Source organism: Nicotiana tabacum, chromosome 22 (genome assembly GCF_000715075.1).
Source record: "Nicotiana tabacum cultivar K326 chromosome 22, ASM71507v2, whole genome shotgun sequence".
NCBI lineage: Eukaryota > Viridiplantae > Streptophyta > Magnoliopsida > Solanales > Solanaceae > Nicotiana > Nicotiana tabacum.
Window position 1 is genome coordinate 6,367,635 of NC_134101.1, and position 72,089 is coordinate 6,439,723.

At 40.3% G+C, this 72,089-nt stretch overlaps 1 protein-coding gene across 4 annotated transcripts; it reads right to left on the bottom strand.

Moving 5' to 3' along the window:
• Positions 1-2,945: 2,945 nt before the first annotated feature.
• On the bottom strand, positions 2,946-22,008 carry LOC107794702 (senescence-associated protein 13). Of its 4 annotated transcripts, XR_012705490.1 has the most exons (6): positions 21,940-22,008; positions 21,711-21,815; positions 5,423-5,520; positions 4,469-4,676; positions 3,964-4,070; positions 2,946-3,141 (listed from the first exon to the last, which is right to left on the bottom strand). XR_012705490.1 is itself a non-coding variant. In XM_016617221.2 (5 exons), exons 3-5 carry the CDS (start codon positions 5,503-5,505, stop codon positions 4,062-4,064), a joined length of 300 nt encoding a protein of 99 aa, XP_016472707.1. In that variant the 5' UTR covers positions 5,506-5,520; positions 21,711-21,815; positions 21,940-22,008; the 3' UTR covers positions 3,628-4,061. The 4 variants fall into 4 exon arrangements, 3 of the variants coding, with proteins under 3 accessions (XP_016472707.1, XP_016472709.1, XP_016472711.1); XM_016617221.2 differs by lacking the exon at positions 2,946-3,141 and having other exon boundaries at positions 3,628-4,070; XM_016617223.2 differs by lacking the exon at positions 2,946-3,141 and having other exon boundaries at positions 3,628-4,070; positions 21,903-22,002.
• Between the last annotated feature and the right edge of the window lie 50,081 nt (positions 22,009-72,089).

Below are 72,089 nucleotides of genomic sequence, written 5' to 3' on the forward strand. Positions count from 1 at the left end.
AATCATGTATTCATTCAGTTTAGTATGCAAGTGATCATGAAAGTTCATGTTTCCACTAGACTGGTTTAAGGTCCAGAGTTAGCCGAAGTTACAGTCAGGACAATCATTCGAGGACGAATGATCCCAAGGGGGAGATAATGTAACACTATGAAAATTCACACTAGGTATGGACATGTTAAATGAGTATTAATGTGATATTTTAGACATGTGAAGTCCCATCGGGATGACTATGGGTGGAAATAGTTGTTTTGAAATCAAGACGGAGAGTAAGGTGCTTAAGATTCAATAAAATCGACTAAGTTTATGGAAGGTTTGCCTTATATTAGAATTTCGTGAAAATCTGTTGAGCATTTTGAAAAACTTAAAACATGAAAGTTGTATCCCTTTGAAATAGATTTCCAACGATATATTGTGGAGCCCGAAAGAATTTTTGAGCAAAACATTATGTGCATTTTACTGGATAATACGCAATATGCACGCCCAGATGGTCCCGTGCGTGGCCACGTACTTGTGGCAGTGATACTGCCCTACTGCACGTCCAAGTATGCGGTTGGGTCTTCATGTTCTCGGGAGCTCACCCGGGGGGTCATTTTAAAAGCCCTACTTCATCCCTCACACCCCAAAATACAAAAACTTGCTCTAGAAAGGGAAGCTCTCAAGAACCTAACTTATCAATGGTCCCTCCACCATCCAAGGTAAGTTTTAATGGTGATCCTAAGTTTATTTCAATTCTCCAACACCTTAGTAACATGGGTAAACCCTTCAAATCATTAGATATTTGATTGTGACATCAGGTTCGAGAGGCGAAACCCTACAACTCGAATTCAAGAGGATTGAATGTCATAAAGGTAATATCTTCACCCTCTACTTGATTATAGTATTGGATTAATGATTATAGACTCTAGTTCATGAGATATGAGTTGATGGGTTTGATAGAAAAACATGAACGGTTATGGATTTGGGTTGTTGATTGTTGATTATTGGTTAAGGGTATTGTTTATCTTATGGGTGATGAAGAATGATATTGATTATAAGAAATTTGAGATTTTAGAATTTATCTAGGAGCAAGAGAATGGGTTGTTGGGTGTAAAAACACCATTAATAAGGGCTCTGAGGATTTACGCCCATAACGTGTTTGATGAAATATCTAAGTGACCAAAACATGAGTATTATTGCTAATATGGAATCCCTTTGACTTGTATTGATGTAGATTAAAGTTGAAAGGGTTGGTGAATGTTGTATTATGCTCAAGAGAATGAAGTTAAGGTATGTGAAGCTAACTCTTTATATTTGGGAATGTTAATGATTCTCCCTACACTACGTTTCTTTTACAACGTTACTAATTGCCTCAGAAATATAGTTAAGCCTAGTTCCTTGAATAGTTGTAGAACTTCTATTCTCTAGCTTAGTAACTCGTTACGACTTCAATTCCGAACGTTATGAGCTCAATGCGTAATCGATATAGACTTGTGTTTGATGCCCTAGAGTCTCAATCTAGATTACTCAGCATGTCATAAACAGTTGAAGCTTCAGTTCTCATAATCGGTTAATGAATACCTATCTCAGTCTAGTTCTATTCAGTATTCCAGTATCATGTAATTCAGTATGATTCAGTATCATGTATTACAGTATGATTCTCAGTTCCTGATTTTACATCCCTGAATGTTTAACACCTATATTGGGCCTGAGGCCGCAGTTAATGCTTTATGCATGTTTGGGCCTGAGCCCACAGTTAATCCTTTATGCATCTTTGGGCCTGAGGCCGCAGTTTATACTTTATGCATCTTTGGGCATGATGTCGTAGTTATGTATACGTATACTTGGGCCGGAGGCCACAGTTTGTGCACATATATATTGGGTCTGAGGCCGCAGTTTATTTATTCAGTTAAACATGTTGTTCATCATTCAGAAGAGGGAGTATTCATATACTTCTTCCTTTGTTCAGTTATTAGTTATCATTTCAGTTCTCAGTTATCAGTTATCATTTCAGTTTTAATTTTCGTAGTTATTATTTCAGTTATCAGTTATCAGCTCAGTTTCAGTTTCAGCATTTATAATTATTTCTTTCAGTTGTTTTACATATCGGTGCAATTCAAATGTACTGACATCCCTTTTTCTCGGGGCCTGCATCTCATGATGCAGGTAATAATTTACTGGTTGACGATTCAGAGCGATAGGACCCTCGTACTAGCTATTTGGTGAGCCCCCGTTCTTTCGGGGAATTACCATTACTTTACAGTCTTTATGTATTTACAGATAGTCAGTGTTTTCAGTACTTCATTAGAGGCTTCATAGACTAGAGTAACAGTTAGACAGAGTCGCTTGCTTTTCATGTTAAGTAATATTGACCACATATATGTTTCAGACCTATATTAGTTTTTTCGCACTTAGATTTATACCATTCATACTTTCAGTGTATCAACATGTGTTAATTTATCTTCCGCTTTCAATATGTTATGATATTACATGTTGATCCAGTCAGCCAGTTGATTCGCTTGGTCACAGTAGTCAGGCATCGGGTGTCATGTTACGTCTAGGCCGAGGTTCGGGGCGTGATATTTTTTATAGAACAAGCGGTTGATAGACAACATCAATCAAGGTAAAACGGTAGTCACAGCCTGTGCTATAATGCACAAAAGCCCTCCACCCCTTCAAAAAGTAAAGAACTCGTGGTGCCTGTTTGTGACACAATCAGACACATAGAGCTTGCTTTTCGTGATTAGCATGAAATATATGGCGGACTCAATTCATCAGGAACTAGAAGGACGACACCTCTCTCATAAAAAAGGAAAATAAAAGAGGAGAGAATCCTGTCTTTATTTTAACTACCCTAAGCTAGAGGATTTGATGGACCACCCAGAGGTTGGAAGAAGATTCTTGCCTAATAAACACTGTCGCACAAAATGAAGCAGAGGAAATATTTAACAGATTGACATGATCACAACTTTTATTTATAATGCTTTTAACTGGAATTAACACACTTGAGAAATTAAACACAAAACATGAGCAAATACAACATTATTACAAAGGTACTAAGGTAGAAACTCTACCACCATTAGTTTTTCAGACAAGAACTAATTAAAATTCCGGCCGTTGGAATTGAAACCCACTGACCGTGAAAGCTCCGTCAACAACTATAACCTGTACAGTAATGTTGGAAGCAGCAGGAAGACAAAGATAAGCCACCAGAGATGAAACTTCTTCAACTTCTCTTGGTCTCTTAAGAGGAGTTCTTGATATTAATCCGTCTAAAAATGTTTTATCCTTGACCAACTTTTAATAAAGCCATCAAATTCATCATTGATTCAAAATCAGGTTATCATGCATTTTATTATTTAAAATAATACTATTAGGTCATTTGAAAAGTAATTACACGAATACCTTTTTGAATTATTAACCTTCAAAATAAGTCAAATAATCTTCTATAAATAAAAGGCAGCCCGATGCAAAAGCATCATGCGTTCACGTAGGGTTCGGGGAAGTCCGCACCCTAAGGGGGTGTGATGTAGGCAGCCTACCCTGATGCAAGCATCAATGGCTGATTTCACTGCTCGAACTTGCGACCTATGGGTCATACAGACACAACTTTAACGTCGCTCCAAGACTCCCCTTCTATAACGTGTTAAATTGGAGAGATGGTGTAAAAGTTTCATTACACTGGTAACAGATATAAGTTTAAAACTTCTTACGGAGACAATACAAGTTTTTGCACCATCAGTTCATGATGGCCTTATAAAAACACGAAACTGTCTATAGTAATCTTAAAAGCTGGTTCGACCAGTTTTAATTTTAAGGTTATCAAAATATTCTCTTAATTTAACAAAGTAAAAAGGAAGTTAATAACCTATCACGATTGGCTAAAATACATGGAAAATGTATAAAAAAATTATACAGTGATCAATGTATATAAGTTAAATCCATAGTAAAATGCAGGAGCGTTGAAGCAAGATGAGAGAATATTACATGTTCCACGAGTGGCGTATTTATGAACCAGGGCACAATACCATTAACCCGAACACCATCTTTAGCCCATTCACAAGCCAAATGTTGCGTAAGCTGATTCATTGCCACTGCAATCAGTTAATAAGAAGAAATAAAGTTATTCTTTAGTACGGCATTGATTTGTTCAGTGTTTTAAAGGATAGAAATGAGTGGATATCACCTTTTGTTGGTCCGTAAATAGAAGTACCGGACACATGCACAAGACAAGAAATAGAGGAATTGAAAACAATAATTCTAGCTCCAGATGCTTTCAAAAGAGGATGAGCAATTTAACAGAGATGGAATGAAGATTCATAATTTGTAGCAAATATGTGGTCATAATCTTCGGCAGTATATTCTAGGGTGGCCTTGTGAATGTTTGTTCCAACATTATTAATATACAGCAAGAAGATAAACTTGGTTAAAAATTAAATAGTTACAATACTTTAACCAACAATATAATTAATACTTAGGATATAGTTCTCACAAGAATGTTGAGTTTTCCATGGAATGCAGAGGAAACCTTTTCCATGAGTTCAACTCTTTGGTCTCTACAAGTTACATCACATACGGAACCTCTTACTTGAAAGCCTTTGTCTGCCCAGTCTTGCATTGGTTCATTTAGCTCTGACTCTGTCTTCGAACATGTGTAAACGGTTGCACTTAGTTGCGCAAGCTCCTCTACAACTGCATGCCTAAAGAATAACACAATCGCCATATTTTCCGGTGTTTGATTGGTGAGTAATTTCTTTTTTAAAAGTACATCTATGTACAACAATAATAACAAATCCAACAAGTGGGGTTAGGAGAAGGTAGTGAGTACACAGCTTTATCCCTACCTTTAAGCAGGTAGAGATGTTGTTTTCAATAGATTATCGGCTCAAAGGTAACATGTATAATCATAATAGTATAGAGGAAGACATGCAGTAGTGTAAAATTCCTAAAAGAGAAGTAGTAGCAACAATAAGATAATAGTAAAACCGAATTATAAACAACAAGATATGGAAATACAGAATAATACTACCATTATTGGTACGAAAGGAAAGACTCTCAACTTCTTACTAACTTTCTACCTTAATTCTTGACTGCTTACCATTATTGGTAAGCTGAAGATATGTTATGTTCTGTATAATCAACTCTTCCCAATACTTTTTCGGTCTAGCTCTACCTCTCCTCATACTCACAATTGTTAATCTCTTACACCTCCCAATTGGGACATTCAGGCATTTCCTTTGTTAATGATATTGTCTAATTAGTGTTAATTGGAACAACTAATAAGAAGTTAAAAGTATCTCTGCGTAAGTAAGGTAAGTCGTTTGTCATTTTTGAAAAATCTCGCAATTAAACATCAAAAAATGACTTTATAAAAAAAATATTTGCTTGAAAAAGATTCCATCAATACCAAACACTACAATAGAAGAAAATTTATAATATAACTCACCCAATTCCAGAAGTGCCACCAGTGACAAGAGCAGTCAAACCAGTAAGAGACCATCTCTTGGCAAATCCTCCAATCTTCGCCATTGAGTAATTTCTTTGCTGCACGATTATATTGTTCAAGAAAGATTTTGCGGTATATATATAATTGTTTTCAATAAAGAATTAGAGTATTTACTATTTTTATCTCTAACATCTTTAATTCCCTAATAGCTCCCATTTGTTTTATTTTATTTCCTTTTTTGGATTAGTTTCACGTCCTACCTAGTATGGTTGTTAAAGATAAGCAAACAATACTTACAAGCTTTGAAATTTAATAGAAATTTCCAGAAAACTTGTAGAATCCATAGTCAATAGGAGTGTTTTAATCTGGCAGCTAGTTCTTTTTAGTTAGGTCGATAAGACACTTATAGTTTGCACATGAATGTGTGCCGAATTCCTCATCTTCACGAAATTTTATGTATTGATGAATGATGGGGTCCATACTGATTAAAAGAACAGAAAAAAATAAAAAGGATGTCAGATAACCAAACCAAGTTTTGGTCAGACTTGGTTTTGATATCAATTTTTCAAGTTGTACTAACAAGTTGCAACGAGACAAGCCTTCTGATTGGTTGAGCTTCATTCAGTTGAGTGATCAGTGGTCCCTAGAGTATTTTATTTGGGATTATAGAGCGTAAAATTCCTTATTATAGTAGATTATTTTGCTCCTCTCGGTTCGATAGTTTTTTTCCTTATTCAAAAGGGTTTTTCACATTAAATTTTTGTATCTTTGTTGTTCTTTTTATTCTTGTTAATTATTGTATTTCACTACTATGTTATTATCAGGGACGGCTCAACACATCTTATGGCCTAAGGCGAAATCATATTGAGAGACCCATAAAATTTAATTTATTAAATTTTAACACTAGCAACAAAATTTGCTTTCTAAACAACAAATTAATCATTTAAGATAAACAATAGCGAATTTCAAAAAAGAAAAGCAGGGGGGAGGAGAGGGGGAGGGGGAAGAGCACAAAGAATAAAGTAGTGGATTATCAGATGTTGAGGTCTAGAACTCAAAGTAAAATTTTTTGATTTTGCTATCATCACAATCAAGAAAAAGAAATAAACGTACATAACGTAATAACTTAAGTTTTGAGCATTTACTGTATAAAAAATATTTACTCATTCCGATCAATTTAAACGATAATTGTAATTCATATATTAATTAGTAACATTTATTGGTGAATATCTAAAATTAATTATAAATAACCTATTATAATATGTTTAGTTACACTAAAAAAAAATAGATACGAATGCTTTTGTGTTCATGCAGTTTCAAAAAAGATTGTAAAATAAATTCATTATGTTGTCGATATATATCTTAATTCCTATATGAAAAGGATAAAATTAAAAGTGAAAAGTGAAGCAAATATACTAATTAATGAGTGGGAAAATAATCATAATTTATAAACTTGTTGGTATAAAATAACCCCAATCAAATAACAAAAAAATATACTATAACACTTTTCCTTATAATAATTATTTATATAAATTCTATAGTATATAGTAGTCATAATAATAAGAGATTAAGTAAATTTGGGGCCTTCAAATTTTGGGGGCCTAAGGCAATGGCTTCACTGGCCAAGCCTTTAGAGCCGCCCCAGGTTATTATTTCGCTGCTACCGTAAATATTATTTTCTATGGAGGATTTATTCCCCACAACTAATATGTACTTGATCAGACACTATTTAAAAATAACTCTTATACTCAGAAACAGACTGTTCCAAATGTTCATGAAAATTCTTGCTCATGTTGGACCATTTATATCTATGTACATCAGGATTCCAATTCATAGAACTCTCGGTTCAAGAAATAAAAAATAAGAGATCCGAACTATTTCTTCTGAATCTTTTTCAAATTCAAAAAATATTGGTTGGACGAATATTTCATTATGGTATTCAAACATCTGAACCTATTCAAAATCATGTTTAACGCGTGTAGCACAAATGCAATCATTTATTTGCATGAATCTGCTATTATGGACATGGTCATCACGGTGGAGATTCATACAGGTATTTGCCAAAAGGCTTTTCCTTTTACTTACTTTGGATACCCTATTTTCAATAGTCAAAGGTGAGTGATAAGCTGCAACCGTGAAAGGAAAATCACTTTCAATAAGAGGAAGGACAATCTTGATCAAACATGTGTTGCAAAGCATCCCTATTCATTTGTTGTCTGTAGTAAATCCGCCCGATTATGTGATTGCTCAGATACATCGTATGTTTTCAAGGTTTTTCTGGACTACTTCATGTTGTGATATTTTCAAAATTGGACAAATATCCTTCCAAGTGTGTTTACCCGAAAAACATATAGAGTTGAATTTGTACGTAGTTCTAAGGGTATGTTGTATAACTTGACACAAATCGTAAGAATAAATAGAAATATCAAATATTGACGATAAAGAATGAAAAATAAGCAAAGTTGAAAAGATGATGATTTATGAATTAAGCAAGATGGATCAATCTATAAAGCTAAAAAGGACAATTCCTCAGTATGGGAGTGTATGATATCTGAGTTACAATGTATGCAAAACTCGATCCTTTTACAGAAATATAGTCATCCCTTTTATAGTAGGGGATCCTACTTTAGATATAATTAAATATACATAGTGGGGAACCTAAGATAAATCAACTTTTTCCTAATTCCCATCGAGATTCTCTCCCTTAGTGCGGCTGCAATGGCTCTTTTCTATGAGCTCGATCTTGATCGGACTCAGCATTGGTCGGTATTGGTCGGTTTCCAGTTTTAGAGCTCGATGCGGGTTTGAGGTTGATGCCGACTCGGGGTCCGGTAATGACTTGGGCTCGGTATCGGTTGGCCTCTGGCCCTTAATCTTGATTCCATCACATCTCATCATAGTTCGATTAGGACCCGAGTTCGATAATGACTTCAAACTCGATATTTGACCTGTACCTGAAATTTAAAGCTCGTTTGTGCCATATTTGGATCCCAACTCGATATTATGAAGACTTTTTTCGGTCCATTATGATCCCATCTCGATCAGTCATATGAAGGCTGAAATCAGTTTCGACCGTATACAGATAGTCCCCATATTTCTCGGGAAGGATGTGGCGAGAAACGATATGATTTCCCAACGGCTCGATTGGATATGCACTAACATTTGCATCGAGCCCGACCATGATGTACGTGATAGCTGTCCCGTCGGTTTAGTTTACCAAGACATTTAATGTGTGTCAGACGGTGGTCGGCCACCGCTGAAATTGAACTGCCATTGCTCAATCTATAAATAGCCCCTCCTTTTACCATTTATCACTTTTACATCTTCAATCTCCAAATTTTTCAAGTTCTTCTTCTGAGTTCATCTGTAAATCTGTGATTTTTTACCGCAAAATCTTTCTTCAAAAACACCAAATCTTTGTTACCTCCTTCTATTTTTGATCTTTAAATCCAAAATGGCGAAAACATAAAAAACTATTCCTCAAAAAGAAAAAGTTTCTTCTTCACAGTCTGCTGCCGACGAAACACCGGTGGAGCCATGGCCTGAGGAGTGCGTTCCTGGGGCGTGTGTTCTTACCTCTAATTTTAAGTTCGACAAAGGCTCGTCGGTTCCCGGCCAATGTGAGCCAGTATCGAGGTATATGTGTTCGATAACCGAGGGGTACCTCGAACAGATAAGAAAAGATTGTAATTTGGGAGAACAAAGAAGTAGTAATCCCGACTCCTGAAGAAGATATCACCATCCACGTGAAAGGGTTTTTAAGCATGTATACTTACCCTTTCACGTTAGGTCCTCTCGACCCTGTTATTATTGATTTTAGCCGTCAATACCAAATAACCCTAGGCCAGATCCATCCTTTTTCTTGGCGGATCGTTATTTTAATTCGTTTCTTCGTGAACAAAATCGAGGGAATGCCTTTCACCCCGACCATCTCATTCGATTGTACTACCCTCACCTCTTTCGAGGTGGGTTAATAAAACTTTAGTGCCGGGCTACCAAGGTTCTGTTCTCGAGCATAGACGAGGACAAGGATCGAGGCTGGATAGGCAGGTTCGTTCGAGTGAAGACTTCGGACTTGATTCCGTCTGAAAATATGCCATTTTTCGAGGAGTGGAACATGAAGCGTAAGTGTAATCATGCTGTTATCTCCTACTGTTTTGCCCCTTCATTTCTTCCTCACTGATATCCCCCTTTTATGATGCAGCAGTTTCTTGGATGCCCGGTGGAGTTCCTAACCTCAAGAACTGGGTACGGGGTATAGCTTTGACCTCTACATATGTCGAGTGCTCATGGCGTGATTGATCAAAGGGCCGATGGGAGGCCAAAAATCATGGTAAGCCTCTTTCTCGTATCTTTGGTAATTTGAATGAGATGCTCTCCATATACTTAAATCAATTTTCTTGTATGTAGGCCTGGGCAAATATGCGATTTTGAGCCCCCCGTCCGTCGAGGAAGAGGCTTCGGCCTCTGTTCCAAAATCGGTGAAGGATAATAAGCCAAAAAGGGCCTCTTCTTCCGAAGATCCAAAACCGAAGACAAGGATGGCTCGTAAGCCGAGGAAGAATACCATCCCTTTGACCATAGAATCAGTTCTGCATCTAAGGGATGAAGACATAGAAGAAGAAGAAAATGACGGGTCCGTGTTGGTAGCCCGAGTGAAGAAAACCATCGATGCCCCAAAGGCAGCTGAATCGATGGTGATTTATAAAGCTCCACCTCGGACTGAGGAGATATCGGAGGAAGGTTTGGGCAGTGTCCCCGAATCGTTAGAGATCGAGGATTCTTCCCACCGAAGTCAACAAATGGTGGGTATATCAGAAGGGGTCGGTCCTGAAGCTCTCCAAACTGAGGATAACGCCCCAAGCAAGTCGCTTGGGGCAATAGTAATCGGAGACTCGCCCACTCTCCCTGCCTTTTTCGAAGGGGAGATTCGGGAAGCCCATGATTTGGGGGCCCTCGAGATAAACTTGTTTTATGAAGTGGAGGACCCCTTTTGTGATTTGTTTACTTGAGTCAAGGATGTTGCTGGCCCTAGTGATGTGTCGGGATTTTTCTGTGAAGTGCAGCAAGCTCTGAATCGGGTAAGCTTTAACTCACTTCGTTGATATTACGTTTATGTTTGCTATTCTTCTCTAACTTCTTTTCTTCTTTCTTACGTATGCCACAACAGTTCATTGAGAAGTATGTTCTCGATCTCGAGCTGAGCTGCGTCGGTACGAGGCCAACCTCTGACGGGTCACAGAGGAGAGGAACGCCCATAGACACCTCTTCGGGCAAAGGGAAGAAGAAATCAAAGACCTCCGAGCCGAGTTGGACAAGGCTCATCAAGACCAGACCGACCTGACCGAGCAGGTAATAATAATCTTAAAATCTCATGGGCTCGATGATGGAACGGTGGCTAATATTTCGATCTCACAGCTGCAGCAGAAGCTTTAGGTGATTGGGAAGCTTCGTGAGGAGGTCGATATGATAAGGGCAGAGTCCTTGGGATGGAAAGATGGTATGGACCATCTTGCCGCAGAAAAAGAAACTACTCGAGCCCAATTATCATCGGCCAAAAATCAACTTCAAGGCATGAAGGAGAAAATCTTGGTTCAATCAAGAAAAATAGAGGATCTTGAGGCTCGATTGGCCTCCGAACTTGCGAAGGAAAAATCCGACGCCGAAAAAGCAAAGGCTAATGCGGATGCATTCGTGGCCGTCTATCGGGCCGATGCTGAAGCTTCTCAGGTACATGCAAGAGACTCAGCCGAGACTACTAACACTCGAGCACATTGGGTTGCTGAACTTGCTAAATATCGATCTCGGAGGGAGACCCTCGAGGAGATCCATGCTCGAGGTTTCGATCTCACCGAAGAGATAAAAAGGGCTAAAGAGCTCAAAGCCGATGCTAAAGCCTTGGCTTCTGATGATGATGATGATGATGATGATGATGGGAGCAAGAGTGGGTCCGAGAGTGGGGAGGGGCCCGATGGAGAAGAAAATGCCCCCGAAGATAACCATGAAACTTAGCCCTTAGTTTCCATTTTGGTCTTTTGTGTGTAGGGTCCTGTTCGGACGTTGTAAACATTCTTGTATATATATATATATATAAAGATCTTTTCTTTTCTCGACTTGCCTCTATTTTATTCTCTGCCTTGTGAAGATTTTGTTTTATTCATGCCTTATGCAAAGTTTTTCATAATTCATGCCTTGTGAAGGTTTTCATAAGGCTTTAGGCAATTTGATCGAATTTGAACCTTGTAGCCTTTATAACCGAGTGAGTGCTTGCTCAAACTCGAAATAAGGTAGCTCGTAGGCTTAGTAGTCGAGTGCGTGATTGATCGAACTCGAAGTAATATAGCCCGTAGGCTTAGAGATCGAGTAAGTGATTGCTCGAACTCGAAGTAATATAGCCCGTAGGCCTAGAGGTCGAGTGAGTGCTTTGTTCGAACTCGAAGAAATATAGCCTATAGGCTTGATAGTCGAGTAAGGGATTGCTCGAAATTGAAGAGAGGTAGCCCGCAGGCTTAACAATCGAGTGAGTGATTGCTCGAACTCGAAGTAGGTAACCCGTAGGCTTAATAGTCGAGTGAGTGATTGCTCGAATTCGAAGTAAGGTAGCCCGTAGGATTTATAGTCGAGTGAGTGCTTTGCTTCAAAGTAAGGTAGCTCGTAGACTTTATAATCGAGTGAGTGCTTTGCTCGAACTAGAAAAAAGGTAGCCCGTAGGCTTTATAGTCGAGTGAGTGCTTTGCTCGAACTCGAAGTAAGGTAGACCGTAGGCTCTATAGTCTAGTGAGTGCTTTGCTCAAACTCGAAGAAAGGTAGCCCGTAGGCTTTATAGTCGAGTGAGTGCTTTGCTTTAACTCGAAGTAAGGTAGCCCGTAGGCTTTATGGTCGAGTGAGTGCCTGCTCAAACTCGTAGTGATGTAGCCCGTAGGCTAAGTAGTTGAATGAGTGATTCAAACTCGATGTAATGTAGTCCGTAGGCTTAATGGTCGAGTGAGTGCCTGCTCAAACTCGAAGTGATGTAGCCCGTAGGCTAATTTAGTCGAGTGAGTGATTCGAACTCGAAGTAATGTAGCCCGTAGGCTTAGAGATCGAGTAAGTGATTGCTCGAACTAGAAGTATTATAGCCCGTAGTCTTAGAGGTCGAGTGAGTGCTTTGCTCGAACTCGAAGAAATATAGCCCGTAGGCTTGATAGCTGAGTGAGTGATTGCTCGAACTCGAAGAGAGGTAGCTTGTAGGCTTAACAATCAAGTGAGTGATTGATCGAACTCGAAGTAGGATAGCCCGTAGTCTTAATAGTCGAGTGAGTGATTGCTTGAACTCGAAGTAAGGTAGCCCGTAGGCTTTATTTAGTCGAGTGAGTGATTCGAACTCGAAGTAATGTATCCCGCAGGCTTAATGGTCGAGTGAGTGTTTTCTCAAACTCAAAATAGGGTAGCCCTTAAGCTTCATAGATGATCCTTGAGTGGGAATGATTGCCCGAACTCGAGTCGGTGTAGCCCTTGGGCTTTATAGTCGAGTGAGTGTTGTTCGAACTCGTTGATTTTTCGGTTGGTAGTCCCCGATTTATGGGGTAATGGTCGGCCCTTGAGCCTGTTTGCGTAATAGATCATAAAATAGAGGATGGGTTGTGAGGCAATTAGATATGGGCAAAGAAATTTCTTTTCATGTCATTATACAAGTGTTTATATTTTGTACCAGGGATCGAGCAATCTACACGAGCATGTTTCGTTTTGACCATTTGGCTCTTACAAATTTTCCTATCGGAACCCTGTTGTTATGAAGTAACTTTCTTGCATCGAACATGATGTATTTGAGGGTAATGCCCCCCTAGTATTCGAGGTCGATTGTAAAGAGGCCTCGGATACTGTTGAATTGTTCTAAGTTAGCACGACCAATGGTTGCCTCATTAAAAAACTTGCCAAAAACTCCATTTGGGATAAAACCGGTCTAAGGGAAAAAGAGTGCAACGTGTGCTTTCAGACCTAAGGCTTCATGTTCGAATGATCCATCCTTGTTCCTGATCGAACTCCTGCAAGGGTTAGTTTCGAAATATAAACAAACATGGGAGGGTCGTACCTTAGCAGTAGTATCGTTTTATGTGCGATACATTTCAATTGCTTGGTAGTTGTTTGCTATTCATAATACCGAGCTTGTAGGATCCTTTACCGACGTTTTCAAGTACCTGATGCGGTCCTTCCCAGTTTGGACCCGGTTATCCTTCATTTGGATTTCGGGTGCTGAGGGTGACTTTCCTTAGTACTAAGTCCCCGTTTTTAAAATGACGAAGATTGGTTCTTCGATTATAGTATCTTTCGATCCGCTGCTTTTGGGCGGCTAATTGGACGAGAGCAGCTTCTTGTTTTTCATCCAATAATTCGAGGCTAGTATTCATAGCCTCGTGATTTGAATCTTCTATTGTATATCAAAACCTGGCACTGGGTTCCCCGACTTCGATTGGAATCAAGGCTTCGGAGCCATATACTAAGGAGAATGGGGTTGCCCCCGAACTGGATTTTGATGTTGTTCAATATGCCCAAAGAAATTCGGGTAGAATTTCTCTCCATTTTCCCTTAGCGTCGTTCATCCTTTTCTTTAGGATTTGAATGATAGTCTTGTTCGTCGATTCGGCCTGTCTGTTCCCACTAGGGTGATGCGGTGTTGATAATATCCTTTTTATTTTGTAGTCTTCGAGGAATTTTGTCACTTTGCTGTAGATAAATTGTTTCCTATTGTCACACACTATTTCGGCGGGTATCCCAAATCGACATCGATATGATCCCATATGAAGTCTATAACCTCTTTCTCTCTTACTTTTTGGAACGCCTGTGCTTCAACCCATTTAGAAAAATAGTCAGTCATAAATAAAATGAACTTAGCTTTACCTAGGGCCGATGGCAGAGGGACGACGATATCCATTCCCCATTTCATGAATGGCCATGAGGATATGACTGAGTTAAGTTGCTCTCCGGGCTGATGGATCATCGGTGCAAACCTTTGACATTTGTCACATTTTCGAACAAACTCCTTTGCATCTTTGTCCATATCGATCCAATAATATCCTGCTCTGATTATTTTTCGAACTAATGAATCGGCACCGGAATGATTTCCACAAGTACCCTCATGAATCTCACGTAGGATATAGTCGGTGTCTCCCGGTCCTAAGCATGCCGCCAATGGTCAATCGAATGTCCTTCGGTATAATGTTCCATTTGTAGTCAATGTGAATCGAGCAACTTTGGTTCGTAAGGCCCTCAAATATTTAGGGTCCGATGGGAGTTTTCCGTTCTCCAAGTATTCAATATACTTATTCCTCCAATCCCAAGTTGAGCTTGTAGAATTTATCTCGGCATGACCTTCCTCGATCGCGGATCTCGAGAGTTGGACGACAATCCCTGAGCTGATCACATCTTCCTCGACCGATGATCCCAAATTTGCAAGTGCATCGGCCTCACTGTTTTGTTCTCGAGGTACATGCTGTAAAGTCCATTCTTTGAAACGGTGCAAAGTTACCTGTAGTTTGTCCAAATACCTTTGCATTCTATCCTCTCTAACTTCGAATATTTTGTTTATTTGATTTACTACCACTAAAGAGTCACACTTGGCTTCAATGACTTCTGCTCCCAAGCTTTTAGCTAGCTCGAGACCTGCAATCATGGCCCCATACTCGGCCTCGTTGTTAGTCAACCTTGTAGCTTTGATAGATTGCCTAATAGTGCTACATGTAGGCGGCTTTAAAATGATACCTAGCCCGGACCCCTTCACGTTTGAAGCCCCGTCTGTGAAAAGGGTCCATACCCTCGATGATGTACCCGATTTCAACATAAGTTCCTTTTCGACTTCGGGTACGAGGGTTGGCGTGAAATCGGCCACGAAGTTCGCTAAAATTTGAGACTTGATAGTCGTCCAGGGTTGATATTCGATATCGTACCCACTGAGTTGAACGGCCCATTTGGCCAATTCGCCTGATAGTTCGGGCTTGTGCAAAATATTACGAAGTGGGTAAGTGGTTAGTACGCATATGGGGTGATATTGAAATTATGGTCTTAACTTTCAAGAAGTGCTTATCAGTGCAAGTGCCAATTTCTCTAAGTGTGGATATCTAGTTTCTGCTTCCCCTAAGGTTCGACTTACATAATAAACGGGAAATTGCGTACCTTGCTCTTCTCGAACTAGGACATCACTTACTGTGATTTTTGATACTGCCAAGTACAAGCAAAGTTTCTCGTCTGCTTTTGGAGTAGTGGTGGGCTCGATAGATATCGCTTCAATTCCTCTAATTCCTATTGGCATTCCGGGGTCCAGGCAAAATCGTTCTTCTTTTTGAGTAGAGAGAAAAATCAGTGATTTAAAACTGATGACCATGAAATGAATCGATCTAAGGCAGCAATCCGTCCCGTTAGCCTCTACACGGCTTTTACACTGTCTATGACGGCGATGTCTTTAATGGACTTGATTTTATCGGGGTTTATCTCAATCCCCCGATTCGATACCATGAAGCCAAGGAACTTGCCCGAACCGATCCCGAAAGCACATTTCTCGGGGTTGAGTTTCATGTTGTATTTCCTTAAAATCTCGAACGTTTCCTACAAATGAGCCAAATGGTCCTCTGCACGCAGGGACTTAACTAGCATGTCATCAATATAAACTTCCATTGATTTACCTATTTGTTCCTCAAACATTTTATTTACTAGGCGTTGGTAAGTAGCTCCTGCATTTTTTAGCCCGAAGGGCATAACATTATAACAATATGTTCCATACTTGGTGACAAATGAAGTTTTTTCCCTCTCTTCCGGGTTCATTTGGATTTGATTATACCCGGAATAGGCATCGAAAAAAGTAAGGACCTCGTGGCCGGCCGTGGTATCGATCATGTGATCGATGTTGGGCAGCGAAAAAGAATCTTTGGGGAGCGCCTTGTTTAAATCCTTATAATCTACGCACATTCTAAGTTTGTTCCCCTTTTTAGGGACTACAACTACATTGGCTAACCATTCGGGGTATTTCACCTCCCGAATGGACCCTATTTTAAGAAGTTTAGTTACCTCGTCCTTTATAAATGCGCGCTTTACCTCGGACTGAGGTCTTCTCTTTTGCTTCACCGGATTGAACCTAGGGTCCAGGCTTAGCCGATGCGTCGTTATATCTGGTGGGATCCCTGTTATATCTAAATGGGACCAAGCAAAACAATCTATGTTATCGACGAGAAATTGAATAAGCCTTTTCCTGAGTTCGGGGGTTAGTCCCGTTCCCAGGTATACCTTTCATTCGGGCAAATGCTCGATTAGTATGACTTGCTCCAGTTCTTCAATCGTTGATTGGGTAGCGCTGGAATCATCGGGGACCACGAAGGATCGAGGATCCTTTGATCATCATCTTCGTCAATCTTCTGATTTTCTAGTTGGGTTGAAGCTGACGTCTGTGATTGCTATTTGGCATCTCGTTCCCCTTTTGAGTCCAACCCCTTTGTTGACGAAGGTGAGGATATCAGAATTGCTTCTTCGAAGGCAAACATTTCTCTCGTGGCCGGTTGTTCTTTGTACATTGTTTTGACTCCCTCCGATGTTGGGAATTTAAGAACCTGGTGGAGGGTCGAAGGTACAACTCTCATATTGTGGATCCATGGCCTTCCAAAAATGGCGTTGTACCTGATGTCGCCTTCGATTACGTGGAACTTCGTTTCCTGGATGGTCCCAGCCATGTTTATTGGAAGAATTATCTCGCCTTTGGTGGTTTCACATGCCATATTGAATCTATTTAGAACCAGGGTCGCGGGTACGACATGGTCCTGTAGACCGAGCTGTTCTACAATCTTCGATCTAATAATACTGGCTGAGCTACCTAGATCAATAAACACACGCTTAACTTTAGTTTTATTCATAAGTACGGATATTACCAGTACATCGTTGTATGACTCCTTCTGCATCTTCATCATTAAAAGACAAGGTTCCTACGGGTGCGTAATCCTGAGTTCGAGGTCGCTTTTCTCTCATTACCGATGTCTTAGTGCATTTAAGCACCGGACCCAGAGGGGCATCGATGCCACCGATGATCACGTGGATGATGTGCTGTGGTTCTTCCTGTTCGTTTTGTTTACCGAAATCCCTATTTTTGAAATGGTTTTTGGCCCTGTTGCTTAAACATTCTCGAAGGTGCGCTTTATTGAATAACCGAGCTACCTCCTCTCTTAGTTGCCTGCAATCTTCCGTTATGTGACCATGGGTGCCATGATATTCGCACATTTGATTGGGGTTCCTCTGGGCAGGATCGGTCTGCATGGGTCGATGCCATTTAGTATCTTTGATGCGTCCGACAGCCGACACAATGGCCGATGCATCGATGCTGAAGTTATACTCCGATAACCGTGGTGCTTCCTTAGATCCGGTATGCCCGTCGAACCCATTTCTATTCATCAGCCCCCGACATCCTTGACCTCGATCACTTCTTTTATTGCCTTGTGCAGGGTTATGTCTCGATTCATTGATCCTGTGGTTTCCACTATATGGTCGGTATTGGTCCCTGATCGGACCTTATTCTCGATTGATGTCCCTTCTAGCAGTAGGTTCAGAACCCAACGGATCGTCTTCGACTCTAATTTTTGAATGGTACCGATTATGCACGTTGGCCCAAGTATAGCTAGGTACTCGATCAGGTTATGCTTCAACCAGTGTGAAGCCGTCAAACTTTGTTCGTTCAAACCTTGAGTGAAAGACTGAATAGCCCAATCGTCTGTGACTGGTAGCAGATCCATTCGTTCCATTTGAAAACGAGATACGAAGTCCCTTAGCATCTCGTTATCCTTTTGTCTTACCTTGAATAGGTCCGACTTTCTTGTCTCGACCTTTATGGCCCCGGTGTGTGCTTTTACGAAGGAATCTGCAAGCATAGCAAAATAATTGATAGAATTAGATGGTAAATTATGATACCATATCATTGTTCCCTTTGACAGGGTTTCATCGAATTTCTTTAATAATACGGATTCGATTTCATCATCCTCTAGGTCATTCCCTTTAATGGCACATGTGTAAGAGGTGACATGTTTGTTGGGGTCGGTAGTTCCGTTATATTTAGGAATCTCGGGCATGCGAAATTTCTTTGGGATCGGTTTAGGAGCTGCGCTTGGGGGGAAAGGCTTTTGTACAAATTTTTTGGAATCTAAGCCCTTCAATATCGGTGGTGCCCCCGGGATCTGATCAACCCTGGATTTATATATTTCAACCTTTTTGTCGGTTTCCTCGATCCTCCTTTCTCCTGATTCTATTCGATTGGTCAGTTCTTCGAACATCTTAGCAATTTCGGGACTAGTCCCCGACTCTTGCTCATTTGACCTTACTATAGCTGGTTCCGTTCTGTGGGCAATTTCTCGGGGTGGACTGGGCTCCGGCCTGCTCGGTATTTGGGTTTGACTCTGCAACAGAGCTATTGCTGCCTATTGAGCTTGAAACATTTCAAAAATCATACGCAAGCTGACGCCGTTTTCCTCGACGTTATGGGTATCTCGAGTTGCAGATCGAGTGCCACCATGAATGCTATTTTCAGGTTCAAAATGTAGGTTTGCCTCAATGACCACATGCGAATTAATGTCTAATGGAACTTCGACTCGAGCTTCAACAACGTCGACAAGCGGCCTTTCTGTCCTGGGCGTCAAGTTATTGTTCTCACCTTGAAGACCAGCTTCGTTGTCGATAGGTAAGGCCATTTAATTGATAGCTCGTCGTTGCTAATCCGAAATCAAAGACACTTCCGGAAACAAGCGTAAAATGGCATGTTTTGCGGATTCGTATCAAATAACAACTGTTATCCTTAGCCCCATGGTGGGCGCCAAACTATTTAACCGAAAATGGATATAGTTGAATTTGTACGTAGTTCTAAGAGTATGTGGTATAACTTGACACAAGTCATAAGAGTAAATAGAAATATCGAATATTGACTGTAAAGAATGAAAAATAAGCAAAGTTGAAAAGAGGATGATTTATGGATTAAACAAAATCGATCAATCTATGAAGCTAAAAAAGGACAATTCTTTAGTATGGGAGTGTATGATATCTGAGTTACAATGTATGCAAAATTTGATCCTTTTACAGAAATATAGTCATCCCTTTTATAGTGGGGGATCCTACTTTAGATATAATTAAAAATACATAGTGGAGAACCCACGATAAATCAACTTTTTCCTAATTCCCGCCGAGATTCTCTCCCTTAGTGCGGCTGCAACGGCTCTTGTCTATGAGCTCGATCTTGATCAGACTCAGCATTAGTCGGTATTGGTCGGTTTCCAGTTTTAGAGCTCAATGCGGGTTTGAGGTCGATGCCGACTCGGGGTCCGGTAATGATTTGGGCTTGGTATCGGTTGGCCTCTGGCCCTTAAGCTTGATTCCATCATATCTCATCTTAGTTCGATTCGGACCCGAGCTCGATAATGACTTCAAACTCGGTAATTGACTTGTACCTGAAATTTGAAGCTCGTTTGTGCCATCTTCGTATCCCATCTCGATATTATGAAGACTTTCTTCAGTCCATTATGATCCCATCTCGATCAGTCGTACGAAGGCCGAAATCAGTTTCAACCGTATACAAAGTGGCAATGGAGAAATGAGTATGGCAATTGTATAGAAAATTCAAGACACGTGTTCATGTTTCAAACCTCTCTTAAAGCCTATAAATAGGCATCAACCAACAACAACTTTCTTTTGCTTTTTCGTTCTACACTAGCTTTCCTTTGTTGTCTTTCCTTCTCAAAATTTAGTAGTCTATTTTTTTTGTTCCCATCTTTTAAATAGCTGGGTTTATAATTTAATATTTTGCTGATTCTTGTATCCTCTTAAGCAGAGGTAAGCTTGTTTAATCCTGAGAAAATATTTCACACTGCTGAAATAGTTTCTTAGGACAGTGTCCAGTACGACTTAAGTCAATTCGTATATCTGCTTATAAATAATATTATTGTAGTATTACTGTTATTTTTCCGTGTTATTTCTCTACAATTTCATAGACAGAAAAAGTAGATATTTGGCAGCCTAGATAAACTTATGTTTACACAAAAAGGAAGGAGGTGTGGGATATCGGTCTATGTTTGATGTGTCCAAGGCCTTATTTTGTAAATTGTGGTGGAACTTTAGAGTAAAGGACACAAAAAACTCACTCTGGAAAGAATTTATGATGGTTAAATACTGCGAGAAACATGGCCCGACGATGGTGCAATAGAAATATGGGTCGCATGTGTGGCGTAAAATGTTACAATGTAGAGAGCTTATAGACCACCAAATTTGGTGGCAAGTAAAGGAAGGATCTTCTAATTTTTGGCATGATAATTGTGGAACTTTAGAGTAAAGGACACAAAAAACTCACTCTGGAAAGAATTTATGATGGTTAAATACTGCGAGAAACATGGCCCGACGATGGTGCAATAGAAATATGGGTCGCATGTGTGGCGTAAAATGTTACAATGTAGAGAGCTTATAGACCACCAAATTTGGTGGCAAGTAAAGGAAGGATCTTCTAATTTTTGGCATGATAATTGGACAAGTTTGGGGCCTCTATATGATGTCACACCATCAGATTTTTGGGGCAGCGAAGATGTACAATATGTTCATGAATTTGCCGAGGAAAACGAGTGGAACTTGAACAAATTAAAGGACTATTTACCAGAGGATATTGTGCATCATATTGTGGAGGAGGTCAAACCTCCGGTGAGTGGTTCTGAGAAAGATAAATGGTGGTGAGTTTTGTTCAAGTTGTCTACATGCTTTGTCCTAAATTAATTTAAATCACATGTAATAATAATTCAAAATTATATAACTAACAAGCATGTGACATAAAAACAAAATTCAACATACTTCTAACATGTTTATCTTATATATCACATAAAATAATTCATGCCAGAACATTATTATTAATTAATATCTCATAAACTAATAACAATTAAAATAACTGTATAATCTAATAACCTATTATAGATTGCCGTCGTATCTTATACGAAATTTCAAATTCAAGTTACGAACTATCTCAGTAGTTTAACTTATCTGAATACATATTTTATTCATAATAAAATAATATCATCCATATGCATTCAAACAATTTGACTATTACACAAGACACAAGGATAATGATTTAATCTCTTCAAATAAAATCTTAAAATATTTCGTAAATAAATTTTAGACACGAGAAACCATGGATTTGATACCACTGTTGAATTGAGGGAAGTATTCATAACACGCAGCGGAAGACAATAATAATCCTCGGAAGAACTTTTCATATTTATAATTTATTTATATGTCAAAGATCGGATCTAACACGTACCTGGTGAAGAGAGTCTCGTTTTAGAATTTCTTCGATAGTGCGAAGACTCTATGCGTATCCACACCGAGACTGATCCTTTCTATCAACTCTTTGGTCAATGAAACCCTGCGAACAAATTGAATAAAAATATTGTGTTGAAATGTTTGTCATCTCAACTCAAAGGTAGAAAAACAAGAAATAATTTTCTTATACTAGTATTTTCTATCTTGGCTTTGTATTGTACTATTACTTTCTCAAAGTAATTTCCGTCTCAAGAATAACTCTCTTGACTTCTGCGTAACTTTACAATATGTATAAGATCTATATCTCTTATTCTAAATTAGGACTCATATATATATATATAATTTCTATTGGAAAGTACAAATCAGGAAATTTCATAGCCGAATCTTTATGGAATCCAATTCCAATTGGAATTCTCCTTTATGAACTTTCACTAATTTCGTTCAAGCAACGGATTCTAGCCAACTGAAAGGATCTTTTCCTAATCCAATTCAAACTTGGATTCTAGCTTTAGAAATATTTTTCTATTATAAAATACAAATCTCATCCTAATGAGTTAAATTTGCTTAACTCTTTATGGAATCCAAATCCAATTGGAATTCTCCTTTATGAACTTTCACATACCTAATCCAATTCAAATTTGGATTCTAGCTTTAGAAATATTTTCCTATTATAAAATCCAAATTCCATCCCAATGAGTTGAATTTGCCGAACACTTTACGGATTCCGATTCCAATTTGAATTCTCCTTTATGAGCTTTCACATACCTAATCCAATTCAAACTTTGGATTCTAGCTTTAGAAATATTTTCCTTTTATAAAATTCAAATCCCACCACAATGAGTTGAATTTGCCGAACTCTTTAGGAATTCAATTCCTAATTGAATTTCACAATCAAGTCTTTAATAATATATATATATATATATATATATATATATATATATATATATATATATATATATATATATATATATATATATATATATATATATATATATATATATAACGACCCGACCAGTCATTTTGAGCATTCGCAGCCTCGTTCTCCCCCACCCCATTTACTGTTGCTCAATTTGTACTTTACAGTTGCTATGTGACTTGCGGGGGTAATTGGTTCGGGTCCGGTGAGGTTTCAGAATGAATTGAGACACTTAGTCTCAAGGATGAAAACTTAAGTTGAAAAGATTGATCGGATGTTAACTTATGTGTAAACGACCCCAGAATAGAGTTTTGATGATTCCAATAGCTCCGTATGGTGATTTTGGATTTAGGAGCGTGTCCGAAAAATTATTTTGAAGTTCGTAGTTGAATTAGGCTTGAAATAACTAAAATAGAAATTTAAGTTTGAAAGTTTGACCGGGGAGTTAAATTTTTGATATCGTGGTCGGAATTAGATTCAAGAATTTGGAATAGGTCTATTAAGTCATTTATAACGTATGTGCAAAATTTGAGGTCAATCGAACTTGATTTGATAGGTTTCAGCATCGAATGTAGAAGTTAAAGTTAGAAATCTTTAGTTTCATTGAGCTTAAATTGGGGTATGATTCGGGGTTTTAGTGTTGTTTGATGTGATTTTAGGTTTCAACTAAGTTCGTATGATGTTTTAGGACTTATTGGTATGTTTGGTTGAGGTCCTGGGGGCCTCGGGTGTGTTTCCGGGTGGTTTCAGACCAAGTTTGTGTTGAGTAGCTACTACTGATGTCTGGTGCCTGGTTTTGTTCTTCGCGAACGTGAAGGTGTTCACGCGTTCACGAAGAAGGATCTCTTGGTTGTTGATTTTGTGCTACACGTTCGTGACTGGGGCCTCGCATTCGCGTAAGGTAAGAAGGTGAGGCTACGCATTCGCGATTGGGGTATCGCGTTCGCGAAAGGGAAACTGGGCTGGTGAGAATTTTAGCTTTCGCGTTCGCGAAGGGGAAACCGAGTTCGTGAAGGTTCGCATGGTAAAGCATCGCGTTCGCGAGCTCTGACTCGCTTTCGCAAAGGGCAGTTTTTGGGCTGGAGCTAGAATTGCTTCGCGAACACGAGGGGCTTGCCGCGTTCATGAAGAAGGAATGCCTGGACAGAATATTTAAGTTCTGAAAACGGGACTTTCATTTTTAACAATTTGGAGCTCGGGAAGAGGCGATTTTTAAGAGATTTTGCAAGGGAAACAACGGGGTAAGTTGACGTCGAAATTTGATAAAATTGATATGGTTAGACTTAGGGTTGAATGGGCATTCATATTTTGTAATTTTTGATTGAACCGAATAAATTGTGACTAGATTAGAGGCGTTCGGAAGTCGATTCTCTAGGAAAAGGCATAACAAAATAAAGAATTACACTGTTTGGGGTAAGTAACAGTTCTAAATTTGGTCCTAAGAGTATGAAACCCTGGGTTTTATGATTTGTGATTGGTTTTGAGGTGACGCATATGCTAGGTGACGGGCGTGTGGGCGTGCATTGTAGGAATTGTGACTTGATAAATTCCATGAAACTGTGTAGTTGAATAGTTTGTTGTTATCCGTACATTTTTCCACGTATTAGAGAAATCAAACTATATATCATGTTTAAACCATGTGTTGACACTGTAGGGACCCACAAAGGTCGTGTACATGTTTAATTATTTGCTAAATTATTGTTTTGTACTCAGTCATGATTTTATTTGCATATTACATCTCAGTCTCTATTGATCATTATTGATGCATCATATCATTGCTGTTTGGGCTGCTTATCATAATTTTTGAGAGCCCGAAAGACTGGAGAGGTTCATGACTGATTGAGGCCGAGGGCCTGATTGTGAGGATATTTATGGGATCGGGCTGCATGACGCAACATGTTTCATTAATTTATGCCATGATTGGCTTGTTATAGAGCTTGGGCTGAAGGAGCCCCTCCGGATTCTGTACACACCCTAGTGAGCACAGGTACCTACTGAGTGCGAGTGTCGAGTGCCGAGTTCTGAGTGATTGAGAGGAATGAATGACTGTGAGGAAAGAGTGATTGTGATGTTGGAGTGAATGGGAGGATTGAGTGACTGTTGCTCTGAGAGGATGCATTGATTTCATTATTGTTGCACTTCAGCCGTCATATATCACTGTTTTTGAAATTTCTCAGAGCTATTATCTTCTGTTTCAGTTGAACTTGATATAAAATTACTGTTTGGGTCTTAAATGTTGAACTTGAAAGCATGCCTACCTTCTTACGTTGGAAATTATTGTAATTGGACTTAGTCGTGAAACTCGTCACTACTTTCAGTTCTTTATTTAGTATTGTTACTTACTGAGTTGGTTGTACTCATACTACACCCTGCACTTCATGTGTAGATCCAGGTGTTCCTGGACACAGTGGGTGTTGATTTCTTTGCGCATTTGATCTTTTGGAGATTCCGAGGTAGCTTCCGATGTTTCGCAGACCTTGTCTCTCCTTCCCTATCTGCTTGCTTATTGTATTTAGTCTCAGACTATTATAGACCGTGTTTTCCAGACCTGTGATGTATAGATACTCATGTACTCTGTGACACCCCGATAGTTAGGAATTCCGCGTTAAGTTTTGGGCTTCTATCCTTGTTTATGAGAATCCTTGTTATGTAAAATGCTTTAATTCATTTTCTGTTAAAAGTGTTGGGATTATTCCGTAATGTCGGCATGCCTAGTACCACGAAAGGCGTCATCACGATAGCTAAGGATTTTGGGTCGTGACAAGTTGGTATCAGAGCCTAGGTTACATAGGTCTCATGAGTCATGAGCAGGTTTAATAGAGTCTCGCGGATCGGTACGGAAACTTCTGTACTTATCTTCGAGAGGCTGCCGAACCCTTAGGAAAATTTCACTTTCTTGTATTATGTCGTGCGAATTTGTTGATTCCGGAAACTAAATTTCTGTTATTCTTTTCTCTCACAGATGGTGAGGACACGTACTACCGGATCAGATGGTCAGCCACCAGTGCCACAAGTCAGGGCCGCGAGAGGTCGGGGCCGAGATAGAGGTCGAGGTGTATCTCATACAGCAGTTGGATTAGCACTTGTAGCTCCACCAGTTGCTCCAGCTCAAGAGCAGATTCCAGATATAGTTGAGTCAACGAGACCAGCTCAGGCACTAGCTGTGCCTATTGTGATTCCAGGCCTTCGGGATGCTCTAGCACAGATATTGACTGTTTGCACTAGCCTTGCTCAGGTGGTTTTGTCTCAGCCGCACCAGCCACTTCTCAGGCCTGGGAAGGTACTCATACCCCTATGGCCCGTACTCCAGAGCAGGTAGTGTAGGGATTTCAGATACTAGGGGCACTACCAACCTAGTCGGTTGTAGTTGCTCAGGCCCAGGTGGTCCCCGTTATGGCTGATGATGAGCAAAAGAGACTTGAGAGATTTGGGAGGCTTCAACCTCCATCATTTAGTGGTGCTGAGTCAGAGGATGCTCAGGGTTTCCTGGATAAGGTTTAGTGGATGCTTCGCACGACGGGTATTCTGGAGACTAGTGGGGTCTCGTTCACTACTTTTGAGTTCACTGGGGCTGCCTTCAGATGGTGGGAGGCTTATGAGAGGCGTAGGCCGATCGGTGCAGCACCACTTATATGGAAGGAGTTCTCCGTTCACTTCTCGGAGAAGTTCGCGCTGTAGTCTCGCATATAGGAGCTGCGCAGACAGTTTGAGTAGTTACGTCAGGAGGGCATGTCTGTGACACAATATGAGATGAGGTTTTTTGAGTTGGCTCGTCACGCAGTTTGGTTGGTTCCCACAGATAGAGAGTGGATTATGAGGTTCATTGATGGCCTCACATATTAGCTGCGGTTGCTTATGACTCGGGAGAGGATATCTGGTGCTACTTTTAATGAGGTGGTTGACATTGCTCGGCAGATAGAGATGGTTCATAGCCAGGAGCGAGGAGAGAGGGAGGCCAAGAGGCCTCGAGGATCGGGTGGTTTTAGCGGTGTTCCTTCAGGGGGTCACTTCTACCACGACAAGGTTCGTCCTTACAGTCATGCTCAGACGGGTAATCTAGTTCACTGTGGTGCATCATCCAGCCATGGTTCATACAATTCTCATTAGGGCCAGTCATCTCTCAATGCCCTTCCAGTTCAGAGTTTGTCCCGTGCTCCTTCAGTTCAAGGTTCATCTGCACATGGTGATTCTATCGGTTATTTTGGTTCTCGGGGCCCGATTCAGTCCCCACCACCACCAACACCGGGGAGTTTCTTTGAGTGTGGGGAGTTTTGGCATATGTGGAGGCAGTGTCCTTGTAGCCCGGGAGGTCCAATGCAGTAGAGGAGTCAGACTACAAATTCAGCACCAGTTACTTCGCCACCCGCCCAGCCCATTTGGGGTGGGGCTCAGTCAGCTAGGGGTCACCCAAGAGGGGGAGGCCGATCAGGTGGCGGTCAGGCACAATGCTATGCTTTTCCTGCCATGCCAGATGTCGTTGCTTCAGATGAAGTGATCACAAGTATTGTCTTATTGTGCCACAGGGAAGCTTCTATATTATTTGACCCTGGTTCCACTTATTCGTATGTATCATCGTACTTTACTTATTATATGGATATGCCCCATGAGTCCTTAGTTTCACATGTTTGTGTATCTACGCCGATGGGCGATACTATTATTGTAGACCATGTGTATCGGTCGTGTGTGGTAACTATTAGGGGACTAGAGACTAGAGTTGATCTCTTATTGCTTAGCATGGTTGATTTCGATGTAATCTTGGGTATGGATTGGTTGTCTCCATGTTATACTATACTAGACTATTACGCAAAAACCGTGACATTGGTGATGCCGGGTTTGCCAAAGGTCGAATGGAGAGGTTCTCTAGATTATGTTCCCAGCAGGGTAATTTCTTATTTGAAGGCCTAACGTATGGTTGGGAAGGAGTGTTTGTCCTATTTGGCTTTTGTGAGAGATGTTGATGCAGACGCTCCTACTATTAATTTTGTACCGATAGTGCAAAACTTTCCGGATGTATTTCTTGCAGACCTGTCGGGTATGCCACCCGACGGGGATATTGATTTCGGTATTGACTTGGTGCCAGGCACTCAGCTCATTTCTTTTCCTCCGTATCGTATGGCACCAGCTGAGTTGAAAGAATTGAAAGAGCAACTTCAGGAACTTCTTGATAAGGGGTTTATTAGGCCTAGTGTGTCGCCTTGGGGTGCACCGGTTTTGTTAGTGAAAAAGAAAAATGGTACTATGCAGATGTGCATCGACTTCAGGCAGTTGAACAAAGTTACAATCAAGAACAAGTATCCTTTGTCGCGTATTTATGATTTATTTGACCAGCTTCAGGGAGCGAGGGTATTCTCCAAAATTGATTTGAGACCTGGGTATCACTAGTTGAAAATTCGGGATTCGGATATTCTAAAGACGACATTCAAGACCCGTTATGGTCACTATGAATTTCTCATGATGTCTGTTGGGCTGACCATCGCCCCATCAACATTTATGCACTTGATGAATAGCGTATTCCAGTTGTATCTTGATTCATTTGTAGTAGTATTTATTGATGATATCCTAGTGTACTCACGTAGCCAGGAGGAGCATGCACAACACTTGGGTACTGTATTACAGAGGCTGAGAGAGGAGAGACTTTATGCCAAATTCTCTTAGTGTGAGTTCTGGCTTAGTTCAGTGGCATTCTTGGGACATATAGTGTCCAGTGAAGGAATTAAGGTTGATCCGAAGAAAATTGAGGCAGTTCAGAGTTGTCTCAGGCCATATTCAGCTACTGAGATTCAGAGTTTTCTCGGCTTGGCTGGTTATTATCGTCGCTTTGTGGAGGGCTTCTCGTCTATTGAATCGCCCTTGACTAAATTGACCCAGAAAGGTACTCCATTCAAGTGGTCGGATCAGTGTGAAGAGAGCTTTCAAAAGCTCATGTTTTCCTTGACCACAACTCCAATTCTAGTTTTGCCTTCAGCTTCAGGCTCTTATACAGTGTATTGTGATGCTTCTCGGATTGGTATTTGGTGTGTCTTAATGAAGGAGGGTAGAGTTATTGCTTATGCTTTGCTCCAGATGAATCTACATAAAATGAACTACCCTGTTCATGATTTAGAATTGGCAGCCATTATTCATACATTGAAGATTTGGAGGTATTATCTCTACGGTGTGTCTTGTGAGGTGTTTATAGATTATTAGAGTCTCTAACACTTTTTCAAATAGAAGGATCTATATTTAAGGCTGCGGAGATGTTTGGAGATGCTAAAGGACTATGATATCACAATTCTGTATCATTCCGGGAAGGCCAATGTGGTGGCCGATGTCTTGAGTAGAAAGGCGGTGAGTATGGGTAGCCTTGTATTCATTCCTGTTGGTGAGAGGCCCCTGCAGTTGATGTTTAGGTCTTGGCCAACCAGTTCGACATATTAGATGTTTCGGAGCCCAGTCGGGTCCTAGATTGTGTGGTTTCTCGGTCTTCTTTATAAGATCGCATCAGAGAGCGCCAGTATGATGATCCCCATTTGCTTGTCCTTAAGGATATTTTTCAACACGGTGATGCTAGAGATGTTATTATTGGAGATGATGGGGTATTGAGGATGCAGGGTTGGATTTGTGTACCTAATGTAGATGGACTGCGTGAATTGATTCTTGAAGAAACCCACAGTTCACGGTATTCCATTCATCCGGGTGCTGCTAAGATGTACCAAGACATGAGGCAGCACTATTGGTGGAGAAGAATGAAGAAAGATATACTGGAGTTTGTATCTCGGTGTTTAAATTGTCAGCAGGTGAAGTACGAGCATCAGAGACCGGGCGGATTATTTTAGAGACTTGAATTTCCGGAATGAAAATGGGAGCTTTGTTACTCCCCATGTGTTCGTACGTGAAAGTAAGCCATAAATAAATTGATGGAACCTCGGAAATGAAATATTACATCCCGCATTCTCGTGTGTTAAAGTTTCGTCGTAAGTTAATCGACATAAGTTCGGAAATGGGATTTTTTTGAGATTATAAGCATTATTGCTATTTTAAACAAGTGATAAGTAAACTCGTGAAGGTGAGAGGGCAAGCAAATTGAAGAAAATGAATTTCGTTGAAGTTTGACAATTTGGGATAAAATACGGCCCGAGCTAAAATACCCGGTATTTATGGACTAGTACCATACAAGGTACCACATGGTCATGATAGTAAGGTATATGAAGTATATTAAAAGTGAGTAGTATTTTAAGTAAATTGAGATAATTCTTAATTATGTGGGTAATTGGTTAATTATTGGATTTGTAGATAAATATTTAAGTAAAACTTGTTGGATAATTATAAGGGGGCAACTATACACGTGGGGGTATGTAAGTGTGGCAACAAATTGCCAACAATCTTATGCCTGAGGAGGTGGTGGCACTACTATATCCATATCTCATTTTGGGTGTAAAGATCTAATTAAGAAGGCCTTTCTTTGTTCACAAAGTAAAAAGGCATAATTCCAATCTTTGAAATTACAAAGATACTGATGAAAGCTTCAGCAAAAGTCACACTAAGATTATGATCAAATTCATTTTTTTTGGCAAGGAATATACAGAAAGGAAAAACAAGGAATATAGGTAAGGAAATTTTTGAAGTTCATATGAGACCTCAAGCAACTATAGTGACGGCAACCTTAGATTTGCAAAGAAATTCAAACGAAATTGCACTGCGTAATAACAACAGGATTTTGTAACTCTACGGGAGTACGGTGCAATCCTTCTCAAGAATACCATACGGATGTTTCCCTACTCCAGGTATGTTAAGGCTATCCCTTCTTTCTTTTGGCATGATCTATACGACACAAATGAAACGAGCAAATGCACAATTTTCATAAATGACTCTATTCATAGAAATACTAGAGATGCTTATGTTCTTGATTCCCCATGTGTCATATTATTCTATCATCTGTTCATGGATCTCAGAAAAATACGTATTTGATAAAGTTTATCCGAAAGGCACATTGATTTTTATGACATTCCGAGAAATCTTATTAACATATTTCTTTTGCATTTCATGCATTTATACATGTACATTGACCCATGACCAGATGGCGTTATATATGCGTATATATGTATATTATATGTATATGGGATATGGAAAAAGGTTACGGCGTTATATACGCACCACCACCTGATCAGCTGGTATACGTTGATGATTTACCCACAGTGGCCGAGATGATATGATGAGATGCCTTCAGAGGCTTGATGATATTATGAACGCATATACCCATGCATGGTATGACATTTATATACATATGCATGACATTATAATATTAAATGATTCACAGAGATATTCAGATATACATGTCGAGTCTTTTACTCCATGTCTCTCTCATGTCTATTGTCTATTATTTACTGATTTTCATTCCTTACATACTCGGTACATTATTTGTACTGACTTCCCTTTTGCCTGGGGACGCTACGTTTCATGCCCGCAGGTCCCGATAGACAGGTCGAGAGTCCTCCAAGTAGGTTATCAGCTTAGCGAAAGATGTTGTTGCGCTCCATTTGCTCCGGAGTTGCTTGTCTTGTCAGTATGATATAGACGTGTATTGTTTGGTATGGAGGGGCCCTGTCCCGACCTTTATGATAAGTATATACTCTTAGAGGCTTGTAGACAGATGTTATGTATACAGATACTTGTATGGCCTTGTCAGCCTATATGTTAAGTATATAATGGATCACATTGGCCTTATAGGCCCCTATGTCACAAATATGAGTTTCTATATCAGGTTGGGTCATTCTATGTCGGGTATTCCCTCATGTTTACTCTGATTATCTCATGACGCCCCTTGTGGCCCACTTACCTAAGATTATGTAATAAGAAAGATATGTTACGTTAGTATTCAGTTGAGTAAGGTACCGGGTGCCCGTCGCGGCCCATCGGTTTGGGTCGTGACAAGCTTATTACAATGGACTTCGTAGTTGGACTCCCATGGACTTTGAGGAAGTTTGATGCTATTTGGGTGATTTTGGATCGGTTGAACAAGTCTGTGCATTTTATTCCACTTGGTACTACTTATTCTTCGGAGCGGTTGGCTGAGATTTATATTCGCACGATTGTTCGCCTTCACGGTGTGCCAATGTCCATCATTTCAGATCAAGGCATGCAGTTTACATCACAGTTTTGGAGAGCAGTGCAGCAAGAATTGGGCAAGGATGTTCAGTTGAGTACAACTATTCACCCTCAAACGGACGGACAGTCCCGAGCGCACTATTCAGATATTGGAAGATATGCTATGTGCTTGTGTTATAGATTTTGAGGGCTCTTGGGATCAATTTCTGCCACTGGTTGAGTTTGCTTACAATAATAACTACCAATCGAGCATTCATATGGCTCCGTATGAGGCTTTATATGGGATACGATAACGGTCTTCGGTGGGTTGGTTTGAGCCGAGTGAGGCTAGGCTATTGGGTACTGATTTGGTTCAGGATGCTTTGGAGAAGGTTAAATTGATTCAGGATCGACTTCGCACGACGCAGTCTAGACAGAAGAGTTATGCTGACCGGAAGGTTCGCGATGTTGCTTACATGGTAAGATAGAAGGTACTACTCCGAGTTTCGTCTATGAAGGGTGTTATTAGGTTTCGGAAGAAGGGAAAGTTGAGTCCTAAGTATATGAAGGGTGTTATTAGGTATATTTTGAAATACTTAAGAAAATTGGAGTGATGGATTATGAACTTGTATTACCACCTAATCTATCGGGTGTTCATCCAGTGTTTCATGTATCTATGCTCTGGAAGTATGTCGGAGATCCGTCTCATATTTTGGATTTCAGCACAGTACAGTTGGATGGTAATTTGACTTATGATATAGAGTCGATGGCCATTTTAGACCGATAGGTCCGAAAATTGAGATCAAAGAACATAGCTTCAGTGAAAGTGCAGTGGAAGGCCAGTCAGTCGGAGAAGCTACCCGGGAGATAGAGCGGAAGATGCGGAGCAAATATCCACACCTATTTGAGGCTCCAGGTATGATTCTAAACTCGTTCGAGGACGAACATTTATTTAAAAGGGAGAGAATGTAATGACATGGCCAGTTGTTTTGAGTATTATAGCTCCGTTCACCCTTTTACTACTCAATTTGAGCATTACAATTGTTATGTGACTTTCCGGGGTAATTGGTTCGGGTCTGGTGAGGTTTCAAAATAAATTGAGACACTTAGTCTCAAGGATAAAAACTTAAGTTGAAAAGGTTAACCGGATATTGACTTATATGTAAACGACCCCGGAATAAAGTTTTGATGATTCTAATAGCTCAGTTTGGTGATTTTGGACTTAGGAGCGTGTTCGGAAAATTATTTGGAAGTCCATAGTTGAATTAGGCTTGAAATGGCTAAAATAAAAATTTATGTTTGGAAGTTTGACCGGGAAGTTGAGTTTTTGATATCGTGGTCGGAATTCGAATTTGAAATAGGTCCGTTATGTCATTTATGACTTATGTGCAAAATTTCATGTCAATTGGACTTGATTTGATAGGTTTCGGCATCGAATGAAGAAGTTAGAAATTTTTAGTTTCATTAAGCTTGAATTGGGGTATGATTCATGATTTTAGCGTTGTTTGATTGATTTAAGATTTTTACTAAGTTTGTATGTTATTTTATGACTTGTTGGTATGTTTGATTGAGGTCTCGGGTGCCTCGGGTGTGTTTTGGGGTGGTTTCGGACCAAGTTTGGCTGAGTTGCTACTGCTGATGTCTAGTGACTAGTTTTGTGCTTCGCAAACGCGAAAGTGTTCACACAGTCGCGAAGAAGGATATGTTGGTTGCTGATTTTGTGCTAATCGTTCGTGACTGGGGCCTCGCGTTCGCGTAAGGTAGGAAGGTGAGGCTACGCGTTCGTGATTGGGGCATCGCATTCGCGAAAGGGAAACTGGGCTGGTGAGAATTTTTGCCTTTGCATTCGCGAAGGGAAAACTGCGTTCGTGAAGGTTTGCCTGGTAAAGCATTGTGTTCGCGAGATGTGACTCGCGTTTGCGAAGGGCAGTTTTTGGGCTGGAGCTGGTATTGCTTCGCGAACGCGAGGGACTTGCCGCATTCGCGGAGAAGGAATGACTGGACAAAATGTTTACGTTCTGAAAATGGGTTTCCATTTTTAATGATTTGGAGCTCGGGAAGAGGCGATTTTCGAGATATGTTCAAGGGAAACAACGGGGTAAGTGTTCTTAACTCAATTTTTGTCAAATTACCCGAATCTATTGCTATTTTTAGCATTTAATTGGTGTTGGAAAAATGTGAAAACCCTTATGTTTTGATTGAAGATTTGAGGGCCGAGTTGATGTCGGAATTTGGTAAAATTGGTATGGTTGGACTCGTGGTTGAATGGGCGTTCATATTTTGTAACTTTTGTCGGGTTCCGAGATGTAGGCCCCACGGACGATATTTGAGTTAAATTTTGAATTTTGTTGAAAAATTAGTATTTTCATATGGAATTAATTCATATAAATTGTATTGACTGAATCTAATTAATTGTGACTAGATTCCAGGCATTCAGAGGCCGATTCGTGAGGCAAAGGAATAACAGAATAAAGAATTACACGGTTTGAGGTAAGTAATAGTTCTAAATTTGGTCCTGAGGATATGGAACCCTGGATTTTGTGATATGTGATTGGTTTTGAGGTGACACACATGCTAGGTGACAGGCGTGTGGGCGTGTACCGTAAGAATTGTGACTTGATAAATTCCATGAAATTGTGTAGTTGAATAATCTATTGTTATCCATATATTTTTTCACGTATTAGAGAAATCGAACTATAAATCATGTTTAAACCATGTGTTGAGACTGTAGGGAGCCACAGAGGTCATGTGCATGTTCAATTATCTACTAAATTATTATTTTGTACTCAGTCAAGGTTTTACTTGCATATTACATCTCAGTCTCTATTGTTCATTATTGATGCATCATATCATTGCTGTTTGGGCTGCTTATCATGATTTCTGAGAGCCCGAGAGATTGGAGAGGTTGATGACTAAGTGAGGCCAAGGGCCTGATTGTGAGGATATTTATGGGATCGGGCTGCACGCCGCAACATGTTTCATTGATTTATGCCATGATTGTCTTGTTATAGCGCTTGGGCTGAAGGAGCTACTCCGGAGTCTGTACACACCCCTAGTGAGTGCAGTTACCTACTGAGTGTGAGTGTCGAGTGCCGAGTTCTGAGTGATTAAGAGGAATGAGTGACTTTGAGGAAAGAGTGATTGTGAGGTTGGAGTGAATGAGAGGACTGAGTGACTTTTGCTCTGAGAGGATGCATTGATTTCATTATTGTTGCACTTCAGCTATCATATATCACTGTTTTGGAAATTTCTGAGAGATATTATCTTCTGTTTCAGTTGAATTTTATATGAAATTACTGTTTGGGTCTTAAATGTTGAACTTGAAAGCATGCCTACCTTCTTACGTTGGAAATTACTGTAATTGGACTTAGATTTGAAGCTCGTCACTACTTTCAGTTCTTTATTTAGTATTGTTACTTACTGAGTTGGTTGTACTCATACTATACCCTACACTTTGTGTGCAGATCCAGGTATTCCCGGACACAGTGGGTGTTGATTTCTTCGCTCAGTTGATCTTCCGGAGATTCTGAGGTAGATGTCGGTGTTTCGCAGACCTTGTCTCTCCTTCCCTATCTTTTGCTTATTGTATTTAGTCTCAGAATATTATAGACCGTGTTTTCCAGACTTGTGATATATAGATGCTCATGTACTCTGTGACACTCTGATAGTTGGGAATTTAGCGTTGAGTTTTGGGCTTTTATCCCTGTTTATGAGAATCTTTGTTATTTAAAATGCTTTAATTCATTTTTCTGTTAAAAGTGTTGGGATTATTCCGTAATGTCGGCTTGCCTAGTACCACGATAGGCGTCATCACGATAGGTTAGGATTTTGGGTCGTGACAAGTTGGTATTAGAGCCTATAACCATGAGATATAATTTAAATTTCTATTTCAAATAGAAAACTTCAACTTGTCCACAATATTAGTTATATCATCTGTGCTAGCAAAGAATATAATAATATTTTATTTGGACTAATAACTAAATTTATTTGACTAATTAAATTCTTTAATTTAATTATCAAATAATAATGTAATTAATCTGTTAGCAAAGATCAGAACACTCGTTAGTGTGTGACCCCATATGTTCAATACTAAGCCGGTAGTAAATTGATTCACATCAATATACTAATGAAGGGTGACGTCTAGCAACACTCCTTACGACCGGATAACATAAAGTATACAATTTACTCTCAAGAACCCGCAGAAGAATAATATATTAATTCTATCTGTCCTTATTGCACTAGGTCACTCTGGGATGTGGTTCAACTGTCAAATCCTAATAGGCGACCACCTATGTGTTCATGTCAAATATAATCAAACATTGACTGACCTAAGAAACTCTTTTCTTCTTTCATTCAATCGCCCTAGCCAAGGTATTAATTTGGTCGGTTATAATTTATGACAACATGGAGCTTAAACTCATTACCAACAGTTGACAGATTCCATCTTGATCAATCACTAATTCTACAAGTATTTAATCGTAGCGAATATCCTTTCAACTATCGCCATAGGGCCATAGGTATCTAGTATCAAAGCATAATAAATAACTTGTCAATTACTATGATGATATCAGGTCAAAGGAAACTCTTACATCACATTCTTCAAAAGAATATCCTATTGACAGTTTGTGGTAATTCTAACCATTAGGAATTATCTAGTGAATCGGTTCAATGATCATATCTCTATATGCATCATCTATTTATGTGATTTATTTAATGAGATAAACTAATCTTTATCCCATAATGACGATCACATAAATACTGATCTAACCGGATTACTAATGTCCAAATTAATAATCCTACGACCAAGATCAAAATTTAGATTAAATTGTAAGAGATTTTACTCTCATTATCATGATCTCCATCATGATGACAAGTTTCAAAATTTGATCAAGGACATTATAAAGTTAATCAAGCAATTAATAATAACTATGATAAATGAATATCAAATGCCATATATTTTTATATCAAATAACATTCACAAAAAATATGTTCAAATCATCAAATATGATTGGATCTAGGGCATATCTAATATATCCCTAACAATATCCCACTTGCACTAGAGCCAATCGCTCTTGTACTTCATTGCCAATTTCCACTTGTGCTTGTCAAAATTCTTTGCTCCAAGAGCTTTAGTGAAAGGGTCTGCAACATTTTCCTTTCCATCAACCTTTTGAATCTCGACGTCTCCACGTTCAATGATCTCTCTTATAAAGTGATACCTTCACAGAACGTGTTTGGATTTTTGGTGTGATCTTGGTTCTTTTGCTTAAGAAATGGCTCCAGTATTGTCACACAATAATGGAACTGCACCTTCTATTGAAGGAACCATACCAAATTCAGTTAAGAACTTTTTCATCCATACATCTTCCTTAGCAGCCTCACTAGCTGCTATATATTATGATTCAGTCACTAAATCAACTACTGTGGCTTGTTTGGATACATCAACTTACTGCACCACCATTTAAGGTGAATACATAATTAGAAATAGATTTGTTATAATCTCTATCTGAAGAGGAACTTGCATCAGTATAACCTTCCAGTTTCAACTCAGAATCTCCATAAATGAGGAATTGGTCTTTAGTCCTTCTTAAGTACTTAAGAATGGTCTCCACCACCTTCCAATGTTCCTCACCAGGATTTTCTGATATCGGCTAGTTACTCATAGTGCATAAGCCACATCAGGATATGTACATGTCATGGTATACATGATAGCTCCTACCGGACAACCCCAAACTTTAATATGCTTAAGGTTAGGCTTACGTCATTTCCATATCTCATATGATGTTGTAGAGACTGACTTAGTGGGAACTTTATTAAGTAAGTATGTTGCTTCTTCCAAAGCATATCCCCATAAATATATTGGAAGATCAGTGATCCCCGTCATATATCTCACCATATCTAATAAGGTTCGATTTCTCCTTTCAGACACATCATTATGTTGTGGTGTTCCTGGAGGTGTCCATTGTGAGAGAATCTGATTCTCTTTGAGATACTTCATAAAATCCTCACTAAGATATTCTCCACCTATATCAGACCTTAGTACATTGATACTTTTACCTGTCTTTTTCTCAACTTCACTACGGAACCTTTTGAACATTTCAAAAGATCTAGATTTGTGTTTTATAAGATACACAAATCCATATCTTGACATATCATCAGTGAAGGTTATGAAGTAAGAATATCCACCTCTATCTTGAATTTTCGTGGGACTACAAACATCTGTATGAATTAGTCCCAGTAATTCAGTAGCTCTTTCTCCACTTCTAGTAAATGGAGATTTGGTCATTTTTCCTTTGAGGCAAGATTCACAAGTTGGATAGGATTCAAAATCATACTTGTCAAGGTACCCTTCCTTGTACAACTTGTTAATTCTTTTCTCTCTAATATGACCAAGCCTACAATGCCAAAGGTATGTATGATTTACTTGATCATCTCTTTTCCTCTTAAGACTTGAAACATGCATAATCGAATTAGCATTCACATTAGGTAAGACATAAACATCATGTTGGAGATAGCCATTCACATATAAATTATCACCATAATAAATAGAGCTAATATCATTGCTTATAATAATGCGAAAACCACGTTTGTCTAACATAGAAGCTGAAATTATGTTCGAAACAAATTTAGGAATGTAATAATAATCATCCAACATAAGTACTTTGCCCGTAGGCATTATTAAAGAAATTGATCTTATAGCTACGGCCGCAACTTTTGCACCATTTTCAACATGTAGAATAATTTCTCCTTTCTTCAACATTCTACTTATTTGGAACCCCTGCAACATATTGTAGATGTTATAACCACTGCCAGTATCTAATACCCATAATGAAGCATCGGTAGTAGTTAAAGAAACTTTGAAAATATTTTTCATTTCAGTCTTACCTTGTTTTTTGTCATTTAAAGTTGACTCCTTGCAGTTTCTCTTTCAATGTTCTATCTTCTTACAATGGAAACATTCAGCATTGGATTAGTCAGCTTTGCCTCCTTTCCTTTGGGTTTGGTCACACCACCCTTTAGGCGCAGTAGGATTCTTCTTGGGTTTATTTTTACTCTTACCCTTCTTCTTAGAAGAGTTTCCAACCAATGTGACAATTCTTTTCTTCTTCTCAGATGCAAGTTGATTCTCATAATCAATCAGCATGTTAAGCATCTCATGAAGATCATAATCCATTTTATGCATATTGAAATTAATAACAAATTGTGAAAAGATTTCAGAGCATGACTGCAAGATCAAATCTTTAGAAAGCTCTTTACCCAGTTTGCACCCCAACTTCTCAAGTTCTTTAATAAGATCAATTATATGATTGACATAGGGTCCAACCGGAGAGTTTCCAGTCAATTCGGATCCAAACAAAGCCCTATATAGTTGGTATCTAGCTGTCCTGCTTTGTGTACCAAACATCTTCTTAAGATGTTCAATGATTGCAGTTGGATCCATATCCTAATGTTTCCTCTGGAGCTTAAAACTCAAAGAAGCGAGAATGATGCATTTGGTAGTAAGACATTCTTCCAAGTGTTTCCGATAAATCTTGGTGGCATCATCATCATCCTCATCCGGGACTTTTTTAGCAGGCTTATCGACAACATCAATAAGCTTTTCATGCATGAGAACAATTCTCAAATTTCTGTACCAATCATCAAAGTTTGGTCCTACCAAGTTGTTGGTCTCAAGTATTCCACGAAGTTATATAGCAGACATATTGAGAAATCTAAAATATAGAAAAGAAAATATAAGAACATATTACACATATTATAAAGATATGGACTTTTATATAAATGATATTTTCACTAATTATTTTAAACTATTTACCCTCAGTATAGTTTAAGAAATCTTTATTTCTGTTAGTGGAGTAAAGGAATCCTTCAACAAAATGTATAAGCTCCTTGGAAGTCAAGTCGTTTCTCACTATATTTTAAATGTAGGTACTTTTACTAATTGTATCCCTATACAATTTCCTTAAATAACTCTATGTCAAATAGTCCCCTAGTAATCAGGTTGATCCTAGTGGCATAGTTGAGTTCAACCATCATGATAGCAAAGAACTTACTAAATTTTATACTCCCCGGGTAGTTCAGGTGTCTAATGTAAAATTAAATAATTCTTCCAATCCATAAATCTAATGCAATAAATAATTTAAACATATTCTCGAACAATAAGTCTCCTGGTTGTCAGGTCGTTCCTTACAAACAAGAAATAAATAAAATTATTTATTTTGATGGATAGCTTTATAATAAAATATCTTATATTTTATTAGTAAGAACTCAAATTTTAGCAAGAGGGAATTGTTACTAAAACAACTTTTAATAACGTGATGATCTAATCTTTTATAGAACATGAATTTTGTTCAAGTTGTCTACATGCTTTGTCCTAAATTAGTTTACATCACATGTAATAATAATTCAAAATTATATAACGAACAAGCGCGTGACATAAAAACGAAATTCAACATACTTTTAACATGTTTATCTTATATATCACATAAAATAATTCATGCCAGAACATTATTATTAATTAATATATCATAAACTAATAACAATTAAAATAACTGTATAATCTAATAACCTATTATAGATTACCGTCATATCTTATACGAAATTTCAAATTCAACTTACGAACTATCTCAGTAGTTTAACTTATATGAATACATATTTTATTCACAATAAAATAATATCAATCCATATGCATTCAAACAATTTGACTATTGCACAAGACATAAGAATGAAATAGCGAGATTGGAATGAAATTCTAGTTATACCCCGACTGCTTTCTTGGAACTAATTGATGGACACTTAGTTTTCTATAGAACAACGGGTAATAGGCTTTTAACTGGAATTAACACACTTGAGAAATTAAACACAGAACATGAGCAAATACAACATTATTACAAAGGTACTAAGGTAGAAACTCTGCCACCATTAGTTTTTCAAACAAGAACTAATTAAAATTTTGGCCGTTGGAATTGGAACCCACTGACCGTGAAACCTCTGTCAACAACTATAACCTGTCCAGTGATGTAGGAAGCAGCAGGAAGACAAAGATAAGCCACCAGAGATGAAACTTCTTCTACTTCTCCTGGTCGCTTAAGAGGAGTTCTTGACATTAATCCGTCTAAAAATGTTTTATCCTTGACCAATTGTTAATAAAGCCATCAAATTCATCATTGATTCAAAATCAGGTTATCATGCATTTTATTATTTAACTTTTATACACCGACAATTTGAAAAATAATATTATTAGGTCATTTGAAAGGTAATTACACGAATACCTTTTTGAATTAGTAACCTTCAAAATAAGTCAAATAATCTTCTACAAAAAAAAGGCAGCCCGGTGCAAAAAGCATCCTGCATTCATGTAGGGTTCGGGGAAGTCCGCACCCTAAGGGGGTGTGATGTAGGCAGCCTACCCTGATGCAAGCATCAATGGCTGATTCCACTGCTCGAACTTGCGACCTATGGGTCATACAGACACAACTTTAACCATCGCTCCAAGACTCCCCTTCTATAACGTGTTAAATTTGAGAGATGGTGTAAAAGTTTCATTACACTGGAAACGAATATAAGTTTAAAAATTCTTACGTAGACAATATACAAGTTTTTGCACCATCAGTTCATGATAGCCTTATAATAACACGAAACTGTCTATAGCTGTCACGACCCGGAATTCCCACCTTCGGGACCGTAATGGCGCCTACCATTTCACTTGCTAGGCAAACCAACGTTAGAATAATATTAGCCATTTGAAAAAAGTTTTAAATTAATTAATAACAAAGAAACAAATGCGAAATTAAAGTCTGAAATGTAGTGAATAATCCATAATAATAGCGATGTCTAAATACCATCCCAGAACTGGAGTCACAAGTGCACGAGCTTCTAGAATAATACAAATAAAGATCTGAATAAAATTCAAGCTGTTTGAAATATAATACACATCTGAGACAAGATAGAAGGGGACTTTAGAACTGCGAACGCTGTGCAGTTATACCTCAAGTCTCCACTAGTAGCTGTATCCGGGCAAATCTACTATACGCCACTGGGACCAACTCTAAAATCTGCACAAGAAGGGCAGAGTGCAGTATCAGTACAGCCGAGCCCATGTACTGGTAAGTATCGAGCCTAACCTCGACGAAGTAGTGACGAGGCTATGACAAGACATGTACATAAACAACCTGTACAAGTATATACAAATACGAAGTAACAATAATACAATAAATAATAATTTATAAATTGGGCGGGAACATGCGAAGGGGAAGGATATAATAATTTCAGCAGGAGAAGTGTCACTTGGCAACCAATTAATATATCAACAATAAAATGAGCAATTGATAATTTAAAAATGGCACGACATCACCCTTCGTGCTTTTACACTCTTCCTTACCATGAAATAATAATAATAATTCGGAAGAGTATTTAAATGCGAGGATATACATTTATCAATCACTTCAATACCAAAATACCGACTTCACCTTACAAAATATTCAACAATAAGTAAATGGATAATAATTTTACAAATAATGATCAAATAATCAATAATAAACTTAAGCAGGAATATCTTCAATTAAAGAGACAATTATTCATAATAAATAAATTCCACCAGCATGCTTTCACTCAACCACAACGCATAAGTACTCGTCACCTCACATATACGTTGTACCCGCACATTAAATCATGTAGCAAATAGACAAATAATTCCTACTCCCTCAAGTCAAGGTTAACCACGACACTTACCTCGCTTGCAACCAAATTCAAGAATCCAATAAACCTTTGCCTCGCGAATTCGTGTCTGAAATCCTCAAATCTTGTCATAAACAATTCAATATATTCAATATAACTCGTAGGAATTAATTCCATGTGAATTTGCTAATTTTTTGAATTAAAATCCGAAATTCATCTCAAAAATCAACAGTGGGACCCACATCTCGAATCTCGAAAAAACGTATGAAATTCGAACACTCGTTCTGAGACGAGTCCAACCATACTAAAATTACTAAATCCGACATCAGATTGGCTTTCAAATCCTCATTTTACATTTTTGGAAGATTTTATAAAAATATGATTTTTCTTTCATAAATTCACGGATTCATGATGTAAATGAGTATGGAATCATGAAATATAATCAATATAGGATAAGGAACACTTATCCCAATTTGTTCCCGTAAAAATCGCCCAAAAATTGCCTTACCCGAGCTCAAAATGACCAAAATGAGAAAACAATCTCGGAAGCCTTCGTTTTTAACACTGCCCAGGTATTTCCGCACCTGCGGTGCCTGGGCTCGCACCTGCGAGCTCGCATTTGCGAGAAAAATCTCGCATCTGCGAATTGGCTCGCCCAGTGTGTGTCCAGATCTGTGGAACCTGAGCCGCATTTGCGGCTGCGCAGATGTCCATGAAGGAGCCACAGAAGCGATACCGCACCTGCGCTCCAAAAGTCGCAGGTGCGAAACACCACAACCAGAACTAGTAGTTTTTGCAAAAATGATCCGAAACTCGTCCGAAACTCACCTGAGCCCCTCAGGACCTGATCCAATTATACAAATCAGTCCCGTAACATAACACGGACTTACTCGGGGTCTCAAATCACATCAAACAATATCAAAATTATAATTCACACCTCGATTCGAACTTTTGAGTTTCAAACTTTTCAATTTATAAAACTTGTGCCGAAACATGTTAAATGAATCCGAAATGACTTCAAATTTGACACACAAGTCATAAATGACATAACGGAGCTATTCCAATTTCCAGAATTGGATTCCGGCCCCGATATCAAAAAGTCAACTCTGTGGTCAAACTTGGAAATCTTTAGCCTTTAAATTTCTAATTTTCGTTAAATTGCCATTACTTGATCTAGGGACCTCCAAATTAAATTCCGGATATACGTCCAAGTCCCAAATCACGATACGGACCTAACAGAACTGTCAAAATACTGATTCGGGTCCGTTTACTCAAAATGTTGACCAAAGTCAACTTAATCGAGTTTTAAGGCTCTTGTTCACATAAAACTATCCAAAAGATTACACAGACTGCGCACACAAGTCGAAGAATGATGAATAGTGCTTTTCGAGGTCTTAGAACACAAAAATAATTATTAAATTTAAAGATGACCTTTTGGGTCATCACATTCTCGACCTCTAAAATAAACGTTCGTCCTCGAACGTAATTAGAAAAGTACCTGGGCTAGTAAAAAGGTGTGGATATTTACTCTGCATGTCCGACTCGGACTCCCAGGTAGATGCTTCTACCGACTGACCTCTCCATTATACCCGAATTGAAGGATAACTCTTAGACCTCAACTGTCGGACCTGTTGGGCTAGAATTGTTGCCGGCTCATCTTCATAAGTCAAATCCTTGTCCAATTGGACTGAGCTGAAATCTAACACATGAGACAGATCACCATGATATTTCCAAAGCATAGACACATGGAACACCGGATGAACCGTTGATAAACTAGGTGGTAGTGCAAGCCTGTAGGCTACTTCACCCACCCTTTCAAGAATTTCGAAGGGTCCAATGTACCTAGGGCTCAACTTGCCCTTCTTCCCGAACCTCATTACACCTTTCATAGGTGAAACCCGGAGCAATATTCTTTCTCCAACCATGAATGCAATATCACAAACTTTACGGTTGGCATAAATCTTTTGCCTAGACTGAGCTGTGCGAAGTCGATCCTGAATAACCTTGACCTTATCCAAGGCATCCTGTACCAAATCGGTACCCAACAACCGAGTCTCTCCCGGTTCAAACCAACCAACTGGTGATCGGCATCGCCTTCCATATAATGCCTCATATGGAGCTATCTGAATGCTCGACTTGTAGCTATTATTATAAGCAAACTCCAGAAATGGCAAGAACTGATCCCAAGAACCTCCAAAGTCTATAACACAGGCGCGAAGCATATCTTCCAATATCTGAATAGTGCGCTCTGACTGTCCGTCTGTCTATGGATGAAATGTTGTACTCAACTCAACCCACATTCCTAACTCATGTTGTACATCCCTCCAGAAATGTGAGGTAAACTGCGTACCTTATCTGAAATAATAGACATGGGCACACCGTGAAAGCGGACAATCTCACGAATGTAAATTTCGGCTAACCGCTCTGAAGAATAGGTAACTGCTACCAGAATGAAATGTGCTGACTCGGTCAACCTGTCCACAATGACCCAAACTGCGTCAAACTTTCTCCGAGTCCGTGGGAGCCTAATAACAAAATCCATAGTGATAAGCTCCCACTTCCACTCAGGAATTTCTAACTTCTAGAGCAAACCACAGGTCTCTGATGCTCGTACTTAACTTGCTTACAATCCAGACACCGAGCTACATATGCAACTATATCCTTCTTCATTCTCCTCCACCAATAATGTTGTCGCAAATCTTGATACATTTTGGCGGTAACTGGATGAATAGAATACCTGGAATTGTGGGCCTCTTCCAGAATTAATTCACGAAGCCCATCCATATTAGGCACACAAATACGACCCTGCATTCGAAGAACTCTATCTTCCCCCACAACAATATTTGGCATCACCGTTCCGCACTGTGTCCTTAAGGACAAGTAAATGAGGATCATCATACTGCCGCTCTCTGATGCGCTCATATAAAGAAGACCGAGCGACTGTGCAAGCTAGAACCCGACTAGGTTCTGAAACATCTAACCTCACGAACTGATTAGCCAAAGTATGGACATCTACAGCTAACGGTATCTAACCAACTGGAATATAAGCAAGGCTGCTCATACTCACAGCCTTTCTATTCAAAGCATCGACCACCACATTAGCCTTTCTGGGGTGATACAAAATGGTGATATCATAGTCTTTCAACAACTCCAACCATCTTCTCTACCTCAACGTAAGATCTTTTTGTTTGAACAGATACTGAAGGCTACGATGATCAGTAAATACCTCACACGAGACACCGTAGAGGTAATTCCTCCAAATCTTCAGCGCATGAACAATGGCTGCCAATTCTAATTCATGAATAGGATAATTCTTCTCGTGAACTTTTAATTGCCGTGACGCATATACAATCACCCTGCCATTTTTCATCAATACTACACCAAGCCCAATGCGAGATGCATCACAATACACCGTATACGATCCTGAACATGTGGGTAAATACCAATACTGGCACCGTAGTCAAAGCAGTCTTGAGCTTCTGAAAGCTCAACTCACACTCGTCTGACCATCCGAATAGAACACATTTCTGGGTCAGTCTGGTCAATGGGCTTGCTATAGATGAAAATCCCTCCACAAACCGACGATAATAACCTACCAAACCCAGGAAACTCCGTATCTCTGTAATTGAAGTAGGTCTAGGACAATTCTGAACAGCCTCAATCTTCATAGGATCCACTTTTATGCCTTCTGCCGATATAACATGCCCCAAAAAGGCAACTGAGTCTAACCAAAATTTACATTTTGAAAATTTGGCATATAACTGATTATTCTTCAAAGTCCGAAGCACACTCCGAAGATGCTGCTCATGCTCCTCTTGAATGGTGGAGTAAATCAAGATATCATCAATGAATACAAATACAAAAGAATCCAAATAGTGCTTGAACACCTGATTCATCAAATCCATAAATATTGTTGGGGCATTTGTCAACCCAAATGACATCACTAGGAATTCGTAATGCCCATATCGAGTTCGAAAAGCTGTCTTAGGGACATCAGATTCCCTAATCTTCAACTGATGGTAACCAGACCTCAAATCGATCTTCGAAAATACCTTGGAACCCTGAAGTTGATCAAATAAGTCATCAATTCTTGGCAACAGATATTTGTTTTTGATAGTGGCCTTGTTCAACTGCCGATAATCTATACACATCCGCATAGAGCCATCTTTCTTCTTTACAAATAGTACTGGTGCACGCCAAGGCGAGATACTGGGTCTAATGAATCCCTGATAGAACAAGTTTTGTAACTGCTCCTTCAATTCTTTCAACTCTGGCGGGGCCATACGGTATGGTGGGATAGAAATGGGCTGAGTGCCCGGAGCTAAATCAATATAGAAGTCAATATCTCTGTTGGGTGGCATTCCCAGCAAATCTGCAGGATATACTTCTGGAAATTCACGAACAATTGGTACCGAGTCCATAGAAGGAACATCCGCATTGGGATCGCGACTATAAGCCAAATAGGCTAGACACCCTTTCTCTACCATATGCCGAGCTTTCATATAAGAAATAACCCCACTGCAGAATGACCAGGAGTTCCTTTCCACTCTAACCGAGGTAACCCCGACATGGCTAGGGTCACTGTCTTGGCATGACAATCCAATATAGTATGATAAGGTGACAGCCAATCCATACCCAAGATGACATCAAAATCTACCATATCAAGAAGTAGAAGATCCACACTAGTCTCAAGATTCCTAATAGTAACCGCACACGAATAATAGACATGATCTACCACGAAAGAATCTCCCGCCAGAGTGGACACACACACAGGAGCACTCAGAGAATTACAAGGAATCACCAGATATGAAGCAAAGTAAGAGGACACATAAGAATAAGTAGATCCTGGATCAAATAGAACTAAAGCATCTCTATGGAAAACTGGAATAATACCTGTGATCACAGCATCCGATGACTCGGCCTTAGGCCTAGCTGGAAAAGCATAAAATCGGGGTTGGGCCCCACCACTCTGAACTGCGTCCCTGGGACGGCCTCTAACTGGATGGCCTCCACCTCTAACGGCCCGACCTCCACCTCTAACAGTCTGACCTCCACCTCTAGCTGCCTAACCCTTACCTCTAGATGGCTGAGCAGGCAGTGTAACAATCGGTGCTGGAACCATAGCACGAGAACCTTGCTGCTACATGCTGCCCTAAGACATGGGGCAAAATCTAGCAATGTGCCTAGAATCACCACAAGTATAACAGGACCTCGGCTGCTGTGACTACTAACCCGAACGGGCCGAATAACCGCTGTAGTGACATTGGAGTGGCGGTGCATTGATAGGAGCTGAATGTGCACTAAATGCTGGCTTCCCAGAGTAAGGCATAATAGGACTGTGACTCCATGAAGCACCGTGAGATGCATGACGTGCTGAATGAAATAGTCTGGGAGGATGACCCCTACCAAAATTACCCCTGCCTCCAGACGAGGCTCCACTGAAACCACCGAACTAATGAGTCCTCTTATCAGACCTCTACCCTCTCTCCTGTGGAAGAACCATATCGATCCTCCTCGCAACATTAGCAACCGCCTGAAAGGAAATCTCACTTCCGGCCTCCTTGGCCATCTGAAGCCATATAAGGTGAGTGAGTCCCTCAATAAACCTTCTCACTCTCTCTCCCTAAGTATGTAGTAAAAGGAGAGCATGACGGGCCAAATCCACAAAATGGGATTCATACTGAGTAACAGTCATACTGCCCTGCTGTAGACGCTCAAATTGCCTACGGTAATCCTCTCTCAATGTGATAGGGAGAAACATCTCTATAAATAGCCGTGAGAATTGTTCCCAGGTCAATGCAGGCAATGCAACTGGTCTGGTCAATGTATAATCTCTCCACCACCTCTTGGTGGAACCTGTCATCTGAAATATAGCAAAATCGACCCCATTGGTCTCAACTATACCCATGTTCCGCAGTACCTCATGGCAGCGGTCAAGATAATCCTATGGGTCCTCAGAAGGTGTACCACTAAAGTGAACTGAAAAGAGCTTAGTAAACTTATCCAGTCTCAATAAGGCCTCAGAAGACATGGTGGGCCTATCACCGGCCTGTGCTGCAACAACTGGCTGAGTTACCCCAACTAGCGGGACTGCTAGAGCCTGATTCTGGGGAGCTATCTGCTTCGGAGTGGAAGTAGTGGGAGTTTGTGCTCCTCCCCCAGCCTGTGAGTTGGCTGGTGCCACTGAAAATGTACCATTCAGAGCCACGCCCTCCATAAGACTTACCAAACAGACTAAAGCATCCGAAGCACTGGAGTAGCTAAGAATCCTTCCAGGACCTGAACTGGTCTAACTGGTACAGTCTGAACTAGAACCTCCTCCTGAAGATCCACCGGAGGTTCTACAACAGGTGTTGCTACTCGAGCTTTAGACTAAGCTCTACCTCTGCCTCTGCCTCTGCCTCTGCCTCGGCCTCTAGCACGACCTCGGCCTCGACCTCTACCCCTGGCCATAGTTGCCACCAGGGGCTCTGGTCCCTGTCTGTCAGTAGATGTATTACGTGTTCTCACCATCTGCGAGAGAATAAGAATGGAATGGTTTAATTATCGATGATAGAATAAGATCGCACGACAGAATAAGAAAGAAGTGATATTGTTCCTAAATTTCATAGCCTCTGAAAGATAAATACAGACGTCTCCGTACCGATCCTTCAGACTCTACTAAGTTTGCTCGTGACTCGTGAGACCTATGTAACCTAGTGCTATGATACCAACTGTCACGACCCAAAATTCCCACCTTTGGGACCGTGATGGTGCCTAACATTTCACTTGCTAGGCAAGCCAACGTTAGAATAATATTAGCCATTTTTAAAAACTTTTAAATTAATTAATAACAAAGAAACAAATGCAGAAGTAAAGTCTAAAATGTAGTGAATAATCTATAATAATAGAGATATCTAAATACCATCCCAGAACTGGAGTCACAAGTGCATGAGCTTCTAGAATAAAACAAATAAAGGTCTGAACAAAATTCAAGCTGTTTGAAATATAATACACAGTCGATACAAGATAGAAGGGGACTTTAGAACTGCGAACGTTATGTAGTTATACCCCAAGTCTCCACTAGTAGTTGTATCCGAGAAAATCTACTATACGCCACTGGGACCAACTCCAAAATCTGCACAAGAAGGGCAGAGTGCAGTATCAGTACAACCGACCCCATGTACTGATAAGTATCGAGCCTAACCTCGGCGAAGTAGTGACGAGGCTATGACAAGACACGTACATAAACAACCTGTACAAGTATATACAAATACGAAGTAATAATAATACAATAAATAATAATTTATAAATTGGGCAGGAACATGCGAAGGGGAAGGATATAATAAGTTCAGCAGGAGAAGTGTCACTTAGTAGCCAATTAATGTATCAACAATAAAATGAGCAATCGATAATATAAAAATGGAACGACATCACCCTTCGTGCTTTTACTCTCATTCGACACGGCATCACCCTTTGTGCTTTTACACTCACAAATGGCACGGCAACACCCTTCGTGCTTTTACACTCTTCCTTACCATGAAATAATAATAATAATTCGGAAGAGTATTTAAATGCGAGGATATACATTTATCAATCACTTCAATACCAAAATACCGACTTCACCTTACAAAATATTCAACAAAAAGTAAATGGATGATAATTTCACGAATAATGATCAAATAATCAAAAATAAACTTAAGCAGTATCTTCAATTAAAGAGACAATTATTCACAGTAAACAAATTCCACCCGCATGCTTTGACTCAACCACAATGCAAAAGTACTCGTCACCTCACATATACGTTGTACCCGCACATTAAATCATGTAGCAAATAGACAAATAATTCCTACTCCCTCAAGTCAAGGTTAACTACGACACTTACCTCGCTTGCAACCAAGTTAAAGAATCCAATAAACCTTTGTCTCGCGAATTCGTGTCCAAAATCCTCAAATATAGTCATAAAAAATTCAATATATTCAATATAACTCGTAGGAATTAATTCCATGTGAATTTGCTAATTTTTCGTATTAAAATTCGAAATTAATCTAAAAATTCAACAGTGGGACCCACGTCTCGAATCTCGAAAAAACTTACTAAATTCGAACATCCGTTCTGAGACGAGTCCAACCATACAAAAATTACTAAATCCGACATCAGATTGGCTTTCAAATCCTCATTTTACATTTTTGGAAGATTTTATAAAAATCTGATTTTTCTTCCATAAATTCACGGATTCATGATGTAAATGAGTATGGAATCATGAAATATAATCAATATAGGATAAGGAACACTTACCCAATTTTTCCCTGTGAAAATCGCCCAAACTTTACCTTACCCGATCTCAAAATGACCAAAATGAGAAAAACATCTCGGAAGCCTTTGTTTTTAACACTACCCAGGCATTTCCGCACCTGTAGTGCCTGGGCTCGCACCTGCGAGCTCGCATTTGTGAGAAAAATCTCGCATTTGCAAAATGGCTTGCCCAGCATGTGTCCGCATCTATGGAACTTGAGCCGCATTTGCGGCTGTGCAGATGCGCATGAAGGAGCAGCAGAAGCGATACCGCACCTGCGCTCCAAAAGTCACAGGTGCATAACACTAGAACCAGAATTGGAAGCTGTTGCAAAAAAAATCCGAAACTCATCCGAAACTCACCCAAGCCCCTCGGGACCTCGTCCAATTATACCAACCAGTCCCGTAACATAACACGGACTTACTCGGGGTCTCAAATCACATCAAACAACATCGAAATTACAATTCACACCAAGATTCGAACTTTTGAGTTTCAAACTGTTCAATTTACAAAACTTGTGCCGAAACATGTTAAATGAATCCGGAATGACTTCAAATTTGGCACACAACTCATAAATGACATAAGGAGCTATTCCAATTTCTAGAGTTGGATTCCGGCCCCGAAAGATATATCTCATATTCCTTTGTATCCACTCGTGTATAACATTGTGCACTCGGTATCAGTTGTGCGTTGACGGTTCTTGATGCCGCAGGTGGACCTCAACGTGTGATTCCAACTCAAGATGCAGACGTATTGAGAGATCAACCAGTGAATCATGTGAGGGGTGCAACGGACCTTGGCATCTGGTTGATTTATACGAGCGGTGAAGGTTAATATTGTGGATCATCGGACGTAGTGGGCTATGACTTCGTGCCGAGTGGGGGAAGTCCACTATCAATGGATGGATTGCGGGGTCATATGTTATATCAGTTTGGGCATGAAATGTATATATGTGGTACTGAAAGGTTCCCCAAAAATTTACACATGTTTAAGTCCTGAGATTTTGAAGAGGATAAGGTTGGGACTTGCGGTATGTCCGCCTACTTAATAATCCTATACTTCAATACCAAAGGAGTTAGAGAAGCAACTTTAAATCTATAGAATGTCTACTCAGCGTGGACATCATGGTTGCAGATTTTGGAGTGCTTCGGAGGAAGTACAGTGGTTGACGAGATTCTGGACTATGTGGTTTGTTCCAAGATTTGCCTGTATGGAGCTCTACTTGTGTGATTGTTGTGTATAAATGGGGGTAAAGGTTACCCCAAATAAGAGTCGAAGAGTATGTTAAGAAATGGGTGAGCTCGACAGTGTTGAATCAGCATAACAAAAGAAGAAATTAGCCTTGGGAGAGATAATTCTCCACAGGTATCTGTGGCAAGCCTATGAAGAAGGCAGACCAGTCAATACAACACCGCCCACTTGGCTCGGTTCTCGGAAATGCTTTTGAAAGAGTTTGTTTCCCGGACTCTCCGTAATGCATGGCGCATAAAGTTTGAATGATTGTGTCAGGTCACCATGACAGTGTCATAATATGCCATCGGGTTCAATAAGTTAGCCCGTCATATTCCTACTTTGCATCCTACAGCCAGAGAGCGAGTTCATATACTCATTAAAGGACTTAATTATGATCGTAAAATTTTGTATGACTCGGGAGCTACAGGTTGATACTTCATTTCCACTAGTGGTAAAAATTTCCAAGATATTAGAACGTGTTCGGGGTGAGGAAAAAAGGAAACTAAGGAGACCAAGACGTCTCGAGGTTCTGGGGGATTCAGTGGATTCTACTCTGCGAGTATAAATCATTATGGCGGGGGCTCGGGTAGTCGGCCAGCCTAGTTCGCACATCGGATTAATCGAGGTGCTCCAGTAAGTTCTTTTAATGCACCACTTACATAAGTGTCCTACAATGGTTATTCTAGTTATCTAGCGCAGACTCAGTATGAGCAGACAAACCTACAAATGGGTTGTTATGAATACGGTGATACTAGGCACATCATGAGAAAATTGTCCCAAACTTGGGAGAGGCATATTTCATCAAAGCACTCAGGCTACGTGCTCCATTGCAGTTACTACACCACCCACACGACCAGTTAAGGGTGGAGGGCAGGCGGGTAGAAGGCGTCCTAGAGGTGGAGACCCAGCCATTGTTATATTTGTTTTATGGTATGGCAGAGGTCGTTACATCAGATGGTGTCGTTATAGGTACGACCTCGATTTAAAATAAAGGAATAATTTCCTTAACTTGATTCGGTTCTGAGTATCTAGACGAGTCCTCCTATTGTGCTCCACTTATGAGTGGGCTTCGTAATTCTATAATCTACTTATGTGTCTACTTCTGTTGGGAGGTTTTATGGAGATAAATACACCTATCATTCCATGATGGACTCTAATAAGATCTGTGGGGCTAAAGGTGCATTTCTGATACTTATTTTGGTATGTTTTGATGTATTTCCGTTGGGTAATTAATTACAAATTGTGAATTATATGCCCTACCGGTGTGGGGTTCATTATGTGTTGTGATTTTGTTTAACGAAAGTTATTTAAAAGGAGAAAATGGAAAGTTTCGATTGGCAAGATGTGCATATTACTTGTGATTCAGAACTGAGGCCGAGGTCCTCGCATTTTAAAATAAATTGATATGTTTAAACCGGGCTATGAGCTTCGGTGGAAGTTATATAAGGACGAGATCCTTGTGATAAAAATTCTTGTGCTTAAATTCTCCCTTGTGAAATTAAATTTGTACGATAGTACTAATAGGGAGTCATGCCTGCTAGGCTTATATAAAAATATTTGTATGGAATTCCTTGTGCATACTTCCCAAATTTGTGTTGTAATATTGAGTTGTAACCTATGAGATAGGTGCCCGCCCAGGTGGCGTTAAATGTGACTCGTTAATTCGGATAAATAATTATGAGGTCTTCATGCCTCATATCTCGTTATTAGTATTGTGAAGGTTTGAAACAAGATTTTTGTTAACATGAAGTTAATTGACGATTCTGTAATTGATTATGAACAACTATTAAGACCAGATTGACCTAGAAGGGTGCCCCATTTAGATGGTCAGACGAGTGTAAGTTGAGCTTCCAGAAGCTCAAGACCGCTTTGACTACAATGCTAGTATTGGTATTACCCACAGGTTCAGGAGCGTATAAGGTATATTGTGACGCCTCTCACATTGGGCTTGGTGCAGTATTAATGCAAGATGGCAAGGTAATTGCATATGCATCGCGGCAATTAAAAGTTCACGAGAAGAATTATCCTGTTCATGACTTAGAATTGGCAACCATTGTTCATGCGCTGAAGATTTGGAGGCATTACCTCTACGGTGTCTCGTGTGAGGTATTTACTGATCATCGTAGCCTTCAATATCTGTTCAAACAAAATGATCTTAATTTGTGGCAGAGAAGATGGTTGGAGTTGTTGAAAGACTATGATATCATCATTTTGTATCACCCCGGAAAGGCCAATGTGGTGGCCGATGCTTTGAGTAGAAAAGCTGTGAGTATGGGCAGTCTTGCGTATATTTCGGTTGGTGAGAGGCCATTAGCTGCAGATGTTCAGACTTTGGCTAATCAGTTCGTGAGGTTAGATGTTTCAGAACCCAGTCGGGTTCTAGCTTGCACAGTCGCTCAGTCTTCTTTATATGAGCGCATCAGGGAGAGGCAGTATGATGATCCTCATTTACTTGTCCTTAAGGACACAGTGCGGCACGGCGGTGCCAAACATGTTACTGTTGGAGATGACAGAGTTTTGAGGATGCAGGGTCGTATTTGTGTGCCTAATGTGGATGGACTTCATGAGTTGATCCTTGAGGAGTCCCATAGTTCCCGGTATTCTATTCATCCGGGCACCGCCAAGATGTATCGGGACTTAAGGCGGCATTATTGGTGGAGGCGAATGAAGAAAGACTTAGTTGCCTATGTAGCTCGGTGCCTAAATTGCCAGCAGGTAAAGTGTGAGCATCAAAGACCTGGTGATTTACTTCAGAGGTTAGAAATTCCTGAGTGGAAGTGGGAGCGTATCACTATGGATTTTGTTGTTGGACTCCCACAGACTCAGAGAAAGTTTGATGTAGTTTGGGTTATTGTGGACTGGCTGACTAAGTCAGCACATTTTATTCCTGTGGCAGTTACCTATTCCTCGCATCGGTTGGCAGAGTACTTTCGTGAGATCGTCCGTCTCCACGGTGTGCCCATGTCTATCATTTCTGATCGATGTACACAGTTTACCTCACACTTTTAGAGGGTAGTACAACGTGAGTTATGTACACGGGTTAAGTTGAGCACAGCATTCCATCCTCAAACGGACGAACAGTCTGAGCGCAACATTCAGATATTGGAAGATATGCTTCGCACTTGTGTTATAGACTTTGGAGGTTCTTGGGATCAGTTCTTGCCACTTGCGGAGTTTGCTTATAATAATAGCTACCACTCGAGCATTCAGATAGCTCCATATGAGGCATTATACAGAAGGTGATGTCGTTCGCCAGTTGGCTGGTTTGAACCAGGAGAGGCTCAGTTATTGGGTACCGATTTGGTACAAGATGCCTTGGATAAGGTCAAGATTATTCAGGATCGACTTCGCACAGCTCAGTGTAGGCAAAAGAGTTATGCCGACTGTAAAGTTTGTGATATTGCATTCATGGTTAGAGAAAGAATATTGCTTTGGGTATCGCCCATGAAGGGTGTTATGAGATTTGGGAAGAAGGGCAAGTTGAGCCCTATGTATATCGGGCCATTTGAGATCCTTGAGAGAGTAGGGGAGGTATCTTATAGACTTGCATTTCCTCCAGGGTTATCCTCAGTTCATCCGGTATTCCATATGTCTATGCTCCGGAAATATCATGGTGACTCGTCCCACGTATTAGATTTCAGCTCTATCCAGTTGAACAAGGATTTGACTTATGAGGAGGAACCGGTGGAAATTCTAGCCTGGCAAGTTCGCCAGTTGAGATCAAAGAGTTACCCTTCAGTTCGAGTGCAGAGGAGAGATCAGCCTATTGAGGCAGCTACTTGGGAGTCCGAGTCCGATATGCAGAGTAGATATCCCCATCTTTTCACCAGCCCAGGTACTTTTCTATGTCCATTCGAGTACAAACTGTTGTTTTAGAGGTGGAGAATGTGATGACCCAAAAGGTCATCTTATGTTTTAGAACTCGAATCTACGCTCTTAAGCCAAAATAAAAATCTCATTTTTACCATCCTCGATTTGCGTGCGCAGTCCAGGCAGGTTTCCGGAAAGCTTTTATGTTGAAAATTGATGAAAATAAGAATTTATGCCTTAAAAGTTAATTTTAGTTGACTTTGGTCAACATTTTTGTTAAACTGGCCCGGATCTATGTTTTGACTGTCCCGATGGGTCCGTATCAAATTATGGGACCTGGGCGTATGCCTGGAATTGAATTTGGATGTCCCTAGCTCAAGTTATGAATTTTTGATAAAAATTAAAATTCTAAAAATTTATTTGTTTTTAGGAATTTATTGATGTTTGACATTGTTAGTGTCGAGTTCGTATTCTAGTTCCGGAGCCCGGTACAGGTTCATTATGATATTTAAGACTTGTCTGTGAAATTTGGTGAGAAACGGAGTTGATTTGATGTGATTCGGACGTCTAGTTGAGAAGATATAAATTTTAAAGTGTTCTTGAGAATTTCATTTGATTTGGTACTAAATTCGTAGTTCGAGGTGTTATTTTGGCGAATTGATCGCGCGAGCAAGTCTGTATAATATCTTTAGACTTGCGGGCATGTTCGGTTTGGAGCCCTGAGGGCTCGGGTGAGTTTCGGATAGGCCACGAGATGTTTTGAACTTAGAAAATTTTGCTGGTATAACTGAACCTGTTGCAGCCCTCTGATCTTGCAATTGCGAGATCAGGCTTCACAAATGCAAAATAAGCAGGCTTGGCAATTGCGAGGTATCTATCGCAATTGCGAAGAAGGCCTGGGCCAGCATGTTCTCGCAATTGCGAGATTTTCTTCGCAATTGCGATAGGGGTCTGGGGAAGGGTATGTTCGCAAATGCGAATTTCTGCCCACAAATGCGATGGGCCAATTGTCGCAATTGCGATATATTCTTCGCAAATGCGAAGGCAGCGAAAATGTGAGGGATCTCGCATTTGCGATGACCCCTTCGCATTTACGAGCTTCGCAATTGCGAAGCTCAGGTCGCAAATGCAACGTCCGCAGCTGATAACTTTGGACTTAGACGGGAGTTTTCATTTCATTCTTCAATATTTCGAACCCTAAACCTTAAGAGGCGATTTTCCAAAGACCAAATCTTCCCCAAATCATAGGTAAGTGATTCCTAACTCTTTTCTTTCAATCTTTTACATCTTATACCAAGATTTTAACCTAGAATCTAGAATTTCTATGGTGAAATTAGGATTTTTGGGTAGAACTTAGGAATTTCAAAAATTTGAGGATTTAGACCGCAATTTGAGGTCGGATTCCAAAACTAATTACATATTCGGGCTCAGGGGTGAATGGTTAAATGAATTTCGGTCCGAACCTCGGGTTTTGACCAAGCGAACCCAAGGTCGGTTTTTGGCTTTTGTTGGAAAAACTAAGAAAAACTGTTATTATGCATTAAAGTTGATTCCTTTAGAGATAATTGATGATATTAAACTAATTATGATTAGATACGATTGGGTTGGAGGTGAATTCTAAAGGGAAAGCGATATTTGAGCAGTGAGTGGCTTGCGAAATTGAGGTAAGTGTTGTGTCTAACTTTGTCTTGAGGGAATAGATATTGTGTGAGTATTTGCTACGTGTTTTGTTGTTGAATACTATATATAGTTGAGGTGACGAGCATCTATGCGTTGTGGTCGAGTCATAGCATGCGAGTGAAATTCCATTCTTGCAAATTTGTAGTCTTAAATCTTGTTATCCATATTTGTTGTTGTTGTTGAAATGTTGGGAGACTTGTATCCGATTCTACCAAGGTTGATAAAACTGTGAATATTGATTCGAGGTTGAGATATTAAATTGTGAAAGTAATCATTGATGAAATATTGATTTCTTTGTGAAACTTCTCTCTATCCGTTGTTATTGATTCTGTGATTGGTGAGGAGGAGTGTAAAGCACGAAGGGTGATGCCGTGTATATTATGAGAGTTTTAAAGCACGAAGGGTGATACCGTGTATATTATGAGAGGTTTAAAGCACAAAGGGTGATGCCGTGTATATTATAAGAGGTTTAAAGCACGAAGGGTGATGCCGTGTATATTATGAGAGGTTTAATGCACGAAGGGTGATACCGTGCCATTTTATTTCTTTATTTGGTGAGGTTGAGAGTAAAAGCACAAAGGGTGATGCCGTACAGTTTTCCTTGCTGTTTTAATTGCTCAAGTCATTTAAGGATTTTCGGTTTAATTCTGTCTTTTCATTGTTCTCACTCTTTATGTTGTATTCCCCCATTGTATGTTCCCCTCCCATTATTTCTGCTTTATTTCTTTATTTACTGTTGTTGCCATTAGCATGATTATACTGTTCAGGTTATATGTGGGTGTCTTATTCTAGCCTCGTCACTACTTCGCCGAGGTTAGGCTCGACACTTACCAGTACATGGGGTCGGTTGTACTGATGCTGAACTCTGCACTTTCTGTGCAGACTTTGATACCGGCTCAAGTTGATCGAGATTTTGCTATTGATCCGCTGTCCGGAGACTCAAGGTAGATCTGTCGGTCGTACACACTCGTCACCTCGTGTACACGACTTTCAACATATTTTAATAATCACATTAATATCAATTCTAGGAGAAATTTCCCCCACACAAGATTAGACAAGTCACTTACCTCGACTGGCTCCAATTTAATCATGTAATATTCTTTTTCCTCGATTTTCCGACTCCAGTCGACTCGTATCTAGTCATAATTAATTCGATACAGTCAACAAAAATTAAAGAAATCAATTTCATAAGAAAATATTATGTTTGTTTCAATAAAAATTCGAAATTAGCTCAAAGTTTGCCCGTGGGGCCCACATCTTGGAATCAGGCGAATTTTGCTAAATATGAACGCCCATTCAACCACGAGTCTAACCATACCAAAATAACTAAATTTCGATAACGATTCGACCCTAAAATCCTCAAATCTATCCAAGAGGGCTTTCAAATCTTTCCAATGTAAATCATCAATTAAATGTTAAAAACAGTGGTGGATTCGCGTAATCTAACCAAGATTGAGTTAAGAACACTTACCCCAATGTTTTTCCTTGAAGATATATCAAAAATCGCCTCTGCTCAAGCTCCAAGTTGTTAAAAATGGCGAATGGGACGAAACCCCCTTATTTTTATAACTTACGGGTCTGTCAGGGTGACCTCGATCATGGGGTCCGATCATGGACCTCGGTCATGGTCTTCGACCATGGCCCTCGACCCTGGGGCTTGATCACAGCCATCAATCCGGGCTATCGATCATAGCTTCGATCTTTATGGCCTTCAATCACTGGCCTTGATCATAGCCCTCGATCCTGGACCTTCGATCAGTGGCCTTCGATCACTGGCCTTCGAGCTTGCCTTCGATCATGGATCTCGAGCTTGCCTTCGATCCTCGGCTCGATTTCTGGGGGCTCGATTGCACAGCAGAAGAAAATTTGCAACAGCTGTTTAAGTCCCATTTTTGATCCGTTAACCATCCGAAACTCACCCGAGGCCATCGGGACCTCAACCCAATACACCAATAAGTCCTAAAACATAATACAAACTTATTTGAAACCTCAAATCACATCAAACAACGCTAAAATCACGAATCACACATAGATTCAAGCCTAATGAACTTTGAAACTTTCAATTTCTACAAACAACACCGGAACTTATCAAATCAAGTCCGATTGACCTCAAATTTTGCACGCAAGTCATAAATGACATAACAGAGCAATGAAAATTTCAGAATCGGATTTCGACCCCCGATATCAAAAAGTCAACCCCTCGGTCAAACTTCCCAAAAATTCAACTTTCGGTATTTCAAGCCTAATTCTACTATGGACTTTCAAATAAAATTCCGATCACACTCCTAAGTCTAAAATCACTATACGGAGCTGTTGAATCATCAAAATTCTATTCCGGGGTCATTTGCACATAATTCGACTCCCGGTCACCTTTTGAACTTAAACTTTAAATCTTTCATCAAAATTCCATATCTCGGGCTAGGGACCTCGGAATTAGATTCCGGGCATACGCCCAAGTCCCAATTCACGATACGGACCTACCGGAACTGTGAAAACACTGATCCGAGTCCGTTTGCTCAAAATGTTGACCAAAGTTAACTCAGTTGTGTTTTAAACATCTAATTCACATTTTAATCCATTTTCACCTGATAACTTTTCGGAAAATATTTTACGGACTGCACACGCAAGTCGAGTAATGGTAAATAGTGCTTAGATCACATAATTAATCATTAAATTTAAAGATGACATTTTGGGTCATCACATTTTCCACCTCTAAAACAAACGTTCGTCCTCAAACGAAGTTAGAAAAAGTACCTGAGCTGGTGAATAAGTGTGGATAACAGCTACGTATATCATGCTCGGCCTCCCAAGTCACCTCCTCGACCGAATGACCCTTACACTGAACCTTTACGGAAGCAATGTTCTTTGACCTCAGCTTTCGAACTTGCCTATCTAAAATAGCCACTGGTTCCTCAACATAAGATAGATCCTTGTCCAACTGAACCGAACTGAAGTCTAACATATGAGACGGATCGCCGTGATATTTTTGAAGCATAGAAACATAGAATACCGGATGAACCGCAGAAAGACTAGGTGGTAGTGCAAGTCTGTAAGCCACCTCTCCAACTCTCTCAAGACTCTCAAAAGTCCCAATATACCTAGGGCTCAACTTGCCCTTCTTCCCGAACCTCATCACACCCTTCATAGGCAAAACCCGGAGCAATACCCGCTCACCAACCATGAATGCAACATCACGAACCTTCTGATCCGAATAACTCTTTTGTTTAGATTGGGCTGTATGAAGTCGATCTTGAATCAACTTAACCTTTTCCAAGGCATCCTGAACCAAGTCTGTACCCAATAGTCTAGCCTCGCCCGGTTTGAACCAACCCACTGGAGACCGGCACCGCCTACCATATAAAGCCTCATACAGAGCAATCTGAATGCTTGACTGGTAACTGTTGTTGTAAGCAAACTCCGCAACTGGTAAGAACTAATCCCAAGCACCCCCAAAATCTATCACACACGCACGAAGCATATCCTACAGTATCTGAATAGTGTGTTTGGACTGCCCGTCCGTCTGCGGGTGAAATACTGTACTCAACTCTATCCGATTACCCAACTCACGATGTACTGCCCTCCAAAACCATGAGGTAAACTGTGTACCCCGGTCAGAGATGATAGATACTGGTACACCGTGAAGTCTGACAATCTCGCGAATATATACCTGAGCCAGCTGCTCTGAAGAGTAAGTAGTACTCACATGAATGAAATGAGCTGATTTGGTCAGCCGATCCACAATCACCCAAACTGCATCAAACTTCCGCTGAGTCTGTGGGAGCCCAACAATGAAATCCATAGTGATCCACTCCCATTTCCATTCTGGAATTTCCAACTTCTGAAGCAATCCACCCGGTCGTTGATGCTCATATTTCACCTGCTGACAATTTAGGCACTGAGATACATACCCCACTATGTCTTTCTTCATCTGCCTCCACCAATAGTGTTGTTTCAAGTCCTGATACATCTTTGCAGCACCCGGATGAATGGAGTATCGCGAACTGTGAGCCTCCTGAAGAATCAACTCACGCAAGCCATCCACATTAGGTACACATAGCCTGCCATGCATTCGTAATACATCGTCATCTCCAATAGTGACTTCCTTGGCATCACCGTGTTGAACTGTATCCTTAAGGACAAGCAGATGGGGGTTATCATACTGGTGTTCCCTGATACGATCATAAAGAGAAGACTGAGAAACCACGCAAGCCAAAACTCGACTAGGCTCGGAAACATCCAATCTAACAAACTGGTTGGCCAAGGACTGAACTTCCAAGGCCAAAGGCCTCTCTACTACCGGTAAATATGCTAAGCTGCCCAAACTCTCCGCCTTATGACTCAAGGCATCGGCCACCACATTGGCCTTCCCAGGATGATAAAGAATGGTGATATCATAATCCTTAAGCAACTCCAACCACCTCCGCTTCCGCAAGTTAAGATCGTTTTGTTTAAATAGATGTTGTAGACTCCGGTAATCGGTGTAGATCACACAATGGACACCGTACAAATAATGCCGCCAAATTTTTAAGGCATGAACAATAGCTGCTAACTCCAGGTCATGTACATGATAATTCTTTTCATGCACCTTTAACTGTCTTGACGCGTAGGCAATCACCCTACCGTCTTGCATCAACACTGTGCCGAGACCAATACGCGACGCATCACAATACACAGTATAAGATCCTGTACATATAGGTAATACCAATACTGGGGCTATAGTCAAAGTTGTCTTAAGCTTTAGGAAGCTCTCCTCACATTCCTCGGTCCACCTGAACGGAGTACCCTTCTGGGTCAATTTGGTCATAGATGCAGCAACAGAAGAGAAACCCTTTACAAATCGGTGATAATACCCAGCCAAACCAAGGAAACTCCGAATTTCCGTAAATGCGGACGGTCTGGACCAACTCTGCACTGATTCAATCTTCTTTGGATCTACCTTGATCCCCTCACACGAAACTATATGACCCAAAAATCCCAGTGAATCAAGCCAGAATTCACACTTTGAAAATTTTGCATATAACTTCCTTTCTCTCAAAATCTGAAGCACAGTTCTCAGGTGTTGTTCATGATCTTCCCGACTCCGGGAATACGCCAGAATGTTGTCAATAAACACAATGACGAAGGAATCAAGATAGGGTTGAAATATACTATTCATTAAGTGCATAAATGCTGCTGGGGCGTTGGTCAGCCCAAAAGACATCACAAGGAACTCGTAATGACCGTACCGAGTCCTGAAAGCAGTCTTCGGAATATTTGGCTCCTGAATCTTCAACTGATGATAGCCTGAACGCAAGTCAATTTTAGAGAATACCCTGGCACCCTGAAGCTGATCAAATAGGTCATTAATACGTAGCAATGGATACTTGTTCTTCCCTATAACCTTGTTCAACTGGCGATAATCAATACACATCTGCATAGAACCATCCTTCTTCTTTACAAATAAGACAGGATCACCCCACGGCGATACACTAGGCCGAATGAAACCCTTATCAAGCAATTCCTGTAACTGTTCTTTTAATTCTTTCAACTCTGCTGGGGCCATACGGTATGGTGGAATAGAAATGTGCTGAGTACACGGTAATAAATTAATACCAAAATCAATATCCCTGTCGGGTGGCATACCCGGAAGATCTGCTGGAAATACATCAGGAAAATCCTTTACTACAGGAACTGACTCTACAGTAGGAGTATCAATACTAATATCTTTCACATAGGATAGATACGCATCACACCCATTCTCAACCATTCGTTGAGCTTTAAGAAATGAAACAACCCTACTAGGAACATGATCCGAGGTACCTCTCCACTCTAGCTACGGTAGACCTGGCATAGCCAATGTCACCGTCTTGGCATAACAATTGAGAATAGCATGATAGGGAGACAACCAGTCCATGCCCAAAATAATATCGAAATCCACCATACTGAGCAATAATAGATCAGCTTTGGTCTCAAAACCACTGATAACAATTAAACACGACCGATACACACGGTCCACAATAATGGATTCGCCTACAGGTATAGATACATAAAAAGAAGAACTCAACTAATCACGTGATACGCCCAAATATGGGGTAAAATAAGATGACACATTAGAATAAGTGAAGCCTGGATCAAATAAAACTGATGCATCTCTATGACAGACCGGAATAATACCTGTGATAACAGAATCGGATACAACGGCATCTGTCCTAGCAGGAAGGGCATAATATCTGGCCTGGCCTCCCCCCGCTAGGGCGACCTCTACCTGCCCGACCTCCACCTCTAACTGGCTGTGCAGGTGGAGTGGCAACTGGTGTAGTAATCATGGCCTGAGAAGAATGAGGACCCTGTGGAATAGGTGAGGCCTGAGAATTTGTGGAGGTGCACCCCTCCTAATTATTGGGTAATCCCTCATGATATGACAAGTGTCACCACACTCAAAACAAGCCCTCGGAGGACGTGGCTGTTGGGACTGGCTCGGGCCTGATCGACTAGACTGTCCGCTGAAAGCACCCCATGCAGGAGGTACAGAAGACATTGGTGGTGCGTAATATGGAACCTGAGGTCTGGGAGTAGTCGGAATACCACTGGAACCTGGAAGTGCTAAATGAATAGGATGGCTCACATAACCTCTACCATGACGGGCTGCAACTGGGGCACGAGAATTATTATATGTTCCAGAATCTCGGGGTCTCTTAGCTTCCCTCTCTTCCCTCTCCTGAGTCTGCATACCTTCCAATCTTCTAGCATTTGACACCACCTATTGGTATGTGATGTCCATCTCTAGCTCTCGGGCCATACTATATCTGATACTAGGGTGAAGACCCTCAATAAATCTGCGAACCCGCTCTCGAACAGTAGCAACTAAGGCTGGTGCATGCCTAGCCAAATCACTGAATCGGACTGCATACTCTGACACAGTCATAGAACCCTAGCGCAACTGCTCAAACTCTACGCGCCATGCATTCCTAAAACTCTGAGGAACATACTCCCTTAAGAACATATCCGAATATTGAGTCCAAGTGAGTGAAGATGCCTCAACGGGACTATCCAACTCATATGCCCGCCACCACTGGTAGGTTGCTCCTCTAAACTGGAATGCCTTGAAAGAAACCCCACTGGAATCCACAATACCCATAGTACGAAGGATACTGTGACATTCCTCCAAAAAACCATGAGCATCCTCTGAAGCTAAACCACTGAAAGTGGAAAGGGTGGTACTTTTTATACCTCTCGAGCCCGAGTTACTCCCCCTCTGAAACTGATGTCCTAATATCAGGCCGAACTGGGACAACTGGTTGCACTGGTATAACCTCTGGGGCATGGTCAACTTGGGCACATGGCTCTGGAGTACGGGCGGCGGGAGTCTGCGCTCCTCCCCCAGCCTGAGATGTGGCAGGAGCAAGTGGAATTAATCCTGCCTGAGCTAAAGTGCCAAACATGCTCAAAATCTAGGCAAGAGTCTCCTGAAGTGCAGGAGTAGTAACACGCGTCTCAGGTGCCTTCTCTCTAACTAGAGCTACTGGTGGCTCTAGTGCAACAGTTCGTGCAGGTGCTCTGGCTGTACCACGTGGTCTTCCTCGGCCTCTGGCTCGGCCTTTGCCCCAACCCCGGCCTCTTGCGGCTTCAACAGGGGGCGCGGGTGTCTGATCATTAGATCCAGTTGTGCGTGTCCTCACCATCTGTTAGAGAATAGAAAGACAATTGTTTAAAATTATGAAGTTAACAAATATGCATGATAAAGAATCAAAAAAGTGAATATTTCCTAACAGTTCCATAGCCTCTCGAAGATAAGTACAGACGTCTCCGTACCGATCCGCAAGACTTTACCAAACCTGCTTGTGACACATAACACCTATGAACCTAGTGCTCTGATACCAACTTGTCACGACCCCAAATTCCCTCCGTAGGGTGTCGTGATCGCACCTAGTCTCTAAGACTAGGTAAGCCCATCAATGTGGAATAATAATAAATTAACTACAATTCAAACAATTTCAACTCCCAAAACCTAGTAGAAATAAATCACAAGCTTCTAAGAATTTATTCTCAATGTCTCTATATGTCAAGGTCTAAAAATAATATAAGGAAGCAACATAAAATGATAGAAGGGGACTCCAGAGTCTGCGGATGCTGGAAGATATACCTCGAAGTCTTCGTGTGCAGGTAACTCACTAATGTCTAGGCTGGTAAAATGTACTTGGATCTGCACAAAAAGATGTGCAGAAGCGTAGTATGAGTACACCACAGCGGTACCCAGTAAGTGCCAAGCCTAACCTCGGTAGAGTAGTGACGAGGTTAGGTGAGGCCCTACTAGAATATAATAATGGCATGGTAAAATGTTTATCAATGTAGTCAAATAAAATGACATTGAAAATGAATCAAATAGTATGTCACATTTAATGACACCAAATAATTGCAAGTAATATCTCGTGGAATCAAAACAGAATTTCCTTCAACTTTATGAAACTCACAACAATTAATCGAAAGCAACTATGGCCATAAATCTATATCAACAAGGGCACTACCGATGTATCGCCTCGTAGTCCCAAATTATAAATAATTTCACAATATCTCATTTCCTTATATCACCGCGGGAGCCTTTACAATTTATTTAAAGAAAATATTTTTTTTCCGAAATAGCATCCCGCGTTTTAGCCACCTAAGTCACACCGCATGACTTCTAGTATTCACCCCTACTAGCCACGCGTATCAAGCCACCCTTATCTCACCGCATGCATTTCAATACCCAGACCTTATACCACCGCATGCGTATCAATATCACAATATATCACAATTTGAACCTCAAGTGCCCAATATTTCAATTTTTCTACAAAACAAAAATCAACAACAATATTTTTCAATAATAAAGAGCTCACGGCTCATGCCAGAATAATCCAAAAAAAAAATCTTACGAAAATATTCAAGAATAAATAATTCAGGAAAATAATATTCCAAATTTTTAATACGTTGCTTCAATATCAAAATTAAAAATGTCAAATATTTCATATTAATAATATTTAATTTAATGAAAATCAACCTTCAAATAATGCACAGTATGAAAGAAACCAAGTTTTAATTAAACAGGTAAAACAATTAGCAGGAGAAAAAAGGCAAACAAATTTAAAATATATATCACAGATCAATGATGAAGAATATAACAAGATAAAATAATTTAATAAATGCGCAATAATGATCTTAACAATTTAAAAATATAATCTTTTATATTTAGCCCGTGTACACACTCGTTACCTCGTGTACATGACTTTCAACACATTTTAATAATCATATTAATATCAATTCTAGGGAAAATTTCCCCCACACAAGATTAGACAAGTCACTTACCTCGACTTGCTCCAATTTAATCAAGTATTATGCTTTTTCCTCAATTTTCTGACTCCGATCGACTCATATCTAGTCATAATTAATTTGATACAGTCAACAAAAATTATAGAAATCAATTGCATAAGAAAATATTACAAGTATTTCAATAAAAATCCGAAATTAGCTCAAACTTTGCCCGTGGGGACCACATCTCGGAATCAGGCGAACGTTACGAAATATGAACGCCCATTCAACCACGAGTCTAACCATACCAAAATGTCTAAATTCCGATAACGATGACCCTCAAATCCTCAAATCTATCCAAGAGGGCTTTCAAATTTTTCCAACGTAAATCACCAATTAAATGTTAAAAACAGTGGTGGATTCGCGTAATCTAACCAAGATTGAGTTAAGAACACTTACCCCAATGTTTTTCCTTGAAGATATATCAAAAATCGCCTCTACTCAGGCTCCAAGTTGTTAAAAATGATGAATGGGACGAAGCCCCCCTGTTTTTTTTATCTTACAGGTCTTTCCAGGGTGACCTCGATTATGGGGTCCGATCCTGGACCTCAATCATAGGAGTCTGATCATGGGGAGTCCGATTAAGGGGAGTACGATCATGGGGTCCGATCATGGACCTCGGTCATGGTCTTCAATCAAGGCCCTCGACCCTGGAGCTCGATCACAGCCATCAATCCTGGCTATCGATCATGGCTTTGATCTTTATGGCCTTCGATCACTGGCCTTGGTCATAGCCCTCGATTCTGGGCCTTCGATCAGTGGCCTTCGATCACTGGCCTTTGAGCTTGCCTTCGATCATGGATCTCAAGCCTGCCTTCGATCCTCGACTTGATTTCTGGGGGCTCGATTGCACAGCAGAAGAGAATTTGTAGCAGCTTTTGCAGCAGCTGTTTAAGTCCCATTTTTGATCCGTTAACCATCCGAAACTCACCCGAGGCCCTCGGGACCTCAACCCAATACACCAACAAGTCCTAAAACATCATACGAACTTATTTGAAACCTCAAATCACATCAAACAATGCTAAAATCACGAATCACACATAATTCAAGCCTAATGAACTTTGAAACTTTCAATTTCTACAAACAACACCGGAACCTATCAAATCAAGTCCGATTGACCTCAAATTTTGCACACAAGTCATAAATGATATAACAGAGCTATGAAAATTTCGGAATCGGATTTCGACCCCGATATCAAAAAGTCAACCCCTCGGTCAAACTTTTCAAAAATTCAACTTTCGGCATTTCAAGCCTAATTCTACTACGAACTTCCAAATAAAATTCTGATCACGCTCCTAAGTCTAAAATAACTATACGGAGCTGTTGGAATCATCAAAATTCTATTCCGGGGTCATTTGCACATAATTCGACACCCGGTCACTTTTTGAACTTAAACTTTAAAGTTTTCATCAAAATTCCATATCTCGGGCTAGGGACCTCGGAATTTGATTCTGGGCATACGCCCAAGTCCTAATTCATGATACGGACCTACCGGAACTGTCAAAACACTGATTCATGTCCGTTTTCTCAAAATGTTGACCAAAGTCAACTCAGTTGTGTTTTAAATATCTAATTCACATTTTAATCCATTTTTCACCTGAAAACTTTCCGGAAAATTTTTTTACGGACTGCACACGCAAGTCGAGTAATGGTAAATAGTGCTTAGATCACATAATTAATCATTAAATTTAAATATGACATTTTGGGTCATCACACCTACGAAGTAGGTGCCCGCCCAGGTGGCGTTAAATGTGACTCGTTACTTCGGGTAAATAATTATGAGGTCTTCATGCCTCGCATCTCCTTATTAGTATTGTGAAGGTTTGAAACGAGATTTTGGTTAACATGAAGTAAATTGACAATTCTGTAATTGATTTTGAACAACTATTAAGACCAGATTGACCTAGAATGGTGCCCCATTTAGATGGTCAAATGAGTGTGAGTTGAGCTTTCAGAATCTCAAGACCGCTTTGACTACAACGCGAGTGTTGGTATTACCCACAGGTTCAGGATCGTATACAGTATATTGTGACGCCTCTCACATTGGGCTTGATGCAATATTAATGCAAGATGGCAAGGTAATTGCATATGCATCGCGGCAATTGAAAGTTCACGAGAAGAATTATCCTGTTCATGACTTAGAATAGGTAGCCATTATTCATGCGCTGAAGATTTAGAGGCATTACCTCTACGGTGTCTCGTGTGAGGTATTTACTGATCATCATAGCCTTCAGTATCTGTTCAAACAAAAGGATCTTAATTTGAGGCAGAGAAGATGGTTGGAGTTGTTGAAAGACTATGATATCAACATTTTGTATCACCCCGAAAAGGCCAATGTGGTGGCCGATGCTTTGAGTAGAAAGGCAGTGAGTATGGGCAGTCTTGCGTATATTCCGGTTGGTGAGAGGCCATTAGTTGTAGATGTTCAGACTTTGGCTAATCAGTTCGTGAGGTTAGATGTTTCAGAACCCAGTCGGGTTCTAGCTTGCACAGTCGCTCGGTCTTCTTTATATGAGCGCATTAGAGAGAGGCAGTATGATGATCCTCATTTACTTGTCCTTAAGGACATGGTGCGGCACGGTGATGCCAAACAGGTTGTTGTGGGGGAATGTGGGGTTCTACGAATGCCGGGTCATATTTGTGTGCCTAATGTGGATGGGCTTCATGAATTAATTCTTGAAGAAGCACACAGTTCCAGTTATTCTATTCATCCAGGTACCACCAAAATGTATCAAGATTTGCGGCAACATTATTGGTGGAGGAGAATGAAAAAGGATATAGTTGCATATGTAGCTCGGTGCCTGAATTGTCAGCAAGTTAAGTACGAGCATTAGAGACCTGGTGGTTTGCTTTAGAAAATAGAAATTCCTGAATGAAAGTGGGAGCGTATCACTATGGATTTTGTTATTGGGCTCCCACGGGCTCAGAGAAAATTTGACGCAGTTTGGGTCATTGTGGACAGGTTGACCAAGTCAGCACATTTCATTTAAGTGGCAGTTCCCTATTCTTCAGAGCGGTTAGCTGAAATTTACATTCGTGAGATTGTCCGCCTTCACGGTGTGCCCATGTCTATCATTTCTGATCGAGGTACGCAGTTCACTTCGCACTTCTTGAGGGCTGTACAGCGTGAGTTGGACACGCAGGTTGAGTTAAGTACAACATTTCATCCACAGACAGACGGACAGTCAGAACGCACTATTCGGATATTGGAAGAAATGCTTCGCGCTTGTGTTACAGACTTTGGAGGTTCTTGGGATCAATTCTTGCCACTTGCGGAGTTTGCTTATAATAATAGCTACCGGTCGAGCATCCAGATGGCTCCATATGAGGCATTATATGGAAGGCAATGTCGATTGCCAGTTGGTTGGTTTGAACCGGGAGAGGCTCGGTTGTTAGGTACCGATTTGGTACAGGATGTCTTGGATAAGGTCAACATTATTCAGGATCGACTTCGCACAGCTCAGTCTAGGCAAAAGCGTTATGCCGACCGTAAAGTTCGTGATATTGCATTCATGGTTGGAGAAAGAATATTGCTCTGGGTTTCACCTAGGAAAGGTGTAATAAGGTTTGGAAAGAAGGGCAAGTTGAGCCCTAGGTATATCAGACACTTTGAAATTCTTGAAAGAGGGGGTGGAGTAGCCTACAGGCTTGCATTACTACCTAGTTTATCTGCGGTTCATTCGGTGTTCCATGTGTCTATGCTCCGGACATATCATGGTGATCCATCTCATGTGTTAGATTTCAGCTCTGTCTAGTTGGACACGGATTTGACTTACGAGGAGGAGCCGGTGGCAATTCTAGCCCGACTAGTTCGCTAGTTGAGATCAAAGAGTTAACCTTAAGTTCGAGTGCAGTGGACAGGTCAGCCTATTGAGGCGGCTACTTGGGAGTCCGAGTCCGATATGCATAGTAGATATTCCCACCTTTTCACCACCCCAAGTACTCTTCTATGTCCGTTCGAGGACGAACAATTATTTTAGAGGTGGAGAATGTGATGACCCAAAAGGTCATCTTATGTTTTAGAACTTGAATTTGTGCTCTTAAGCCTTAAAAAGCTCATTTTTACCCTCCTCGATTTGCGTGCACAGTCCGGGCAGGTTTCCGGAAAGCTTTTATGTTGAAAATTGATGAAAATGAGAACTTATGCCTTAAAAATTGATTTTAGTTGACTTCGGTCAACATTTTTGGTAAACGGTCCTGGATCTATGTTTTGACAGTCCCAGTGGGTCCGTGTTGAATTATGAGACCTGGGCGTATACCCGGAATCAAATTCGGAGGTCCCTAGCTCAAGTTATGAATTTTTGATGAAAATTAAAAGTTTGAAAATTAATTGTTTTTAAGAATTGATTGATGTTTGGCATTGTTAGTGCTTGGTCCGTATTCTTGTTGCGGAACCCGATATAGGTTCATTATGATATTTAACACTTGTCTGTGAAATTTGGTGAGAAACGGAGTTGATTTGACGTGATTCGGACGTCCAGTTGAGAAGTTATGAATTTTAAAGTGTTCTTGAGAATTTCATTTGATTTGGTGCTAAATTCGTAGTTCTAGGTGTTATTTTAGCGATTTGATCGCGCGAGCAAGTTCGTATGATGTTTTTAGACTTGTGTGCATGTTTGGTTTGGAGCTTCGAGGGCTCGGGTGAGTTTCGGATAGGCCACAAGATGTTTTGGACTTTGGAAATGTGGTATTTTGCTGCAGCAGGTGTTCTGGCATGTCCTTCTTCGCGTTCGCGAAGGTACTCTCGCAAAAAGTAAACTGGGCAGCTAAAGATTTCTTCTTCGCAAACGCGAAGGCTTGGTCGCGAACGCGAAGCGATGGGGGCGTTACCCTTCGCGAACGCAACAAGCCCATCGCGAACGCGTAGTGTTAGGCATTGGGGAGGGGGAGTCAGCCGTTCCTTCATCGCGAACGCGAGCAATGCCTCGCGAACGCGAAGGCCAGAGGGGAGTAACCATCGTGAATGCGAGATGGGTCTCGCGAATGCGAAGGCTTAGCAGCCAGTAGCTTCGCGAATGCAACAGTGCTCTCGCGAACGCGATGAACACTGTCGCCCAGCACTTAACAGAATCCAAAAACGGGATTTTAGACAAAAACTCATTTTTCTCAAAAACCAAATGGTGAGAGGCGATTTTCCAAGAGCCATTTCTTCCCCAAATTGTTGGTAAGTGATTCTGAACCATTTTCTTTCAATTACCCATTATATTTCTTGGAGTTTCAACCTAAAATCTACAATTTTTATGGTAGAATTAGGGGTCAACTAAGGATATCGGGAATTTGAGGATTTAGACCCCAATTTGAGGCCGGATTCCAAAACTAATTACATATTCAGGCTTGGGGGTAAATGGGTAAAAGGAATTTGGTCCGAACCTTGGCTTTTGACTAAGCAGGCCAGGGGTCGA

Coding starts and splice junctions, on each gene's coding strand:
- LOC107794702 (XM_016617221.2), bottom strand. CDS start 5,505: ATGGCGAAGATTGGAGGATTTGCCAAGAGATGGTCTCTTACTGGTTTG. Junction 4,677..5,422: donor GGTGGCACTTCTGGAATTGG/GTGAGTTATATT, acceptor GTTATTCTTTAG/GCATGCAGTTGTAGAGGAGC.